We start from the raw sequence: 71,531 nt of genomic DNA on the forward strand, positions 1-71,531 counted from the left end.
AGCTCATCCTTCAGGGAGCAGATTTGTTCTCCCACCGGTGACATTCAAACATTAACTGACGCACGAGTTACATTTAAAAAGAAGATGAAGAGGAAGAGGAAGAAGCTGGAGAAGGAGATATCCCACTGCATCAGCAGAGATTTCACCTTCGTCACACGTTTGAAGCCGCTCTGCATGTGCGAGGAGATGCCTTTTGTTGCATGATAACGATAAGTTGCCAAATCTATAGGAGGCGTCACATGACGCATTGTCCCTATAGCAACTACATGTGCTGCTGCTAGGTGACACGTTTCTATAGCAACAACCAGATGTGTGCACACTGCACAGGAATGACAGGTATGTCATTAAGACTGTGTCCTGACAACAAAAGGACATTTCTCATATACCATGTGAGAAATTAGCATTTTTATATGCATATTTTGATGTCAGAGCATGTGGGCCTTTGTATCAATTCAACAAAGGTGTCATTGAGAGGAGAGGATGCTGGGAGAGAACTGGGGGCAGAATGGAGGGAGAGATCAAGGAACTGGGAAGAAGGATGAAATGAAAGGAGGAGATGGTGAAGATGGAGGGTGAGAGCAACAAAGAGCTCGGCATGAAAGGTGCTGGGAATAAAAACCGCATTTTTTTTTTTGTCCCCTCACGCAGTAGCATGGCGTCCGGGTGTTAATTACATCTTGTTTATGCGATTTGAGCTAAAACACTCCAGCTCTGCCGTCTCTAGTCCCACACACATTAGAGAGGAAACCACTGAGAGAGTGGAAGAGGAGAGCGAACCGGGCAGATGGTGCAGATGGAGAAAAACAGAAGACTCGCGATCAGGAGGAAAGTAAGGATGCAAGGAAATCAGGAGGGAGAGACAAGGAGAGAGAAAAAGAGGAAGTGCACTGATGATCTATATGTAGCCAACAGCTGAGAAAAAGTTTGTCTTGAATGAGTCACTTCAGGTAACTGTGTGCTAACACGTCATAAGAAAGACATGGAGGGAAAGCAGCAATGAGAGATGTAATGAGAGAGGAATGAGTAGGAAGATAAAAATGGAGCCTGGTGGGGAGAGAAAAATTGGCATCTATTACAGTAAGTCTCCCATTATAGTCAGAGTGGGTCATGTGTTTTTGTTTCTGCTCTGGTAAGATTAACTGAGGCCATATTTCTCTGATATATGTGAAGAAGGAACGTACCGGCACTCACTCTTTTTTTTTTCTCCTGATCTTATTTTTAATGGAGACAGACAAACCTCCTGCTGCTACAGTTAAGGTCACCTGCCATAATGATACAACAGAAAGAGTTGAGCATCAAACATGGAGACAAGCCTCATAACAACATCAGGGTTAGATCATGTCTCAGTTCACCTTTTTTGGCATATGTTCACAGTGCTGTTTACTCTCTACTATCTTCCCAAGCCTGATGAAAATGCAACAAACAGTGTCTGATTTTAGTCCAACCAGTTCTTGACACCACTTGTACCTTGAAGTGCTATAAAATAAAGAGATTGTCAAGTGTTTTCATGCCCAGGTCAAACTTACAGTTAAGTGCTTCGTTTCAAAGAACACCTACGCCACAGTTAAGCACAATATACAGTTCCTGTCGGTGGAGAAGAAAAGAATATCTCCCTAGACAGGAATAATAATGTAATGTGAATAATGTTTAATGTTCATTTTCTCATTATTAATGTAAGACGTTGAGTTGAGTGAGACAGTGTCCTAACTCTGCAATTACGATTTAAACTATATAGTATAATGTATTACAGTATAGTGTGGTGTAGTGCACTATAAGAAAGTATTCTATATACACTACTACTACTACTAAAGGAAAGTGTCATGGATTATAATGTAGTGCAATATATAGAATAGTATATTACATGGAATTATATTAATAGTACAGTGTAATGTAGTATGGTAGAAGTATGAAGTACTACAGAGGGCTGGACTATAGGCCTACTATACTATACTATAGGCCTAATAGTAGGCCTATAGTATAGTAGAGTATAGTATGCCTACAATATAGTAGAGTGCTACTACTACTCTACTATACAATACCACACTACACTGCACTACACAATAATATAATATAACACATAAACTATGCTCTATATACGATTAGATAAGATAATCCTTTATTTGTTCCACGATGGAGAAATTTACAATGTTGCGGTAGCAGACAAGCGTGAAAGCAAAATAGAGCCCTGGGTAATAAATATAAAGTGATCAAGAAAAATATTTACATTCCAGCAGTGTGTAGTGGCAATATATACAAAACAAATATAAATTCTGTACAGATATGCTGTTGTAATTGTGAGTGTAAATGGGGCTGTACAGTGTAGTATATTCTGTTATTATATAGTGTATATTGTGGACTACACTATGCCATGTCATGCCATGCTGTACTATTATGCTATTCTGCTGCTGCTGCTGCTACTACTACTACTTTTCATCCATTATAGTACATTACACTATACTATAGTTTGGCACAGTGTAGTGTGGTGCAGGGTATTGTACATTGTTGTGTAATACAGTGTAATATTGAACTATACCATAATGTAGTGTGTTGTAGATTACACTGTTGTTTTTCACGGTAACTACTCTGCCAAACTGTGTCCATGTTGTCTTCCATAAATCAGTAGATAATGACTTTACCAAATGGACTCTGGGAGGAAATGCAGTTACTATCAGAGACAGGAATCCTCTTAGCCTCCAAAACCATCAACCTACAGTTTAATGGAAGAAGAAGTTCACATGGTCCTTTCTGCGATGGCCCTGTTTGCTCTTTTTAGTTCCTGACTTTCATTTTTTGGACCAAATTGCTCACAGATGTGATGCTGATGCTTTTTGGCAGCCGAGGCTCAAATGTTGGACGTCCGTAACGATGCTTCCATAAACACACTAACATAGATGAGGATTCAAAACAGACCCTGCAGCGATCACATTTCTGCATAATGACAGAGTCTGTGAGCAGAGTGTCCTTCCTGTGAGGGATTATCTGAGGATGTAGTGTTGTTCTCCCTGAAGAGAACGTCTTACAGCCGCCTCAAACATACAAGGTCAAAACTAAAACCTGTATCAACTTTAGTAAGCAGCAACGTTTGTGTGAAACAATGATACGATATGATCATTCAAAGATGTTTTTTCTCTGCTTCAGCGGGCAGCATGCCACAGTTGCCGGCTGAGCAGAGAGATGAGATGACGTATGACACAAAGCTGTGACATGTCTTATAACACGTGATGTGACCCGCAGCAGGAAGAGATCAGTCACCTTTCACTAATTCACCATGTTTTCCAGAGCGGTCAGAAGTCAGAGACAGCTGCAGAGAAACACAACAGCCTCAGATGTCCCAGCAGCCCCTGCTCTACCTGCTCAAACACCACAGGTCTGGCTGCTTTGCCTTTTTTTTCTTGCTCTGATGTTCTTTTCGTGCTATACATATAACAGGCTTCCTCACCACGTGTGACACCACAGGACAGCAAGGAGACAACTCCCCATGTCTAAATGGTGTGTTTATGTGTTTTCATTGTTTCATTGTGTTAGTAGAAGTATGAACAAAGGTAAGACCAGGCCCTGAATAACTCCATGGGGTTGTCAAACCAAAGAGCAGATAACTGACGCAGATGTTCTCCCTAAAGATAAAGATTTCCTCTTTGATCTGTCCCTCTGACAGTTCATCCAGATGTGTTATAGCCCCGATCTCTGCACTAAAGTCACTAAACCATGAGATGAATCCAAATATTAACAGACACACAGATGTTTCCAGTTATTCTGCTTGATTATGCTGTCTTCACATCTTATGGTGGAGATGTAACATGCTTACATGTCATCAGACAACATGTCAGACTTTCACTGATCTACACATTAGAAAGAGGTAACGATGTTCCAGGAGCGCGACACGAGCCCTGCTCTCAGGATGAAGCCGGGACTAACATGAGGTCCCTAAACTGCATTTAGCCGAGAGGATAACGAAGGTGTAAGTGTCCTCCTTAACAAGTGCAGCAGCGCCGACAGGAAGGAAACTGTCAATTAGGCTCGGCCCGTCCACACCCACACTGTCCTGGGAACAGTTATCCTTTTCTTCCAGTATTGAATCTTTCTGCAGTGTTTTCTGCCGTGGCTGTGACTGAGTCGTGGTCTGACTGATGGTGGCTCCTGAATAATCAGCTCTCTGGAGCCTGATGTCTCAGCCTTGTTGCTCTAACACCGGCTGCACTTTATGGGATTAAAAGGTGTTTTGTGTTCCTTTTTCTTATTTGATCCCAAGTTCCTTTGGAAATTGGTTGTGGTTAAAAAAAGACACAAGGGATGAAAAGACGTAACACGGAGCAGATGGAGGAGGAGGGAGGATCTGTATCAGAGGGAGGAAAACAAAAGGAGAGGATAAACAGATAGAGGATGTGTTTATGTTTTTACTCCTACAGACTCACTGGAAGGGTGACTCATCTGTCTGGACAATATGTCACTCCGTGTTTTCAGGTGACCTTTTGCCAGTTTGTGTTTTCTAATGAAACCTCCAGTGTCAGGTCCAGCTCCCTCCTCACCATCCTCTTTATTCTTTTACTACTAATCATTTTAAGTCTCCTTCACATTGATCATGATAAATTCAGCTATGCTTGATTGAATTAACTTCTAAACCGAAGCTTCAAATGCTGCAGTCAAACTTGTGTGTGTGTGCGTGTGCTGGAGTGAGCCCCCCGTTGATCTGAGCTAAATGAGTCACTGTGTCTTCCTCACCGCTGCGACTGTCAGTCAGTCAACCCACACTCGAGGTGTCCCCCGTGTGTCCTGCAGTGCTGCTAAGTCCTGGACACCTGGAGCCTGTATGGTGTCCAACCAGGGACACCAGAGGCCTGCTCTAGTTTCAGAAAGAATTCAGTTGCATTAATTATTCTTTGTTTTCACTAACAGTTCTTATTTAATTTGCCTCTGTATTCTCAGTGCGAACAGATGAAGTGGGGTACTTTCCACAGATGCTGGGTTTCTTTTACACTGGGACATCTGGGCTCACACATCTGTCTCTGTGTGTCTTTGGAGTGAGCAAGTGCTGATCTACCAGAGGGGTCTTTAAATAGGATTATCCAGTTAGTATGATATCTGTGAAGGAGGATTAGTAGAGACGTCGCCTGACTTGTTAATGATTCTCAAATTAAAGCGGGGTGTGTTGCTGTGTAAAAGACGTCTCATTATGAGCCATTTGGCTCCCTGAGTTTTCAAACAGCCCTCAAGGTGAGAGTTCCTCCTGATTCACAGTGACAGAGCATCCAGGGCTAAAATGTTAACTGGAATAAAGAGTTTTGAGTTTTGTGAATGTACCTAGTTTGTAACCTTCACGCTGCAGAACCACTTCATTTATGAGCAGAGCTCGGCACCATATACATGCTTTTAAAATCAAGTTTCTGTAGAAAGAGTTTCACAAATGGAAGCCAATCAAGGTGCAGTTAGAGAGCTGAGTGTGATGTGGAAACTTAAAAGGTATATGTACTGTAGGAATTACTCCTATATCGTTGCAGTTTTACATCACAAGCAACTCAATCCTATTTTTCATGCTGCATTCATGTGAAATTGGGCAGACGGACGCATGCAATGGCATAAACAAGCCTCTATGTAAACAAGTGGTTTTTAAGAGAAAAAACACCAAGGACTTACTTTAAAGTGAAATAAGAGACGTTTTGTGTTAAGTTGTTTAACTACTGAGATTTTTTAAAACTCTCTACTTATTGATTCTGATTTTTTATGAGGGGGGAGGGGCAGGTAAAGCACACACTGTAGCCTACACAAAGTATTATTCAGAGCCAAGTGATCATATATTTGTTATTAATGAGAGTATGGGACTGGGTTATTGGCCCTGTAGTAACAACCTTTTGACCTGTCTTTATAGCAGTAAATGATGATGTCTTCTTCAATTATCATAAAGAGGCAGCAGCTCGTCTCCATGAAGCACAACACTGTCAGTGCCTCAGATGATCCAGTCCAACAGCAGAGACATGACTGTGACACACAACGTCAGACTGTCAGAGGCTCGTGCTGATGTTAAACTTCACTGTACATCAAATATTCAAGAAAACATAATTAAATATGGATGGAAATAAAGAGATAGACTGTAGAGCTGTCAGCCCGAGTCGTTCCAGAGGTCAGCTCAGCTCTTACCTTCACAGAAGCCCAGGGTTCACCGTCGCTGTGCCATCAGGCCTGGAGGGGGGTCAGGCTGTGACCTGGGGGTGGGAGGGCAGAGAGCATCCTCCGCTCTGAGGCTACTTCCACTCAACAGCCATGCAGGAGAAAAGAGCAGCGCACTCCCTACTCCATCCAGGGCTTTAACCGAGCCCCTCAGTTTGCACTGACATGACCACAGACCCTGAGTCAGATTAGAAACATGTGGAGACTTCGTTCAGCGGAGCACGTTTTACGCCATTTGGAGAGAGAGGGAGAGAGAGGGAGCGTGCTCAGGACAATGAGGACGAAGAAACGCGCTCCTGGTTACGACTGAGGGGAAATCCGTGATCACATCTCACAGATCTGAAGTCGTCAACCAGCTTCTAGTTCCCTCTGAGAAAAAACATCCCCCGTTTGATGGGAAAAAGAAGACAAAAAACCCAATGAGCTATGTCCGTCCTCTTGGCCCCAACGCGTAAAACTCTCGCTGTTCCGGCTTTCGCCAAAAAAAAAGAAAAAGAAAAAAACTTGGATTTACGTGAAGAGCAAAGGAAGAAAAGAGAAGCAGGAAGCTGCTGCGTTGAGAGGAAACAGAGAAAAACTGTTCACAGCCAGTAAAACGCGCGTTTTACTCCTGAGCCGGAGAGAGACGCAGCAGCTTCATCCAAGTCCTCCAGAGCTGCGAGGCTGCTGGGAATGAGAGAAAGAGAGAGAGAGAGAGAGAGAGAGAGAGAGAGAGAGAGAGAGAGAGAGAGACAGAGAGAGACAGAGAGAGAGAGAGAGAGAGGTGGTGGGGGGTTGCGTGCAGCGTGGAGAATTGTAGTTGTGTATACATGCTTGTGTGCGCAATTCTGAGGGAAACTGTGCCATGGTTTTGTCTAAAGCTCCAGTATGTAACTTATTTGGCTTTTTATTAGCAAAAATCAAATATTGCTTTCATAAATACGTATTTCACTTAAGTCGAATCACACCGGCATACAACAACATATGGACCACTTGTTTACATAGAGGCTTGTTTATCCTGTTACATGCAGCCTCTGTTGTCTGTCTGACGTCTGCGCGATTTCACGTGAATGCAACATCAAGAATACGTTCAGATATGCAACTGCACTGCTAGATGGGGGTAATTCCTACATATTATACCTTTAATGTGTAGACTGTAGAGAGTAGATGATGGTGGGTTGAGTGACATTTTAGAAGAACATAGAGAGAGATGCTGTGGTGTTAGATGTGTTTCTAATGAGCAGGACACTGAAACAACATTAACCTTCAGATGCTGCAACAAAAGTAAGAGAAGCTGTTGACTGTGTGACAGCTGCAGTGTCAGCATCATCCGCTCCTGGTGTGTTGATATACATCAGCCCTCAGAGGTCTGTAGTTATGGACACACACACACACACACACACACACACACACACACACACACACACACACACACACACACACACACACACACACACACACACACACACACACACACACTGTTGTGGCAGCAGAAACGTTGCAGATGTTGGCATGTTGGTTATTTCCTGTATTTCCAGGCTGGAAGTCATTCAGTGAAAAGTTGACACACTGGAGAGAAAAGAATGCTAGACAGACATTAAAGCAATAAACTGTGTGTGAGGGAGGGTGTTATTTGTTCAGATAGCTGAGATGAGTGCACACACACTCACACACTGACATGTGTGACCTGAGCCCTGGCCCTCTCTCTGTTTATAGCAGCCGCTCTCTGAACCAGCAGCCGCTCACAGCTCCTGTGTACTGTGTGGTGACATGTGATCACATGAAGCCACATGTTGCCTCAGAAGTGAACTGGTGGTGGTGCAGTAGAAGATCTGGAGGGGGTTGGTGCCGAAGTCTTGTCCCTGGTGCGGTGGTCAGTCGACTCGCCGCTGTATTTACATTCCATGAAGGATGGAAATGAAAACAGACGGCAGAAAGGGCAGAGAGAAACAGAAGGAGAGGAAGAGGGGAAGGAGCGAGGGAGTGTGGGAGAAAATGAGAAGGGAAAACAAAGCCTTATACTGTTGACGGTCACATTTCTTGTTTACAAGCCCACTTGGGATTATGGGATTTGCAAAATGTGCTGGCTTTTTGTGTTATAGGCTACTTATTGTAAGCAGCTGTGGTCAAGAGTGTGCAGCTCAATAATTAGAAGGAAATGGAGGAAAGAGAGATTTGGAAAGAGGACGGAGGAGAGAAAACTGAGGAGATGATGGAAAGACGCGGGGCTAAAAGGAGAAGAGGTGTGAGGAGGAAGAAGCAGGAAATGAGGATTTGTCATTTTGAACTTTTGAAGAGTATTTCAGTGGATGAGCAGATGACTGACAGGTCCGGAGAGTGGTGAATCAGCCAATGGGAGGTCCTCTGAGGTTATTTCAGGCTTGGTGATTGGAGGATTGTCCAGAGGAGGAAGGAAATGGTTTAGTGTTGCAACTAGTGATTATTGTCATGATCTATTAAATGTCAGAAAGTCTGAAAAGAACACAATTTGTCTGAAACACACACACACACACTCATACTGTAGTTCCCCCACACTGTGCCATGCTGACATGTAGGTCAATGAGCCTTGGTGTCTCCTCCTGTGTCTGGTTTTAAACTGAAGAGTTAAACAGAGCAGATGAGGAGATGACTGAGCTCACCTCTCTGCCTCTGTGGATGAAACACAGATTGTTTGAACTCTCTCCTGTGGTGTAAACACACTCTCTAAGGTACAAGAGCCCATTTTTCATCCTCATATTAGTCCTGCATGTTTCATACACACATCTGAATGTACTGCAGCTGTTTCATGTGTTTGAACTGTAACTAAACTTAAGCTAAAAACAAACAAACTGCCATTATAGCAAACAACTTAAAATGACTGTTCCTTACAACAACAACAAAAAAACAGTTTTTCATCTGAGGTTTAGTGTGGGCTTAATAATTCATAAGTGTTCGGCTGCTCTTGTTATTTCACGGCTGCTAAGCTGCGACTGTGCAGGTCAGCAGCTCTGATTTTCTTTGATGGCAACAAAATCTACATAACACATCTAAGCTCAACAATATAAACAGTGTATTTTATTTGTTTAATCTAGACAAAAAAAAAAAGAAGAAACGGTATGATTCCCTGTTTGCAGGGCACGCTTCTGTTTGCTAGACTATAGCTCTGTCCCCAGTCTTTGAGCTGGACTATGTGAACTGACTGGCAGTTCTAGCCTCATATTTACATATCATCTAAAGCTAAACAGGACAACACTGATGTTCTTTTGTGTCTGTGCTGTCTTCATCTACTGCACCGGAGACTAGTCAGAAGACTTCAGTGTCACAGTAACATCTATCAGTCCTCGAAAACCTTTAGTTCTATATTTGAACCTGTAGAATAGAAGAGTGTGTAGAGATGTCTATGATTGGTTTCCACACACACTCTCACACACAGAAGGAGCTCAATAGTTATGACGTCTGTCTTTCTCTACATGTGCCCAACTCTCGTGCTCTCTATCACTATGGTTACAATGATGCAGGTTACATGGTCCATACTCATACAAAGGCACATGTGCACATGCCTTACCACACGCACACACACACATGCGTAAGTTGTGATGCTGAGGAGTTGAGTTTCTTTATTTCTGGAGCGAGACAGGAAATGGTCTTAATGTCTGTATTTAGGCTACTTTGTTTCCATCATTTTTCTCTCGTCATTAATTCTCTCTTTTCAGCCCCTTACTCTGTATTTTCATCAACAGATGATGGATGATCGGCCTGTTTTTTATCTGCCTCAGGTTCTTCCTCTCCGCTAAAAAACAAACATGGAGGAAAATGATTTATGACGCTGACAAATCTGCATTTAAATGTCTCATCTTATCTGCTGCTGTCAGACTGCATGTGGCTCTTATCTCCAGGTTTTTGTGTTTCTTGTCAGCGGTGACGCTATGCTCCCTGTTTATGAGGCAGTGGCACCACCTTGTGTTCATAATACAAACTGCCGAACCATTTTGTCAGTGGTGCTTTGATCACAGTACAATGAGGATTCACCAAAACACCTTAAGAATATACATGAAGTCCCATTTGGTTGTCGGGTGATTTTATTGTGGGAAATGTCTTTACACTAATCTTGCAGCAATTGTTCTCATCAACCTGACACCTACTTTTCATTCACACTGAAAATGTGATGAAAAATAAAATATATTTTTAAATATATTAATATAGCCTAATTAATATATAATTTCAGACAAATAATAGTCATAAATCTTCACGTCCAAGAGGCTGGAACCAGGTCATCATTGCTTATCAATACAGTTCATGATTAACATTTTGTTGAATGGGGAATCCAACAATCAATCAATCAACCAATCATTTCAGTTCTACTTCATACATTAACTCTTCCTCTGCTTTATGCTTTTACTTTGGAGACAGAGTGTGTGTGAAGGAGATGAAGCAGTAAACAAAATGTGAAAAAGAAGACTGAGTTGAATGAAGTGATGGGGGGATGAGTACAGAGTGGCTCCTCCTGCAGAATTAAATCTTAAACCAGTTCCCTTCTTTTGGATTGTGTGTGTATGTGTATGTGTGTGTCAACTCACTTTACTAGAGTATGTTCAACTTTATCCCTTTTGGGATTTACTCCGTGCTTACTTAGTAGTAATCCAATTTCTTCTAATCCCTGCACCCACCTACCCTCCAACATGCTGTCTCTCTCTCACACACATACACACACAGAGAGAGACACACATGCAGTGCACACATGTAGCCTACATGCTCTCACATAGACCAGCAGCCATTCATGTTGTTGGACTACTGCTGTCGTTGTTGTGGATTCACACTCATAAAACGCCATGGACCCTTATCCCTCAAGACTACACCCAGTGATACCCTGGTAAGGAGCCTTTGATAGGATGTAGGACATGTACAAGAAGAGTTGATGTCTGTTGTTGTAGTGTCTGATGTAGCTGAGGCTCAATACACAGAAAGGAGGTTTATATCTGATAGAGATGAATGGTGCTTATAATCAATATTGTCTGTTTTCACTGATGTTCCGACATTATTAAATAATTCATTGGCTTTCTTTAAAAGGGCTGATGTCATCCTTGTCACAGTCAGACTCGGCATTTAACCAGCTGGTTTATGAGCTCTTTCTCAGACTGTCTCTTTCACATTTCCAAGCTTCTCAGTACTCAGATAAAACACAGCAGGACTGATGAGGGAATTGAAGTCTCCATCCTGTTTTCTTTTTGTGTCGTGTGAATATGACAGAAACACAGCAGAGAGGCAGCTAAGGTGTTTAGCTGTCTCTCAGGGTATTAGCATGAGCCCGGCTTCTTTCCTGCGTTCAGACACACCCATATCCTCATGGCTGTCTGGTCAGGACACAGAAATAGATCCATGTGGCCGCTGCAGCTAAGGTGGACAAATCGAATGTGGGCCACAATGGCAACAAATCACTTTTTATACTACCTGACAGACATTCATTCTGTTCTGTCACTATTTTCCAGTAACAGGAAGTTGGAGAAGAGCCAGTCAACAAGAACATTGGAGGATGAAGTTAAAGTAGTGAATGCGTCTTAGCACCATAAATGAGAAATCCACTGAATATTACAGTGATTAGTGCTTAAACATTAAGGTGACAACCATGGAAGTGACTTTAAGAGGCTGTGATTGGCCACATTGATGCTTTGACTTCAATAATGCATGTATAAGAACTATAATTACATATATAAACAATATATCCATCCATTGACCATACTGTCTGGGGACTGAACCCAGAACCCTCTTGCTGTGAGACGCCACAGTGCTGGCATAAATAATATTCATATATGTAACTATAGTATGCTATATAGACTATACATATTCTTATAATATATCCATGTGGCAACACAGGTAATAATTAGCTGCTACAATGTTAATCATGTAGGTGTGTTAGCACACGAACATTTGCACAGCTGAGGCTAATGGGAACAGTCACGTGACAAACTGAAACATTGACCTAATTCTGGTGCCAGAAGCACATTGGACTCAAGGAAACTGTCTCTCTCACTATTTGTCTTCCACTGTACAGTAAAGATGAAAGGATAAACCAATAGATTCCACAGTCACTGAACATCTCAACAGCATGTAGCAGGATCTCAGCTGGATAGCAGAAATGTACAGTTTCCTCTTCTTTGAACAGTGCAGTGAAAGTTGTTCTTTGATCTCGTCCCAGCAGAGGAAGTGCAGGTAAGACCAGGTGAGACTAATAAGATTAACGGCCTCGTTCCCTTAAGTTGTGGCGGTGTGCAGCCCCGGCACCAACACACCGGCCTGGAACGCAGCCCGTTATTAATGGAATTAGTCACACCTATGTTTGACAAGCCCAAATGTCAGCAGTGAGAAAAGGTCTCTTATCTGCTCTGCCAAGGTGTCATGTAGCTCATTTCCTGTAAAGGCTGCAGTTAATCATCTATGAAAGGAGACGTTGGTGAGCGGCCGAGCTGCTGTCGAGCTGCAGTTTACTGGGTCAGGAAGAGAAGGAGAAAGGCAGGCAAGGCAAGGCAATTTTATTTGTATAGCCCGTTTTTACAAACAGTTTGTCTCAAAGGGCTTTACATGGCATCGTAACAACATCCTCTGTCCTTAGACCCTCACATCGACTGAGGAAAAACTCCATGGAAACCCTTTTAACAGGGAAAAACAGGAGAAACCTCAGGGTGAGCAACAGAGGAGGGATCCCTCACCCAGGACGGACAGACGTGCAATAGATGTTGTTACAGACAAGAAAACAGTTTACAGTTTGTCACAGAAAATGGAGGAGAGAAGCAGCTCTGGGACACACACACACACAACATCAAATAACATTAATGTCTTTGCTGTACATCTAGAAGTTTCTCTTCAGATTAAAGGCGCTGACACAGATCTTTATTTCTCTTGGTGTTCATATTCTCTGTGTGTTCCTCCTTTGTTAATTCACCACATAGATGATGGAAGATGTTTGAAAAACCTAAAGACAAGGAAAGTCTCTTGCTGAGGAACAGTTACTGTATGTCATTGATTTTCTACAGTCACACAAAAAGGAAGATTAAATAACACCTTTAAAACAGTCAAATAAAATTCCTGAGTGGCCATTATGGGTCAGTGGGTCAGAGTATAATATTTAGTTTCCTCTCCTCAGGTCGTCCTACAGAATCTGCTGATGTGCATGGTGTGTTTCTACTCTCTCTACTACATCGTGGTCAGTGTCTGTATCGGCCTGCTCAGGTACAATCACACACACATACACACATCTACAACCTGCTGGGACTCAGACAGGCCTGCACATTGTTTATCATGCTGTTGTGTCTCCAGGGTTCATGAGATCAACAGCTTGTTGACTCCATTTGATTACACAACGCAACCATCATGGCAGAATCCCAAATACCTGGGTGAGTATCAAAGGTGGAGTTGAACCAAAAACATTTACACAAAAGTGTTGTAAAGTGTAGACAGAGGTTGTTGACATTTCCTTGTGTATTTCAGTTGCAGGCTGCTTCATACAGTAATACTACCGGGACATTTTCAGAAGTGAACTCTGTAGCCTACTTGTTACTCCACTACATCAGATTCAGATTGACATCTAAAGTTCAAGTCACTCTTAACGTCTTTTGTCAGAGTACCACTTTAATCCCCCAAGTGTAACTTTCTACCACTTCAAGAACACATTTTATCTGTGGTGCGGATCAGTGTAGACACTGTGATAGCAGGAAAAACACAAGTGGGATTAATGACATAAATTAATGATGACTGTAATCCATGTAAGTGTTTTGGCTCCAGAGCCCTGATGTAGTACATGCTGCCTCACTGACACCACTTACATCAGTGTAACTGCACCTGAATCAGCTGGAGGCGCTGCGACATCACTGTAACTATACTGATGAACAGATGTTTCATATTTCATAGGAAACAAAGACATCAAAAAACTAATCAGTGATGAGTGTTGGATTTTCATGCAGACTTTATTCAAGAGGCCTGATAAGTAGGCTAAACGGTCATTCTGTTGTATCTGATAAGTGTTTCGTCCTGCTATAAACTATGATGGCATATATGAAAATGACAGTTAAATGTAAAAAAAAAACAAAAACAAAAAAAACCTGCAGACAAATCTGAGTTAAAATTTAACACATTGTTTTCTCTGCTGCTGCCAGTTGGTGTCATCTCCACAGAGGTGACCTATGTGTTGGGAGGACTGATATTCGCCTGGATCGTAGAGGAGTGGGTCTGGGATTACGCAATAACTGTCACACTGCTGCATGTGGCGATGACGGTCGCAGGTAAACACACACTCACACAAAGTGGATCAATAGAGCGGAACAGCTGATAGGATTGGAGGCCTAATTATGTAACGGGATGTAGTTCAAAGTTTAAAGGCACCACACAGACACTGAATGTGTGTCTCATCACCAAATATATATATATTAAAAAAAGATAATTTTTCTTAAATTGAAATGAAGAATGATCAGATATGTAAACCCTGCACCATGCGTTACTCTTGTGTGGATCTGTTGTATGAATTTCATGGACAGTGTAGTGATGGACAGTTTTCTGTTGTGTGTTTACAGTGATGTCAGATTTGCCTTCAGCGGAGCAATGGTGGATAGCTCTGGGTGAGTCTCATACTTCTTCTTCTCTCTATCTGTCCACCCATGTGTGTCTTATCTGTCTCCAGTCCCATTTACAGAACGCGAAAAGTCCAGCTCTTATTTGAGCCTGATGTGAGGATAGTTTTCTGACTATAACTTCCTGTGCTGTCAGAGCCAGGGTTTCACGAGGACAGCTTCCTCTGATTGATCCCTCTCCTCTTGTTTATTTAATGTCTCTCTCTCTGTCCCTGCAGGTTCAGGCCTGGTGATGATGATATTCGGGGGACAGCTCTTGGCCTACAAACTCTTCAGAAGTAATTTTGTATATCCAGCTGAACTGCAGAACTTCTAAGCAACACAATGAGAAAAGCTTTTAACTTGCTTACAGGTTAATCTCAGACCTGGATGTGTCCATCAACACACACAAGACAACTAATGACTGTTCACTGACTTGTACAAATAGCACATGTCTTCTAATTAACAGTGTTTTTGTAACATATTCTGTACAGTTTAAATATTCTTTTGTATTTTTTCTTTACAAACTTCATGTTGTAACAAAATGTCATCTGTAGTCATTGGATTTGCTGTATGGCCAGCAGATCTACTGACTCAGTTTTAGCCTACAGTAGGCCTAGTGGCTTCATTTGGCTATTTACAGTCAGTATGTCAGTGTAATATTTAGAGTGTAGCTTCTGAAGTCCACATAGACTGATAAAGAAAATACGAATAAATCCAATTATCACCAATCCAATGTGACAAATCCAGATCCTGCGACCTGATCTCACATGTGTAGGTCTAAATGTGAGTGAGTTCTGCTGGTTTCATGTTTGAGTTCACATCCTACGATTTCAGTGCTGGTTGTATAGCCTATTAGTTAAAATCTGTTGACATTAAATACTTCATGCAAAACAACTGTGTCCTCTTGCTTATTCATGCATACAGTACTGTGTCAGTTCAGTTGACTTTAGTGCTGAGACATCACAGCCTAATTTAGAAAAAATAAATTATAAATATGTTTATGTAATATCAAATTATGTACAAAATTCTCTGTAGTTCACTGTGCAGTGGGAACTGGAGCCTTGCTTTTCTCCTTCTTTGTCTTGTGTGTGTGTGCATAAATTTTGTACATAGCCTAAATATTATTTTTATTAGGACTAGGCCTATTTTAAAAATAATAATAGCCTAATTACAAAAAAAAAAAAAAACTAACTTTTCAGATAGATAGATAGAGTCCTGGCTCTGGCTCTGGGCAGCTGAGGTTCATCTGTCATCAAGGTGTGCTGACCCACCTGAGCCCACAGCAGACAGCTGCAGCTTCACCGTGGAGTATCTGCATCATATTATTTTTTATACAGCAGTGAGTGATCGTCATTGACATGTCAAACGGTAACGGATTAATCTCCAGTATCCGGAGGTTAATAAACTCCGAGGAGCCGCTCAGGAACAACAACCCCGTGAGTTAACTTGATGTCCAGTTAGCTGCTAACATGCTAATGCTAATGTTGATATTAAAGATGATAGACAGGATGCGAGAGTTTTTCTCTGTGGGACAGAGACAGCTGTGACCTTAAACCTCACACATACACAAACACACACACACACACTTTCCCAACTAAAGGAAAGGTCAGCCAAATTAAGAAACAGTGGGTGAAAAGAGTTGTAGCATCACTCATGTCATGGACCAGATCAGTTTGAAGTTAGCCTCGTGTCAGTGGAGGAATGTTAGTTTAGACCTGCCAGGAACAACACCACCACAATCAAGGCATTAGCTGAGGCCGTTGTTGTTACATTGACACCAATACAGCTTTTTGAAGGTAAATGCAGTTTATGCACCATGTAAATAATGTTCACCAGCAGCAGCAGCAGCAGCAGCAAAGAAAACCAACAAAACATCAACAGCAAAATCAGCTAGTATAAGATCTGATTTAAAAAAAGAAAAAAAGAAAAGAAAGGAAAAACAAGGCTTTGCTTTGCACCATGTAGTGAACTATAGAGATTATAGTGAGCAAAGTTATTAAGGAAAGTCAAAAGAACATAGTAGATAGAAGAAGAAGAACTTCAGCCACAGGAAACATATAATAAAACACACATATACTTACTTACAATAGAAAATTAATAAATAAAGAATAGTAAATAAGGAGGTGGAGGGTGCTCATCAACAGCCGTGGCCCCCAGGCCCTGTCCCACGTCTCCTGGGGACATGTAGTTGTTATTTGTATAGCCCGTTTTTACAAACAGTTTGGGCTTTACATGGCATCAGAACAACATCCTCTGCCCTTAGACCCTCACATCCACTGAGGAAAAACTCAATGAGCCATAGACTAAGGTTACATCTAAGGTCAATACTTGATTTGACAGTGGAAATAGTGAGTAGGCTACACATCTTCTGTTGTAGGGTCCGTTTGACCATCTCCGTCAGCGGATGGACGATGTCTTGGGAGATGGAGGGATCCTGAAGGAGGTGGTCCAGTCTGGGGAGGGCGCACCCATCCCCCAGAATGCTTCAGTATTGAGTATTGACACGTTTGCTCTGTAAACCCTTGACACAGTTTGTCTCTGCATGTTTCGGTTGTTCTGTCATTACCGCTCTCCACTCTGTTTCTACCACAGTCCACTTCTCTGGTTTCCTGGAGTATTCAGACCATCCCTTTGAAACAACCACCAACTATAAACACCCAATGATGATGAAGTTAGGGAGAGGTCAGAAATTCTTCTAAGTTCAAATAAATTTTCCTCGACCTCTGTAAACTGTGGCCTACAAAACCTTTCTCTTGGATTGGACACTGATTGTTGGAACAGATGTGACGCTGGCTGGGCTGGAGCTGGGCCTGCTGACCATGAGGAAGGGAGAGTTCTCACGTTTCCTTTTCCAGCCACACTACGCCTACGGGGACATGGGATGTCCTCCTCTGATTCCTGCTGCTGCTGTGGTTCTGTACGAGGTTCACATCCTTGACTTTTTCAACTCGGGACAAGTGGACGAGTTTGTGGCCCTGAGCCCGGTAGGGAGGCTGCAGGTTGTTGTCATAGCTACCATATGGTTTCTCCCCATTAAACAGGACCAAATCCACATTAAAGCTACACTCTATATACAGTTTTATTTATGTTTTCAACTATTTATGCATTTCCATCTGTGCAGTCAGGGAAAACTAAGGAATTTTGTTGTTTTGCTCTGTATGCATTTTTTAACTTTTGTCTTTTTTTATCATCTGTCCTACTTAGAATCACATATTTTCAAAAATCCAAGCATATTTCATAATATAATAGTTTTATATCTGTTTTCAGGAGGAGCAGAACACTGTTCCCTTGTCCACAGTTCTAGAAGTTGTCAACACACTTCGCAGCTTTGGAAACCGCTTCTTCAAACAGAGTCGTTTCCATAATGCCAAAGATCGCTACAAACAGGTCAGACTTCATCCGTCCTAAAGATAGAGTTAATTTTGTGAGTGAATCAAGTTGCTATGTGTCTGTTTACATGTGTGCACTGTTGTAAGCGAATGTATTTTGTATTGGGTTCCTGTCAAACAGGCGATGACGCTGCTGGGGAACAGGGAGTCAGAGGGCGATGCAGAGATGGAGACGCTGAAGACGGCTCTGCTGCCTCTCTACCTGAACCTCTCTCTGACTGAGCTCCGTCTGGACAGCCCACACAAAGCCCTGAAATATGGCAACAAAGCCTTGGAGATAGACTCAGCCAACACAAAGGCCCTTTACCGCTGTGGACAGGTTGGTTCTGGCTAAACCATCAGACGAAAATCCCCATGGGCCCTGAATTTAAGCCCTTGGAGCATTTGTTATTTGCTATTCTCATATTTATTTATTTATTTTTTGCTGTTCACCCTCCTGTTGTGTGTGTGTGTGTGTGTGTGTGTGTGTGTGTGTGTGTGTGTGTGTGTGTGTCAGGCGTACCTGGAGCTGCATGAGTACGAGAGCGCCCAGGGCTGCCTCATTACCGCTCAGGCAAAGAGGCCGTTTGACAGTGACATTAACAACCTCCTGAGGAAAGTGGCCACGTGAGACCAACCTTTTGTTGACACAGTCGATGCTTTTCGAGTGAAACGGCTGCAGATTAAATCACCGATAACTGTGTTGCATTGATATAACACAACACACACATATAACAACAACACAATTCTGCTTTCATTTACAGCCTTTAGCCTTTAACTCATGAGTTATCTATACAATTGTGAACCTCCCAGGTGCTTTAAAGACAGCATGGACAAGCAGAAGGACATGTACTCGAAGATGTTTCGAGACTTGAGGGACCAGTGAGGATGAGGAAGGAAGAAGAGAAAAGGTAAGAGATCCTGTTCACTATACACTTTTAAAAACCTAATACAGCTGTCCATCAGCGAAATTCCAACCTCTGTCTATAGACTAAACTATCGACACAATGCAAGTGTCACTGTTTCAATGATAACATATGACCAGTAACTGTATAGAACATATAATGAGGTGCTCAGATCTTATCTCTTAGTGTTAGGCACAATAGTAGATATTAATTTAACCCAGTGTAATCTGCCACGTGTTCAGAGAAACTGACCTGATCAATAACATCACTGTGTTGCAGAGTGAAGAGTGAAGCTTCGAGGTTGAGCGGCACATTTTGTCTCCAGCACTGTTAATTCTCCAAGTTTTTGTCTTTTGTTATGAAAGTTTTCATATTGTACAGATGTTTTGTTCATTTCCTGTAAAAAGAATCCGTTTTTGACAATTATTGAAATGTTGATTGATAATGGGACTTAACAGTTGTTTTTCTGTTTGGAGATCTGAGTTGCAGACTCACCTCAAATCACTGAATATTGTGGAAGAACTTTGACATGAGACACAGGGAACGTGAGGAGCTGTGTTCTCTCTATATTTGTCACCTCTTTAAATCCTCTGTCTGAATCCTGCTTGTATTCAATCAGTATTCAATGTTTCCTCAGGGTTCAAGTTGATATGACAATAAATGTTGTCACTTGTAACATGTTTTGTCTTTTTTGAATGGTGTTTTTTAATGTCATTTGCTGAGTTGACATGAAGATTTGACATTTTATTTCAGAAGTTGATTTGATCACTAATGATACATGGTTTGCATTGAAGTAGTTGTTTTTTTTATTGTGTTGACATGGTGGGACATAAGTGATCTTACCCTTGTGAGGGTTATGAATAGAAAAACTGTTTTTTTGTCTTTAGTTGTACAGTAGATGAATAAACTCTTGAGCTTATGTGACACAGGCAAAGATAAATGTGTGAGTGACCTGGGACATGTGACATATGTCATAGCTACGTGTATCACAAAGGTGGGACCTGCAGGTAGTCTGTATGTTATTGGTCAGAAAGGTACGGAGCAGGAACCCATTTAATCTGATTAACAGTAGATGCGGTGGGCGGCTGAGAGGAATGTGTTGGGCTCAGGGGGGGTAATGCAGCCACAGCGTTGCCATAGTGATTTGCAGACCTAAGATACATAGATTACATAGTTGTTGCACGCACCATTAAACACTAGGGGGCGAAAGTGAAGAATCTGTCTCCACAAAAGTTGACTCCTTGAAAATATGATAGGACCACGTGGCTGTAACATGAGACATAAACAGGCCAAAAATATAGATATTAAACTATTAATATTAAAATATGAAAACTATTACAACATGTTCCCTGTATGAGTGATTTTGCAGTGTGACTTCAAAGCACAGTCGACTCTTCTGCAGCGTTGAGGTCAGGAGGTGGAGGTCATGATGGGGACAGAGCATGATCAAATGAGGCACAGAAGACTGAGAAAGAGAGACAGAGGTCTGGAGTGAAGGAGGAGAAGGGGGGGTGGAATGACAGGATCAGAGGTTGGGAGGGGCAGATGGAGGAGCAGAACAATCTGATTGACCTCTGTGGTTAATCCACTCATCAGAGTGTGTGAGTGTTTTACCATCAGCAGCAGCACATGGTCAAAAGGTGACGGTTTGCGGAGGACAGTCTAAATGGATACAGGCGGATACGATGGTCTACAGATTCACCCACTACCTTCATCTGAGGTGAGGGACGTGTGCATGGGAGGAATCTGTGTGTGCATGAAGTTTTAATGTGGGTCAGCCTCCTTGGACGGTGGACCATTACTGTTAATGTGTGTGTCATCAGATGTTTGAGAAAACAGACAACAGCATCTGATTTGCGGTCACTGACTTTTTGTTTGACCATTTAACTGTCACAGGACTTTGTATCTAGAATAGTTATGACTGTACTCTATAAAAATAATGTTGGCTGTGACACTTCCTGCTGCAAGTGTGTTGTTGAGTTTTTCATTTATCACATATAACCCTCATGAAATGTAATAGGAATCAGTGATAGGAATATTACTTTATATGTAGACTTAATGGCTGTAATCAAACTGTTAATCCAAGAATTGATATAATTAAATAATATTGAAACTATTCAATAATCAACCACATGGAGAAAGGCTCTTAGCATTATTAGTGTAAAGAGAGCAGCAACTGTTTTGTTTTTTTTACACTCATGTGATGAAAATAAGTAATGAATATTGTCACATTTTATTACTTGTTATTGTTTTATTTTATTGCAAATCTTTATACTCTATGGCTGAAGGCCATCAGACGAATATAGGTTATTGTTTGTTTTGGGGTTGTGCTGTCTGTAGTTTGGTCTTCGGTCTGTGAAGTGTGTGTGTGTGTCATCTGGCCAGTCAAGGACCAATCCAGTGTTTGGCCTTAAAGACCTTGGTGCTTGTTTTGACTGTATGTTGAGAAGACAGCACACACTCTGTGAGTGTGTGTAAACAGGGGAAGGAATCCCACATGTGTGTGCGCGCGTGTCACCCAATAACATTTTTAAAACTGTCCAATTGCATTTTGACTTCATAGCAGCTTGACCTCACTGTAGCAGACAAAACAACAAGAGACTAGAATGTGTGAAGTTCATAAAGAAATTAATTGCATCAAAATATGCAGTTAATGATGTCATCTATTCATGAAAGCCGTTTTTCTAAATTGTGGTTATATTTTTTTTATATACACATTTTTACTGACATCTTTATAGGGCAATAAAAAAACATGGATCACATTTAGAACGAAAGCAGAACCACAAGGAACAACAAGCAAAAGGCAGTAGCAAGGATAAGAATATAGGTCAGAGAAAATAGTTTGGATTAATAAAAAAAAGGGGGGGGGGGGAACAAACCTTAAGAAAACATGTGTATTAGCCTATATGAACATAAAATTAAAAAAGTAAATAAAGGGACAGTAAGTGATAGTACATATGTAGCCTACATTTCATTTTTTAATTCAAATAGGCATAAAATGTATGGCTTTTATAAAACGACAGTTGTATGAAGTATTTTGCTGAAAGTATTAAATTGTTATTCCCAAACAAATGCCCCTCAGAGGTGTCAGTAAGGTCAGTGCAACAGTGAGAACAGCAGGGGGCGCCCTCACCTGTCAAACTGCGCCCTGCACTTCCAGCCAATCACCGCGCTGCGTCGGATCTCCGGCCGAGGCCCCGCCCCCTCGGAGTCACTTTGCTCTGACACAAGTTGTGGAGAAAGAGGAGAAGAAAAAGAGGAGCCGGAGGGAGGAGGGAAGAAGAGGAAGAGGAGTCAGATAATGAGTGGACAGCGGGACAGCCGAGTGGCGGGAGGCAGGGGCAGGTAGAGAGGTGGACGGACAGAGTGCGGAGGTGAAGAAGAGCAAAGAGCGGAGAACCGGAGCAGAAACATGAGTCGGCAGCAGCAGCAGCAGATCCAGGGAGTGGTCTTAACGGGTTACCACAGCAACGCGGATTTGTTGCCGAAAACCGGAGCGTGTGCTCCGTCGACCCGGGAGAACGAGCCCGCTTTATCCAGGTGGGATAACTTATACTGAGAGTGTGCAGGTGTAGTGTCAGACTGATACACTACTGTGTGTTTGTGTATGAGTGTGTGAGAGAGAGAGAGAGAGAGAGAGAGAGAGAGAGAGAGAGAGAGAGAGAGAGAGAGAGAGAGAGAGAGAGAGAGAGAGAGAGAGAGAGAGAGAGAGAGAGAGGGGCCAAAGGTCACTGTGATTGTTTATTTCCTTGGTAAAATGCTGTTGACCGCTAAGTTACATGAAGCCCAGTGGTCGGTCAGCTCCTATGGCTCCTGTTTCTCCTTCAGCTCCTAATCAGCTTCACCTTGACTGTGATATACTGTCAGATAGTGTTGTACTGAGATACCACTGCAGCTCTACAGATAACACCTGTTATATACATCTGCATTACAAAACTGTCTGATAGAGTCTTATTGTTGGACTCACTAACCCTTTATGAAGAGCTCAAGTTATCGATTGATTAACCATCTGATCACCTATGTTACCTCTAGTTTGTGCCACTTTGTTCAACAGGTAATCAATATTGAAAAATAACTGTAGCCTACAGTGTTTTATATACTATAGCCTACTGCAGGACCATGTAGTTGATTCACACGGACATCATGTGACTGTGTCTAAATGACACAATAATGAACAATGCACATCACAAGTTCTCAAAACTCAGTGTAACATCCCCACATGTCTCACATGTCTTTGATTGTCTAATTAATTAGCCACTGTATTTAGTTACCAACAATAAAACTGAGGAAAAACAGAAGCTGAACGCAGTTTATTTTAGGATTAATAGAAATAAAGGAGAAACCAGCATGTAGTGTTTCAGTCCTGGTCTGGACTGTCCTGAAGGATGAAGTGATGTGTTTATGATGGAGGTGGAGAGTGTCTCTGACCCATTGTCCAGCCTTCTTATTGTTGCTTCTGTTTATATCTCATTGATTTTCTTGCATGATGAGCATCTTCTCATCCTCTCACAGTGAGACAGACACTATAATGGTAACACTATAATTTAATATAGATGTATATCATTTCTGGCACAGAGGAAAAACTGAGTGGGAACTAAGTTCATATGGAAACAACATGATGACACTCTTATTTATAACAGAGGATTTGTTTATTCATCCAGGATGAGCTGGCTGTGTGTGTGTGTGTTCAGTGCATGTTTACGTCAGTAAACAACAACAACAACAACAACAACAACAACAACAACAACAACAACAACAACAACAACTGTGTTTTCATAAAAGTAAACAACTCAGTTCAGCTGGTATTCAGAGAGGCAGTGACACACCTGTCCCTGTACATGTGCAACTGTGTGTGTGTTCCAGATGGCTTCTCCCACAAGCCTGGAAAAAACACAGCATCACATTACAGCCTTTTGTCTCGCCTCCCACAGCCGAGTGTGTGTGTGTGTGTGTGTGTGTGTGTGTGTGTCCTGTCTAGGCCGACTTGAAGGCTCAGAGTTGTGGTCATTGTTTCCTCTGGTCAGGAAATGGGAGACAGAGGGACACTCAGACAGACAGAGAGACAGACAGAAAGCTGCTGGCCTTTAACCAGCAGGGGACATCCGACCTAAGGAGCCTTAGGTTACCTGTCTGCTGCTGGGAGTCTGTGTTTGTCTTCTAGCCAGACGTGGTTGTGTTTCTGCTGTTCTCCACTGAGGAGGAGGAAGAGCTACTGGAGTAAAAAAAAAGTGTCCACATGGTTCAAACAAATTCACTGTGTGAAGCAGCAGAAATACAACACTGCACAGGAAATGACGTATGCGGATAGGAAGACAAGCTGTGAAGGGGTTACAGGACACCACATGAGTCCTCACAGCTGTGCATGCCGTCACTCAGAGTAAATATGGTGTCGGGGTGAACAGGAGTGAGACGGCTGTAGCCAACGGAAAACAGATGAAAAAAAAGGCAGAAGAATAGTGAGAGACCAGAGAGAGGAAGAAAGACAGAAACACACATGGAGCCGGTTGAACATCTCTCTTTATACTGACGGTTCATCTCGTTGAAAGGAAGATGATTTATTCAGCTGGTCGGTCTGTAACTGTGAGTAGGGAAACAGAGGCAGCAGCTGGCACACACACACACACACACACACACACACACACACACACACACACACACACACACACACACACACACACACACACACACACACACACACACACACACACACACACACACACACACACTTCATCCTCTTCCTCCTTCCTGTCCTTTGTTCACTACTTATTTATTCCAAACATAAAAATACATCTAATCCATTTCCTCCAGTTGGTGAAACTACTCAGATCATTTAAAGGAAGAGTTCGACATTTTGGGAAATGCCCATATTTGGTTTCCTGCTGAGAAACATGATGAGAGAGGATTGATACCACTCAGGTCCTGTTATAAGATGAGGTCAAAGTGGTCAAACTGTGACAGTGCAATACTGACTCTGCACAACTTAGAGCTGTGTATTACTATCACATCCTGAAGGAGGGCGATAATATTATATTTTGCGATATATTGTGATTCTGCAAGGCAATATATTGCATATTTTTTTCTAGAAAAACTTTCACATTATAAAGAACACAAAAAAATAGAGTTTATTTTTATTCACTCACACTCAGACCATTTGCACTGTATTTGTATTTGACAGTATTTATTACTTGTTACATCATAGGAAATCGTTTAATGCAATCTGAGCAAAGGAAGTAACATTTTTTAGGCTCAGAATTTGTGCAAAACACCTATTACAAAACCACTGTGTGTCTGTATTTTCTTATACACCGACTATAGTTGTTGTTTTTTTATTATTGGTTCATGTAAATCTACAGTATCATCATATCTTCTATTTGTGCTGTGAGTCCTGGTCACTGCACTGATTCACTCAGGTCACGTTGGCTCAAACAGTAGAGTTCACTTCCTCAGGTCTTGACTCATATTCAGCTCATCGGTGCAGAATAACCTCTCAGCTTGTTGATGCTGTTTCCTTCCTTCTCGCCCTTTTTGCGCCTCACGGTGTGGAGTTCACTTTTACACACACATTAGTGCACTCCATGTATGCCGGCAGCTCTAACATCCTGATAAAAGGTTCGTGCGGGGCGACAGGTACAAAGAGTACAACAACACACATTCAGCTGCTGCAGTCCTTCCCTTTGAAGGTTATTTGTTCGTGTATGAAAGTGTGTATCGCAGAGAGAGGGTGTGTTTGTTTTACTCACAAGGGCAGATCACCTGGCCTCCCTGTGTGTGTGTGTGTGAAATGGAGCAAAGTCATGTGCGCTGTTAACTTTTGTGTAACATTGTTTGCATTATTGTTTTGTGTGTTTGTAGTGGTTTTGACGCTGTATGAACTGGGATGGCCCCACTCTGTTACACACAGTATACACACTGTGACCTGAGTCCACACAGGGGAATAACATCTGCCCTGTCGCTCTACACAGATTTTCACAGAGCGCACACTGAAACACTGACACGGCATAAAAGCTTAATTTTTAACAGGCTTGTAAATATATTTTCTTGCACCTCTCAAGGGCTGTAGGTCAACGGAAAAACAAGGCATAGGTGTCTCAGCCTATCAGATCCTTCAGAACAAGTGCCTGTTACGTGGCTCTGGATGTTTGTTTGCATTTAACAGATTTGGACCAACAGAGAGTTGGTGAATGAAGGAACCAGATGTAAAGTTCCGTTTTTCACAGTTATGTTTTACAACTCTGGCGTCAACGCACCTCGGCAAGCGTTTGCTGTTCTCCTCAAAGGAAAATCCTCCAGCTGGTGAGGCGTTGAAGACAATGAACATGTGTCAGACTCATGGAGGGAGCTGCTCGGTTTCATCGAAAACAAAGAGACAGAGGGGAGTCGTGTTTCTGTGTGTGCTCTCACCCACTGAGCTGCAGGGTGCATCTACTGTCAGAGCAGAGGGAGAGGAGAGGGTAACGCTGAGGAGAAAAATGTGGGAAAACAGGGAAGAGAGTAGAGGAGGGAGCAAGGTCAGCAAACAGAAAGGAAGAGGAGGAGGAGACGCGATGAAGAGGAGGAGGAGGAGAGAGGAGTTGGAAAGAAAGGAGATTGGTGGAAGGAGGAGAGAGAGGGAGGTCTGTTGTTAGTGTAATACCTGATGTTCTTTGTTCAAACTAGATCAAAGTGTGTGGGTCTATATTTACCCCTGTGTGTGCGTTTGTGTGGTGTGGCAGGAAGTCTGCTGTGGTATGTGGCTTTCCTCAGCGTGAAGCCTCAGGTTTAATACTGCTCTGATAATTCCAAATAAATGAATACAGCACATCAGCTCTGTGCTGTTCACCATGACCTCACAGGCTAATCTGATCCCTCTGCATTCTCATACACCCAGTGACAGTTTAGTGCCTAAAAGTTGGAAACATCATTGTTTCATGTCTCAGTTTCTTCACTTCCCTGTGACTGGACAAACTAGTATTATTTGCTTAATCAGGGGTCTTCAACCTTTTCTCCTGAGAGCTACTTTTACAAAAGGAAAATGGCCGAGAGCTATTCATGTTTTGTAACATTAATTCTTTACATTTGTAAAACAAAATTGTGTTTCCCACTCTTGATGAAAATAGTCTGTTTTAGCCTTTATCATACTGATAACTGTCTGAAATTATTACTGTCAGGTAATGTCCCTGCTCTATTAAACATGAAAGGAGGCTGGAAAGCACATGTCTGTTCTGATGATGATACAAGTCAGTCGTCCTGTGTGTTTCTGTGGGAAACAGTGGGGGTTAGAAACAGCTGGACAGGGAACCGGGATTTGACACAACACCGACAAGCACTGAGAGCCGGGTAGCATGTCGCTGCAGGAGAGGCAGGGCCGTCCGTTTCAAATTTATGTATGATCCATTAATCCTTTGGTGAGCTACTGTGAAAGGTGCTGCGAGGTACTGGTAGCTTGCGAGCGATGTGCTGGAGACCCCTGTGCTATAGTATGTAGTTGCTATCAAACCTCTGTTTCTTACCATAGTGTCCCGCCCTCGAAGTTCATTCAAGTTTAAGAAAAATAACTTTAATCTTTGACACATCCACCTCCAGTGTGAGGGTGACAGCCAAACTGACAAATGAACTGTGTATTTATTTTTTATGACAGTGTGTTTGGGAGGTGAGATTAGACTGATGATTCACAGGTAGATGAAGACGACGCTGTTGATGGGAACCTCTGAGCTGGACACACAGTCCAGTCCAGAACAGCTGAGGCCTCAAGTGCAGTCAGAGAGAGTGAAGGAGAGAAGATCACAGAGAGTGCTGAGTAACATCCTGTCACAACAAAGAGGGCATTCAGTCGGACGTTGGCAAAAACAGCTCAAACAAGACCCAATATCAAATGCACAGTAGCTGCTTCCATCCACCTGTTTTCTGCACATTCTCAATTTGCCTCTAAAAGATGTAGTGGAAAAAAAAGACCAGTTGTACAGAAATCATCTGTCTATGTATACGGAGTGACTCTTCGTTGCTGTCAGTCAGCTGCTGTGTCATAGGCATAGTAGTGATGATAAAGTCAGTCTAATTCTGCTTCATGGAATCGATATGAGTTCATAATGTAACGCACTTTGTACCTTTACACAGAGTTTTTGCAGGTTATTTTTTCGGCGATCTGCAAAGACCCAGTGCAGGACTTTGGTTTAGCTATTTTTCTACTTTTTAAAGGTCCAGTGTGTAAAATGGGGATAAAACCTTGATATCTATTCAGATTCTAGTTTGCAGCGCTCACTTGTACTCACCCCTCCCGTCGGCAAAGTGACGGTGGCCTCCAAGGACAAAAGAACGTCCTTCCTTCTTCTTCATTGGTTTATTTACTGTATGTACGCAAAACTCTTGAAATGTGCTCTCTGGTTGGCTGGATTTTCAGTTCAGACTGCTGTACAAACATGGCTCTAAAGCACGGCCCTTGCTATATAAAATAATAATTATAATGCTAGGAAAACCAAACAACTTTTATATTATAGCGATTACACACTTATACATATAATAGTATATTCAGATTTTGCCAATAAACCCTGCCAATTATTAGACACGACACTGGACCTTTAAATACTGGCTGATCCATCCTCATTAAACTGTTTACTATCAATATCAATATGGGCTTCAAAAATCTGTTATTTAGCACCACTCCTCCTGTTGCCCTTGGTACTGGGGTATGTAGAGGAGGAAACACAGAGAAGCTGCTTGTGTGTGAACATTGTGTTGTGACCATGTGTTCGTGATTGTGTGTGTCTGCTGTCCGTGACTGCACAGAACATCATTAAGTTGTTTACTGATTACCATGTAATGTGTGCGTGTGTGTATGTATGGCAGACACAATGATGGTCACTGTGGATCATCCACATCATGATTAGCCTTGCCTCAGCTAGGCTAGGCTAACTCTGACTGTGTGTGTTGTTGGCTCAGTGAGTGTGTGAGAGCCGCTGGCCTCAGTCTGTGTTGCCGTCGCCCTCATTAGTCGACTGGCCGGGAATTCAGCACACAGCTGGCTCGTCTTTACTTAGTCTCTGACCGACTTCAGAGTGACTCACTGGGCTGACCCCTCTGTGTCATACACTGTGTGTGTCTCTCTGCTCCTGACGTTACAGCCACACAACTGTAACACCCAGTGCAGGCACATGTGGATCAAAATGAAAGCAAATACACAAGCTGCTTTTACAAACCCGACTACCCACGCATCTTTTACAAAGCACAACAAAAACACGGAGTCAGTTCTAAGACAATCTGCAGTTTATATACTCCAGGAGTATTTTTATGGTTCGCAGAAGTTGTTGTGAGATATCTGTCATCACGTCAGCTAGGTGCAAAGTGCACATAGCACCAGGTGAAACTGTTCTTCCTGGGAGCAAGTCACTCTGGGGGAGTCATTGGAATCAGATACATTTGTTTTTTGAAGAAAGATGTTTGCAAGGTCAAGTTTGAACATGTGTGAGCAGCCGGCTGTGTCTGTACCTGTCGTACTCAACTGTCTGTATCTGTCTGTGTTGCAGCAGGCGAACGGGCCACTACAACGTTCAACAGAATCAAAACACACAGCATGGGGAGAGACGCGGATCTTCTGCTCCACCAAGTATTACCAGAACTGACCCGTCATCGCCCCCCGACACAATCTCCGCCGCTGGCCCCAAGTCTCAGCTGTCCTCCAGCCCAAAGCCTGGCTCCAGCCCCAGGCACAGTCCCAGCTCCAGGCCCAGACCTCGACCCCCGTGTCAACGCGGTTACTCTCAGGTGGGACGGACCTCTTCTTACCCTTACACGCTTTTTTTTTTACAATGCTGTTGCTGTTTTTTATTGGTTTCACATTCCATCTGTTTATTCCAACAAACTGCCTTTGTGTTTATTCTACAGTGACAGGTTCTTTCATTCTTTCTTATTATCAGTGTCTTGACCATTTTCCACTCTCGCCTCACAGTGCTTGTCCAGTTATATTATCTGCTGAGTGGAAGCAGCTAGGAGAGGTCAGACTTGACATATAATCAACACCAGACATGAGTGTGTTAGTGGGATTAACACTGATGTCACCAGACCTTGTACTTTCAAGTTGTATGTCTTCAGTTATCCCTATGAAACTATTTAATCTTCTTTAATAATTCACAAGAACCTTCTCTGCTGTTGTGCCGGGTCTGAATAAAAGAGTCGGTTATAAATGGCTGAATCATACCTGTTAAAGTTTTACAGGAAGTTTGGTTGGCAGCTTTACAGCTGTCATCTCTCCTGCTTTAAATAATCTGTAGTTAGTTAATGTGTGGGTGGAGGCTCAGTAAAAACCCCATAAATTAATTCAAGTATTGTTTTAGTAAAAGTAAAGTGAGCTGAAGAAAAAAATCTCAGATTTCTGTTTAGATTTGAGGGATTTTACACAGAATGTTTCATCTCCTGGGATCATATCTTGCACATGAAACAATTCATATTTAATTAATAGACAGTAGTTACTGTTCAGGACATGAATGTGAAGCTATAAACGATGAAACCTTTGTGTGTCTGCTTCTCCTGCAGGACTCTCTGGATGAGCTGGAGATGGACGACTATTGGAAGGAGGTGGAGGACATCACTCGGTCAGGAGGAGAAGCAGGGAGTGGAGAAGGTGGAGGAGAAGGGGAAGTGCAGGAGGAGGAGCAGCAGAAGATTCCTGAGGGTAGGGTACACCGTGTCTCTAGATAGACCTGATTCAGAGGAGAGACAATGTAGAGTGTGATCCTGCACCAGTCTGGGCATGAGTGTGGATGGAGGGTGAGATAACGGGCCCTGGACATGTAGAAGTTGTCTTGGTATTTTGCGTCTCTTTGTGTCTTTGAGAATTGCCTGCCTCTGTTAATAACCGGTAAGGCCTGGCTTGATTACTGGCTCCACGCTGCTCTGCACATGACGGATGCAGATCTTAAGTATATTCCAGTGAGTGTGTTTATGAAGACTATTGTTCTCTGGAGCAACACACACTCTTCCTGTATATGTGTCTAAAGTTGTGTTTCCCTTTCCTGCACCTGTAGAACCAAACAGAGGGATTTTCCCCCCTTCCCTCATTGTGATTTACAGATAAATGCTGATGATGGATCACGTCTGAAAAATGATTTTCTCTTTCAGAAGGAGAGCAGGAGGAGGCGTGGCTTACCGAGGCGGGGCTCGCACGGCTATTTGACAATTCATTGGCAGCTGACCAGGATCAGGTGTTGATCATCTTTCTCTTGTTTGATTAGTGAGACCTGAGTCCAGGTGGAGTCACAGTTTATCAGTTTCATATTTGCACTTCAGAGCTTTGAATGAGCGTTGAAACTGTAATTGTGGAGAGGAAATGAATGGTCAACGTTTCACCAACGGTCTCGTGTCTGGTTCCCGATTGATTGACAGGAAGAAGACAGCGCCGTGTTCCTGTCCACGTTGACCAGAACTCAGGCGGCGGCTGTGGAACGGCGTGTGACATCGCTACAGCAGACGCTACGGCGACGCAACCGACAGCACGTTCCTGATGTCAGGGATATATTCAGACCTCCTGAAAAGGTTCAATCACACAAACAGAATCACAGAAGTTTTGACGCAGTGGGGGCAACATGGGAATCAAACCCGCAACCTTAAAGGGATAGTTCAGCTTTTCTGAAGTGGGGTTGTATGAGGTACAAATGGCCATTAAGTATAATACCTGCAGTAGAAAGGTCTCTGCTCCCTTTTACTTTAGATCTTACTCTAGAACTGGTTTATTATTTTGAGACAGGACGTCTCTTAGGCGGCGAAAATATGCTGATTAATCGTTCCTCATTGACAACAGTGTACAGTACTGCTTGTGTCTCTGTACAGAGTAATGTTTCTCAGTGGGGTGGGGGGGTGGGGAGGGGGGGACCTTTCTACTGCAGATATTATACTTAATGGCCATTTGTAGCTCATACAACCCCATTTCAAAAAAAGCTGAACTATCCCTTTAAGATAAAGAGTTCTTGCACAGACAGAATATAGTAAGATAGTGTATACGTGTGTGCGCATCTGTTCGAATCACAATGACTGAGAAAAACGTGACAATACAGTCAACTAACTGGTCCGTAGTACTGTACCTGAGTGTTGGTGTGTAGGGTGTGTGACCTATGGCTCATGATACATGGGACAGACCTGCTCGGGCAGGTGAACTGTTCCAGATTTTACTTCATCATAGGTCATACACCCTACCCCCCATACCAACTTTACCATACCAACTTTATTTATAAAGCACTTTAAAAAACCCAGTGGACCAACACTGAGGTACAGTAGCACAGTATAGATGTCCTCGCTTACGGCCAGTAGCAAGTGAGGGACATGATGGCTGAATGTCATGAGGCATGTTTCAGTGTTAAACTTCCGTAGCATTATAAAATTATTATATTAGTCAGTGTCATTTCCCTCTCTAGTGCCAACCTTCCAGCAGCAGCAGTGCATCCTGTACACCTCGCCTTTTTGGTGGAGGGACTTTCCAGTGTAACATAATAACAATAAATAATAATAACTTCATATAGCACTTTTCAAAACAAAGTTCCAAGGTTTTTACAACAAAAAGTTTGCCACAGCAACTTGATGGGTTACTGTTGCTCACCCTGAGGTTTCTCCAAATTTTTTCCTGTTAAAAGTATTTGGATTTTCTCTGCCCTTAGACTCTCACATCGACTGAGGAAAAACTCCAGAGGATGTTGTTATGATGCTTATGTAAAGCCCTTTAAGACAAACTGTTAAAGTTAAAATGGGCTATACAAATGAAATTGCCTTGCCTTGCCTTACCACACTGATAGACAGAGCCCAGGCAGTGGCAGGCAAAAAAGAGGGTGATTAGGGTTCAAAGTAAATCCCAAAGAGGTAGAATTGTTTTTGCTCAGGTTTATTATTTTTTGTTGTCTGCCAGTTGGGCTCAAATTCCCATGAGCTGGAATGGGCCAGAAACATGAAACTTGGCTCAATGGAACTGGAAAATGATGTGCATCAACTTTCCAAGAAATATGAACCCCATTGACCAAATGGTGGCTCTGATTGACTTGAAATTTAACACAAAAGTCTAGCTGAATGTGCTCTACAAAAAAGCCTCTTTAACCATAAAAGTCTGCCAGTATGGATTTTTTGCCAATTTGCATAAGGTGAAAAACTGTAAAATGAATAGAACTGAAATGTCAACACTAAATTTGGTATACGGCCTCAGGTGACTAGATTCTAAATTTCTATTATAAATGAGCCAGATCAGCCGAAAAAAAAAAAAAATCCATCATCAACCAAAATATCTTTGCAAAGGGAGGGGCTCATAACTTGGTAGCTCCCTTCACAATGGGATTGGGAATATGCATACCAAAGCATTTTGATCTTGCCCCAAAGGGGGCGCCATAAATGCCATAAATGCCATAAATGGGTATTTGAAAGCCCATTGGACAGAATTTAATCAAAATAGGTGCCCGTGGTCTGGCGGCCAGTTTAACCAATCTTGAGTGCCATGTTGATTGGTGTAAGTGGGCGTGGCCTGGTCGTCATTGCCATCACTGCCATTGTATGCGAATATTGGCCATAAATCATTAACCATTTGTCCAATAATCTTAAATCTTGGTAGACATCTTCAGAACAGGACTGGGAATATGCGTACCAAAGCACTTTGAGCTCGACCAGTTGGGGCACCGCAAATGTCATAAATGTGTACCGGTATCTTAAAAAACGGTTTGGAGAAATCTTGAGGTTATGATGGGTGTGTATTGCATGATGGTGTTTTACCCTGTGGCAAAAATCATGTGTGTAGAGTGTAATTTGTGACTGGGTGCAACGTGAAAAAAGAAAACTTTCAGATGATTTCAGACAACCCCTCCCCACTCAAAGCGATGTCACCCACTTTAGCCTGAATATTCTGTGCAATACACACCCATTATAATCTCCCCTCTTTTTTCTCAAAAATTATCAAGATAATTGAAAACTAACTGATCGAAAACCATCAAAGTTATCTAAACATGGAAAACCACATTATTGGCTAGACCTGTGTCTACATTTTATAGTTTAAATGGAGTCTTTAGGCAAAAGTATACTGAAGCAGTAGACATTTGAAAATGTCCAATAATTATTTTCACCTCCTCCCATTCATTTTCTATGGAAGATTTTTTTGAATTTTCTGTATTTTGTCAGGAAAAGTAATAGCACAGCAATACCCAATTGTGCTGCATGCTTTTAATTTGCCTCCTGGATCCTCTTAAAATGTAAGAGGAGCGAATCAAAATAACAGCAAGAAAAAACATGCAGGATGACAATAGTGCCTTCCTGTTCAACCCAGTGGCACTTATTATACTGGATCAGGATGAGAGAATATAGATATATGTGTTAAGCTGTTTATCTGCATAAAAAAGTGTAGCAATGACTAGATAGATTTTTAAATCAGGTTTTAACAGCTGGACCGACTGTCAAAAAAATTCAAATTAAATTCTTAGTATACAGTGAGGGACATGAAATTACACTGGATAAAAAAGATGTTGCATTGACACAGTTTTTTGTCCCTAACTCCTCTCCAATATCACGAACTGTCAATTCAACCACAACACACAAAATTTAACATTTCCCTTTTAGTCAGAAAGGAAATGGTCACTGCTTCCCTAGCTTTGTTTATGTTGTGACTTCTCCAGGCAATAATCAGCAGTGATCAGCAGTGACAAATAGTCTGTGTTAAGCACCAAACACTGTTTTATTTAATCTAAATAGAGTCCCTTCAATTGATTATACAGGATTGACTTGATTATATTCAGCAAAAAGTAAATGAAATAGATTTGTACTTGTGGAGTAGAATGAAGTGTGGTTCTGCTGCTTCAGAGGCTGTTTTGTAACTGGGAGTCTCACATTTTCTTTCACCCAGATGCTCAGTTTGTCCACTAATTAACAGACGGGATAATATGTAACATGAAAAATGCACAGGGGGGAGTGGGGGTGTACTGTTACTGTTTGAATGAGTGGCTTGTTGAACATTACACTGTGTGCTTTACACTGATGTGTCTCTGCGTTGTGCGGCAGGATGAGCAGCCCAGTAAACTGAAAGGAGGAAGTGAGAATGGACAAAAAGACGTCTCTTCAGCTGGTATGTGCGACTCACAAGCACACACACACAGACACACACTCTGGTACAGTGTGAGTCAGCACAGAGAACTAACTAAGGCCCAAATAAACTTCTGCCAGGCACCTGCATAGAAAAGACCAGGACACAGTGCAATGTGATCATTCAATTAATTCATGACACCACAACAGTACATTAATTTCAGCTTGCAGATCTTTATAAGAAATACTGACTTTATTATTATTTTTCTTATAAAATATAATAAAAAAGGCTGAGTGGAAATATATGACACAATCGTACAATGATCTGTTCATTTCAGATCCATACAACATTAGAAATATGTTTATATTTATATTAATATTTTCTATGCTGTGCGTTAGCGTTCAATGCAGCAGGTCTCTGTTCTGTCCTCTTACTGCTGAAACACTGAGATTAAATGAAAACACACTTCACCGTCCGCCTCACACTGTTTACATATGCTACTGTGTGGTCCTGTGATTTATTTCTAATGCGTGTGTGTTGTTGCGTGTGTGCTTCTCGACAGAAGCAGAGACCGAGCTGAACGTTGAAGTGGCGTTCTCAGAGCAGGCACTCTCTTACAGAGACAACCAAAGACTAAAGGTCACCACCAGCCCCAGTTCTCCTGACGACAAACTACCGGTAAGACACGCACGCACACACACAAACACATACACATATACACAGGGACTTCCTCAGCAATGTGTTTCTTTACTGACACAATGAGTGTGTATGGACTTAGGGGAGGAGCCAGAGAATAAACAGGATGCACTGATTTCATATATTGTTCTGTAAACTGAACAAAGCAAAGCCAACCGCTGTCTTGTTGTGAGATGTGGCGTTTTGGCTTTTAATGTATAACATACAAATACATACATGGAAAGTGGTGAATGAAATGTAAAATCCTACACAACACATTAGATGATAGTATTCATTTTACTTCAGTTATTGTAAAACAGCTTTATTAGTTGACAGTATGGCCTGTAACAGGTTGTGTTGCATATCAGCAGGAAGCTCCACTTGCCTGTGAGCAGTTTGAGAGCTGGTCTGTAGTGACACCTGGTGGTTGAAGCTGGTATAACAGATTATTTCCTCTGTTCGGTCACTGGAGTCTCTTCTCATACACTCATACGCCATCCACCTTTAGCGTTCAGTGCAAAACTAAATACAGTCAAGCATTAGTTTGATTCCCCCTCTGTTTCTTTGACTCTTTTCTCCTCCTAGAACTTTAAGCTGCTCCAAGATAAAACGGGTCAGACCAGGATAGGAGATCTGTCTCCTCTGGACATGAAAAAGGTCAATCAACTTTGTTTCATTTCAGACAAACTTTCCAATAAAAGCAAAGTGATTTAGTTGACTTGTTTTCAGATGCAGCTGCTACAACATCCCTGTCTCTGTGTTTGTTTTGAATGCTGTAGGTGCGTAGACTGGTGCTTGTGGAGATGACTGCTCTGTTTGACACCGCCGGGATCGACCTGAAGGCGCACAAGGCTGTCAAGGTTAAGGCTAAAGGTAAATACACACAGAGAGAAATCTGCCGTGGTAATGCTCTGAAGGCTCAACAACATTCAGAGTAAACAGACTTTTTCATCACACAGAAAACTCAGATCACCTCCTCACAGTCATTTGCCTCGGCCTCTCAGCCGCGCTTAAGGTTACCGTACATACCTGTTTATCCAGAATCAAAAGAAAATATTACATTTTGTTGTATTTGCCATGTGAAGTTTTGAGTAATGGCTAAAAAGTATTCTCTACGGTGTGGTGAGGTGTGACCTTGACCTCTGACCTTTGACCACCAGTCTTATCAGGGCTCTGGATGTCGCATCAAAACACACATTCACATAAAAAATGAAAACGACAAAATAAAAGCATTCACACGTACATGTAAGTAGGTATTTGTGCAAACACTGACACACACACACACTTTTTGTAAATACCTACAGTATATTTTCCAGGTTGTCATATTAAAAAGATATTTCAACGTTTTGGCAAAATCGCTTATCACTATAATCCCTATACTTAAAGGAGTAGGTTCATTACCATTGTGGGTGCAAGCTGTTTTTAGATCGGCGGGTCAGAGATGCGAGTTGCATGGTATTTCCACGTTTCCCTCATCAAACTAAATACACAATCCAACAACTCCAAAAACACACAGTAGTTCTGAGTATTTGCTTCATGTGTCATAACGTTACATAATTACCGGATACGTTATTATTTCATAGCGTGGTGAATGTGCAGGTCACAACTTGTCCACAAGAGTGTTTTTGGAGTTCTTGGATTGTGTATTTAGTTTGATGAGGGAAACGTAGAAATACCGTGCAGCTCACGTCTCTGCCCCGCTGATCTAAAAACAGCTTGCTCCAACAATTAAAGGTAATGAACCTACTCCTAAAACTAATAGAGATTATGGTGATAATTTTGTCAAAATGTTGAAATATCATATATAATATATATATTATATATGATAGTGTGTATATAAGTGTGTATTTTACTCAGTATTTGTGTGTGTGTGTGTGTGTGCAGAGAGCGGTCTGTTCGGTGTTCCTCTTGCCACTTTATTGGACCAGGACCAGAAACGTGCTCCTGCCACCAAAGTGCCATTCATACTGCAGCGGGTGAGCATGTCACTCACTGACAGCTCAACAGCATGTACTGTACTGATCAACATATCAGTCCAACCTGAAGTGTGTGTAACTGTCACTGTATTTGCCTCAACATAATGTTTATTATCATTAGCTCATGGCTCATATTGAAGACGAGGGATTAGACACAGAGGGGCTGCTACGGATCCCTGGAGCGGCCACAAGAGTCAAGGTTGGTTCAAGTGTTTTCTGCTCCAGCACAGACACAGTGTAACGTTTGTTTGTTTTATCAAAAGAGCGAAAGTTGAAGCCTCAGTTGCTCTTCTGCCCTGAATGGTTCTGCCTCTGTCCTGTTTCCAGTCGCTGTGCCACGAGCTCGAGTCCTCCTTCTATGACGGGATGTTTCCATGGCAACAGTTGAAACAGCACGACGCTGCTAGCCTTCTGAAGCGGTTCATCAGGGAGTTGCCCCATCCACTGCTAACTGTGGAGTACCTCAGTGCATTCATCGCTGTCAACAGTATGTAGAGCATCTGATCACAGAGTATTCTGCTTCACCGCAACAACTGCACGGCCACATTACGAGCGTGTGTGTGTGTGTGTGTGTGTGCATTCACAGAGTTTTCCGCAAAGAAACAGCAGCTGCAGGCTTTGAACCTGCTCGTCCTTTTGTTGCCTGAGCCCAATCGAGACACTTTGAAGGTAGAGACACACTCAGTTTCAGAGGCGCTTCATTTTCAATTAAATACATCATCTCCTGATAAGAAGCTCTTGACTATCCTGTTTCTATGTAAATGTCTCTCCTGATTTGCTCCCCAGGCTTTAGTGGAGTTCTTTCAGCGTGTGATCGACCATCAGGCCAAGAATAAAATGACGCTCAACAATGTCTCCGTTGTCATGGCACCCAACATCTTCATGTTCAAAGGCATCCGCTCCAAGGTTACAGAACAACAGGAGTTCTCCATGGCAACCAGCACAGCCAACATCGTCCGTCTCCTGATTAGATACCAGAATCTTCTATGGACAGTAAAGATCTTTCTTGATATTTTCTATAATCTAAACACCACTATTAATAACTACAGATCTCTATTACTGTCATTTTTGTTCATCATCATTAAGATTGATGAATGATGGTGGCATATTGTAATAAGGGTTCATGTGTGCATCCTGTCTCTAGATCCCCAAGTTCATTGTGAACCAGGTCAGACAACAAAACATGGAGGGTCACAGGAAACAAAATAAAGAGAGAGCTGTCAGAAAGCTGCTGAAGAAGATAGTGACGGAGAAACCGCCTGACAGAGCCGTCCCTGAGGTACCACTTTCCATTTCATTCAGTGACCTAGTTTGAGAAAACTCTGTTAATAACCCTACCAGGAAATATGCTAATGAAAGAGTGTAATTCTACATTTATTTCACAGTAGATTTTTTTAACAACCTTACATCTACTAGACATTTTATTTCCATGACTGCATGAACCAAGTGTATTGTAGTGTATGAATATATTGCCTTGTAAATTAAACATAAAGCATCTGGACCACATAAGACAACAGAGCAGCTTCAAAGGTTTACATACCTCTTTTGAATAACAGCCTAAATAAAGGCCTAATAGCTGAATATAATATATAATATAATAATGAATTAAAATGAAGACCTGCTTGATAATTTGATACCAACTAGCTGTATCTTTTCTAGATCATTTCATAAATCTGACTAGCTCTGTGTCATTATTCTTTTTGGTGACCAGTGTTAGAGGTCCAGTGTTATAGCGGCTCCGTTATTCAATATCCAGTCACAGAGGGTGAGTGACTTGGAGCTGCAGCTGAGCAGCTACAGTATGTGTAGTGACAGTGTTTGGAGTTCACTAAACAAAACAGGCAGAATTTATTCAAGTCCACATTCCTCGGTCCTCTCTTGTCCTGTCTCATGAGGATTTTGGATGTTGATCTAATTTCTGTGATGTGTTTACAGTGTGTGTTTGAGCATGTGTCTCTGTCTGTGTGTCTGTGTTTAAACCAGGAGACCTCACAGGGATTTATTCGAGTTCAAGCCCCTCAGTTCAGTAAAATCTCCATGGCGGTTCAGCTCACTGCAGAGTTGCAGGCTGCTGATGTGTTAACACGCTTCCTCAGCCAAGACAGGTAATATGTGCACACTCTCTCTTTACACTTAAACATGCAGAGTTTGCCTTCATTCTCCCTAACTCTCTCCCTTCTTTCTTCTCCCAGTTCCTTGACGGTGAAGCGAGAAGAGCTGTGTCTCTATGAGATCGGCGGAAACATCAGTGAGTCCATTATTAATTATATTTTCTGTTACTAATGACCCAGCTGCTTGTAGTTCTAAAATCCACAGACGATTATAATCCATCTATAATCAATGTGTTGAATATTTCTCTCTGTTTGTCTGTCTCTCAGAGGAAAGATGTCTTGATGGGGAAACGTACATGAAAGACCTCTTCCAGCTGAACCCCACAGCTGAGTGGGTCATCAAAGCTGTGCAGAGGTAGACTTGATGCTGGACTGCTGCCCGGTCTCGCTGTAATGTTCTACTGAAGTCAGACGCCACCTGGTTCTCTGTGGTTATTGCCGGTTTATGCTTGGACCATGCGTATCAAACTAAAGATGCTAATATTCCAATACATTATGATTTTGAAATCCCAAGAGATGAAATGTGTGGCAGTAGAGTACATATCTTTTCTCCTCCTTTTGAAAACCAGAATATCCAAACAAGAATAAATGAAAAAAGTATTACAGTCCTGTATCTCCACTATGCCGTGTGCTGCTCACTCGGGTCGGGTACAGTATGAGGCTGAAGTCCAGTTCAGGTGTGTGGGTGAGAGCAAACCTGTGTAAGAATACAGTGTCTAGTCATCTCTATTTCCCTGACAGACCACTGTTAACAACTGTTGGAAATACATTATTTCCTCTAGTTTGTCCCAGCACTTGAGTCACAATCTTAATATTGTGTGATATTGTAAGTATTTTCCTGTGTATACTGTGATTTATTACCACTAATCACTTTGTTGTGCCTGCAATAAGCTAAAATAATCTAGTCTGCTGCAATAAAATGGCAAAATTTTATTAAATCATGAACATCAATTTTTGGTTGGAAATTTTTGAGAATATACAGTAGCTTTTATTCAGCTGTTGTTTTTAAATTATTATTATTAAAAGCCCTTTAAAGTAATGAAATTGTCTTAACATTGAGTGTCACTGTGTGGAAGCACTTCACTAGAACCAGGAAGGAGTGAACGTCGGACTGGGTGGGTGTAACTGATGGGTCCCAGAGCTGGGATGTCGTAAATCGTGTGTGGGAGGAGCCCATCATGTGGAGCACCAGAGTGGCAGAACAAACTGGTCAACAATATCTCCACTTTTATGTTTCCATGACAACTCTGTTACGGACAGGTGACCAGGGCATGCAATGACGACATCGCTGTTTTCATGGTACATTACTATTGTTGTACATTATGACTTTCTGAACTGTGGATGTTTGAGTGTGTTAATGTGTGACTCCATCTTTAAAAACTGCACAGCAACAGTCGACAAATGTGAAAAGAGACATTTTAAATAAAGTACATGGTTATAAATGGTATATATAATTCAGATATGCTAACCTGTCTGCAAGTCCTCATGGAAGAAATACAGTGATTTGCCTTGAAGTTTTATACCAAAGAAGGAATCAAGATATGATGATGGCTCACGTGATCAGCTTGAAGAGAGACATTTCTTCCTGTGTAAACAGCCTCATTGAAATGATACACTCTAACATGATGGGTCCAAAAAGTATGTGGACAGTTAATACTGGGCATTTGTTGTTTTGGTTTTTGGCTCTGTAAATTCTCAGTCTGTATATCAGTTCATGTAATACAATACTGGCAGAAGCTGGATTTTGCCACTAGTAGAAAATCTCCATTTTATATTTTTGGCACATACAGTATCTGTGCTTGTCTTGGCGAACACAGTACAAACCTGATCTGACTGTGTGGTTTCTTCTCGTGTCGGCAGCCTGTGGAGGATCATGTCTGCTAGAAATAATGTTTCACTGTTTTAATTGTTTGAACTCAGTCTGTCTTGTATTATGTTGTCTACTGTGAATGTTTTTTTTTTCTAATTGATGATGTCCGTCTTATTGTTGCCTCTGAAATAAAACAGCCTGTAAATAAACATGCAGTTATTAATTACCACATCAGCTGCTATGAGTTCTTTCCTGAGTGTGAATGCATATTCAGTTAACAGCTGCTCTGTGATTAATATTCTTACATTTTAATAACTTCTTCTTGCATATCATTGTAACAGTATCCAGCATCAGTTGTTATTTAAATGGGATACTAATATTTTCAAGTTGCCTGCCCTAGACCATTATGCAACAGAACAATATGGAGATGTGAAATTTGAAATATGAGATGCATATTTTATTCTTAACCTGTTGCAGACGTTCCATGAAACAAAAGATATTTTTTACAGCATAATAATTCTAAAATTTGCACAACTAATATCTCACTTGGTAGACATAAACTCCACTTTTAAGCTCACAACTTTTTTGACTAGTCGAACATTTTGACTGTATTCAAGGACTAATACCAGAACGTCTCTGCTAATACAGTACATGTAGAAATCTGTAGTTAAAATGTTATTTCCTCAAGTTTATGGCAAGAAGTCTGCAATAAGTCTAACACTAGGATGCACACACTGCATAGTGTTTATAGCCTCCACAGACACCAAAGTTTCCCTTATGGACTCATTATTAATCTATAAAGCTCAATAAGCTCTATGCATGCACTTACGTGCACTATGCAGGTAATAACTTAACAAAGTTTGCCTTGAATGTAGTAATGGTAATCACATTTCCTGGATTAAATTCTTTATATTGGCATATCTCTAAAACAAAAGAGACCAATATAGCCTACTGCACTTACAGTATCTGCCATAACTGTCAAGTGACTGATTAGAATGCTGTGACTTATGTGTGTTTTAAAATGTATTTATTTACTGACTAAATCAGGTCATGAAGCTGTGAAAATAATTCAAACTAAGTTTTAAATGAAACTACAAACAAAATGACAGTAGTGCATGAAGGGTTTGTGTAATTATCACGTTATAATGTAGTATTAGTTTTTGGGACTGCCAATATAAAGTACTGACTGTCACCGATAATATGCAAACAAATCAGCCATCCGTGGCTGACATGACTATCCTGCATCTTCATAACGTGTCTGGTGTCGTGGACAAGCCCGTCAACTAGAAACATAACTGTGTACGCACCTGATTCGCTGACGCTTCCGTCGGCCTCGCCTATTGGCTACTGTCATACGAAACGCGTTTTGATTGGTCGAATATCGAGAATAGGAAGTGCCGATCAGTAGTTGGGGCTTAACATGGAAAGCTAAGTAGTAGTATTTGGTTAATACAAACTAAACGCTGAAGCTTATCGATGCATTTGTTGTGAATACGTGCTCGGTGGTTCATGTTCAGACGGAGCAGCGAGGTCACCTGCTGATATCCAGACGTTTGCTTGGTCTTTGTGTGACTTTAGCCTCGTAGCCAGACGTCTTTTCAGCCAGTTACCACACTGCTAGCTTAGCTTTGCATTGGAATCTGTTAGCTTGTTTGACAGCAGCTAACATTAACCAAGGTGGTGTCTGTACGATACGGAATTGATTTCCGTCGGGACCGCCGGTGTGTGTGTGTTTATTAATGCCACTGCTCACAGTGTGACTGACGTGTAGCTGGATGTGTGGTAGTAGAAACAGCAGCAGGTACAGCTAGCAGACTGTTAGCTTGTCAACAACAGCAATGGGCTTCAAGAGGTGTTTAAAGACGACGAGAAAGGTTTATGTTTTGACCGTCCTGGCGATAGTCCTCGTCAAAGGAATAACATGTGGTAAGCAGCTCATTTCTGTATTATTATACCTGCGTAGACAGAAGTTACCATACCGTTACGTTTCAGTTACTACTGCTGCTAGCAGCTGTCTGAGTTGAGCTCGGTCTATCCGGAGATAACACTGTCTCTACTCACTGCTGCAATGTTGGTACTTTACAGATGAAGAGCAACACGGGAACGACGGGCCAGAGCTAAAGGTACGACAGAGCTGAATGACATAAGTTCTCATGTTACACCCTGAGGACCGTTTAGGAGTTATACATTGAGATACAAAACAAAACACACTTCCATACAAACGGCTGGACGCATCTACCCCCAGTGTCTTTTATAGGTTGCACCTGGCACCAATTAAATTACTGTCCTGCCTTGTTATTACACAGGTTTATGATCTTTTAATATTATGATATGTTGGTATTATGGATTTATTTAAATGTATCCAAGATAATGGAAAAATTACAATGAACTGATGTTTGTTGTGTTGTCTACACCCAAAAAGTATATGGACAGTGTTTATAGTCCATATTGACTGTTAAACAGGTACAGATGATTCAAAATGTTGTTAAATAAATACAACAGTTTAGACTGAGCATGTAACAGTGTCTTTCAATTTCACAACACAAACATTTCATTTAAAAAAATCTATCAGCAATCCATAGCTTCTGCCTGTGTCCAGTATTCAGCTTGTGTAAATCATACAGTAGCAGTGTGATCCTACCGTTCCAGCTGCTTTTTTTTTTTTTTTTTTTTTACAATAACCCCTTGTGTATCTTTGCAGTCTTATCATGACCCAGAGGATGAAGAAGACGTCCATCTGGCGTCAGTCATTGCAGCTGGTGCTTCTGTGACCTCTGGCCATGAAGTTTCTCAGCAGGAAGAGGAGAAGCAGTTACCTGGAGAAGGACTGGAGGGAGAGATGAAGGAAGAGCTGCCGGAGCAGCCTCCTCCCATTGAGGACAAACCTAAAGAGGGTAAAGACAGAAATATTTTAACTCAACTCGTTTAACTATAACCAGTACCATAGACGGGTATAAGAACTGTGGCATAAGAATTATGTTGCCCATTCATTTTGAGCATCCATGCACGCACAATACCTAATAATGTATTTTTATTGCATGTTTTAAATTGAGTTGGGGGTTGTTTTTTTCCCACCCAGTTTTAAGGACTGAATATGGACTCTCTCTGGCCATGATCTGTTTTCGTATGTGGAAGCCTTGCTCTAAAAGTGTGTGTGAGAAAGACTGTAAACAGGTCTATCTCCTGTCAGTGTTCACAGCCTCACACTGTGTTTGTACCAGTCAAATGAAGGGCTGGGAATTGATGGAGGAGTGAAATCACTTTGAGTCTTTACTCTAGAAAACTTTCTGGGGTCATGATATCACTTCTTATTCTGTGACCACAGATCACATGATACAGTTTCATTCGACACTGTGAGGCCTCGAGGCTTTACAAAGGTTTGGTAAACCACTGTGCATGACGAGGCTATGAGTTATGAAATTACCAGCTGATCTGATGTTTGTTTTGATATTTTAATGTAAATAGTTTCATTTTAATGTAAATATATATATATATATATATTTTTTTAGCTCTATACTAGTTCCTGAACCTCACCACCTTTACTGTCTCCCCAGTGTGTGTCAAGTGTTTTTACTAGATTTTAGTGATATATATCAGGGACCTCCACTGTAAACTTTTAACATGGAAGTATCTGGCTAATGTTACTGACTCCTTAATCACTTAATTTCACCTCATCCAAGTCACATCTTTTATTTTTCCTTTCTATCTCAGTTTTGTTGAATTTTGGCATGTTGACCTGTTTTTATTGTTGCTGACAGTGCACGAAAGCATTTGTGGTTTCAGGGTAACGCCAGATTGGCTAAACGGTTAAACCCCATGAGAAATTAACAGCGCTTTGCACCTGTGGCTCCTCTTGCAGTCAGTTGCATCATTTTACTTGGGGATTGTTAACTGTTTTCCTACAGGCTTCTTTTACAAGTGTAATATTGGGCTTGATATGAAGATGAAGGTTTATAGAAATGCATTAGAATTGAATTAAGTTAAAAGGTTTAAATCCATGCATGTTGTTTTATAGCAGAATAAGATATCCCAGTGGAGATGGTTACAAATTTTTATACATTATTTTATTACAGTCAGGGATTTGTTTGTACATTGCTAATTTTTTGTCTGGTCCACAATTGTATTGTGCAGTTCCTGTGGTGAATGGAGGCACAGCCCATGGGGAGCCCTGCATCTTCCCTTTCCTCTTCCAGGGGAGGGAGTACTCAGACTGTACTACTGATGGACGGGGGGATGGACGGCTTTGGTGTGCTACAACTTATGACTACGACAAGGAGAAAAAATGGGGTTTCTGTGAGAGTAAGTCTTCAGTTTAAGGTCTTGACTTTCGTGACATTTTTAAAATCAGAATGCAGTCATTCAGCTGCAGTGGTATATTTGCTGAAATGGTTTGCTGGATATTTAATCATTAATGGCTTATTTATCACACAAAGATAACAAATGTAGACGCATTGTAATTATTTGCCGAGCCAAATAAAACCCCTTAAAAAAGCTCCACTAAGCAGCTACTGAAACTCATTATGGAAACTGGTATGAGAGCACATCATGGTTTCATTTTCAAAATTGGTATAGGCCCCACGGCTGCCAAAGTTTTAAAAGCCTTTATTTCATCTGTATATTCTTATTGGCTTCTGCTCTCCATCCATTAGCGGAGGAGCAGGCACAGCAGAGGCTGCAGGCGGAGGAGGCTGAGGAGCAGTATCAGACCACCCTGCGCATGCTCAATGCCACCACAAGAAAGACGCAGAAGAAAGAGTGAGTTTCTTCCCTCTGATTTATTCCCTGGGTTTGAAGATATCTGCATGAAGCAACTAACTAAACTAGACTTCCGCTGGAACACTAGTGTTATGACAAGAATGGGAAAAATCTGCATGAAATCAGTCTTTATCTGCAAATGCTTATTACCCAGCTCTTTCCCAGACTTGATTATAATAATTCATATAATTATTATAATTTACCATTTCATCTCTGAGGGACAGGATCAAAGTGATGATGACACAGTGAGATGGAGCAAACCACTTACAAAGGCAGATCTTTGCTCTGTTTTAAACATCACAACTGCTGCAAAAGCATTGAGCTCATAAACAAATTAAATTTATGTGAGGGAGCATGTACCAAATACATTCATCTTGAGATCAGACTACGTCATTGCCATCTGCAGTCCCTGGTCAAGGGAAGGAAACACTAAAACCCAGAACGAAACTTGACATTACCACTACAAATAGAAGCCAACATCCTATTTACAACCACACTTACAATGATACACCTCATATGAACAGATACAAAACAGAATATAGATATCCTATATTATACTTATATACAAGGTTATAAAAGCAGATTTAATTATCCTTTTTAATGTGAGATTTCTTGGTATTTATTTATTTTGAGACCTGGTAATTAAACCTTTGGTATGTAACACTTAGCCCGAAGCTTGTTGTTTTCCTAACAGACACTATCTAACCTGACTGTAAATGCAGGTTTGGGATGGCTACCTCTGCTGTTACCATGTGACTTTGGCCAGCACATCCTTATTTGCTTTAAATGTCACAGCACTGTTTGTTATGTACACATTATTCTTCACTCCCTCTTCACCTGAGCCACATCTGCTTATCCAACCGCTATTTCAGATTATATGAAAAACTGCTCAAAGTAGCAGAGAGGGGCCACCAGAAGGCCATGGAGAAGGTGGCCTACGCCATGCTGTTTGGAGATTACATGAACCAGAACGTCACCAAGGCCAAGGAAATGTTTGAGAGGCTCGCTATAGAGGGCTCACCCAAAGCTCAGATGGTACATTCCCATTTATCTTTACATTTTAATTATGCAAAGTGTCCAGTTGCATTTTGACGTGTGACATCTCATCAGAAACACTGATTGTGTTCAAATAGTCAAACAGATGAGATTATGCTTTGTTCTTCCAGGCTCTTGGCTTTCTGTATGCAGCAGGACTTGGTGTCAACTCCAGTCAGGCTAAGGTGTCTTTTCATTCTTACCATTTCTTTCTCCTTTGGAGGTTCAGTTTGCTTAGTGGCACTTTGACTGAAGACCTCTGACTCTTTTTCTAACCCTCTGTTTTTCAGGCCTTGGTTTACTACACCTTCAGTGCCCTCGGGGGAAACTTGGTAGCTCACATGATTCTGGTGAGTCCACTGGTCTCCAGAGAATCGATTACGGTATCAATCTATTTATAAGCCGTTAAATAATGTGTTTTCCTTTTGTCTTACTAGGGATACAGATACTGGGGAGGTGTTGGTGTTCCCCAGAGCTGTGAGTCAGCGCTGACTCACTACAGGCTCGTGGCAAATCAGGGTAAGATTTTGCTGCACTTGATGAACTTTATAATGTAACGTTCTGGTGTAATATTCAGTTTCTTTTGCACATGTGGCCTCATCAAAAGTCTCCTCTCTGTCATCATCACTACCAGTGGCCAGTGACGTGTCTCTGACAGGGGGCTCAGCTGTGCAGAGGATCAGGCTTCTGGATGAAGTGGAGAACCCGGGTTCCACCAGCGGGATGTTGGAGGAGGACCTGATCCAGTACTACCAGTTTCTAGCTGAGAAAGGAGACGTACAGGCTCAGGTTAGTTCAATACAACAATCAGCTACATGGTCTTAGTTAACATATTCTTATACCTGGATATTAAAAGATTGGGACACTTTCTAGCAAAGGGAATTTTATATTAATATCAGTCTACAATTTAGTAGAACTTAATCAGTGGGTCAGACTCAGGATGACAGCTCAGAGGTGGCAAACGCTTTCCTGGTCAAATTGACCTCATCCTGCAACTTTTAGAGTTCACATACTGTATGTCTGTGGTTACTGCATAGTGTCAGAATTAAAATATTTACACTTTTTTATGGACTGTCATCTGTATAATTTATAATTTATTACATTTGTATCATTCAGTAGTATTCACAGTATTAAGTAATTGTTTTGGTTGTAAACTAGACAATCTAAAAGGCCATTCTTTTTCTTTCTGTTTAAAGTACAGCAACGTTAACTGTTTTTCCTATTTCAGGTGGGACTGGGTCAGCTTCACCTGCATGGAGGACGTGGAGTTGAACAAAATCATCAGGTAACATTTTCTTCCAAACACCTTAAATGATTCTCCAGGTTGCTTCTGCATCATTAAACGTCTCACTCTCCAACAGAGGGCGTACGACTACTTCACCCAGGCTGCAAATGCAGGCAACACACACGCCATGGCTTTCCTCGGCAAGGTGGGTGAGATGAGACTGAGTGTATTTGTCTGTTAATTCTACAGATTTACTGAATACTCTGCTCTTTTTTGTCTATTTACTCTTCTGCTTTACTTCTTTCTCATAATATTCATATAGGTTTTTTATGGGCTTAGTTTTCTTTGTGCATGTCTGCTTCACTGCTGTGTTTGCAAACATTATGAATATGTAGCTTTTACTCTGCGAGAACTCTGGAGAATCAGTCAGATAGTTGGAGAGCAGCAGGACGGACTGAATTCAGTCCAAAATAAATAAAGTCAGTGTTTTGGCATTGCTGTTTTACCCGTGGGTGGCACAGTGCACTTGTATTTTAGGCGTTACATCAAGTTTTTCATGGCTGCGACTCCTTGTGTTCCTCAGATGTACTCGGAGGGCAGCGAGTTTCTCCCTCAGAACAACGAGACAGCCCTGCAGTACTTCAAGAAGGCTTCAGACCTGGTGAGAATGAGGCTGTGTAGAGTGTAGAATAATCGAAAGCAATAGGTGTCTGTTACTGCACACACACTCTTCCCTCTCAGGTGACAGGTGTCATTCAGCTGTCACTCACCATCAGTATTTGCTTTGACGCTCTCCTTTTCTTCACTCAGGGTAATCCAGTTGGACAGAGCGGCCTGGGGATGGCCTATCTGTATGGACGAGGTGTCACCGTGGTAAGAACCTTTTGTTGCAGTCATTTAGACGTTTGCATAAGAAACCCTCATGATAGTTTTCAGTTTGTTTCCTTTTGCTCAGCTGACATACAGTTCTTTACACTGAGAATAGACACAGGTCCAAATGTAGATCTAAGTAGTTCAGTGTGTGAGGATTTTGCTTTGTGTCGCTGATGCTGAACTGAGAGCAGCCGTTTGAAAGTCGCGTGTTTGTGTCTTCAGAACTATGAGCTGGCACTGAAATACTTCCAGAAGGCAGCGGAGCAGGGCTGGGTTGACGGACAGCTCCAGCTGGGAACCATGTATTACAGTGAGTATTGAGGGCTCAGTGTGTATGTGTGCACGTAGATCTGAAAATTTGAATTGTCTTTTACTCACCAACTATAATACTTGTTATCTGTTCCATTAGATTCACAGTTTTCATTCTCCTCTTTCTCTCGTTCCCCAGATGGCATTGGTGTGAAGCGTGATTATAAACAGGCTCTCAAGTTCTTCAACTTGGCTTCACAGTCCGGACACATCCTGGCCTTCTACAACTTGGCCCAGATGCACGCCACCGGCACTGGTGTGATGCGTTCCTGCCACACTGCTGTGGAGGTGAGCCAGCTTCTTCTCCGTGTCATGTTCTCTGCTGAGATTGCTCCAGCCAAACCCACATGCCTCCAGTGTTGCAGAGATGAACAGTCTTTTCCGTTGTGCATTGTTTACACCCTTGTACTGTTGCAAAGTGCTACAATTTACAAGTCACAAACCTTAGAAACACCCACAGGCGTAAAAAGGAACAGTTTGGTATGTGACACCTCGTGCCTCCATCTTTGCTGCAGCTTTTCAAGAACGTGTGTGAGCGCGGCCGCTGGTCGGAGCGTCTGATGACGGCCTACGGCAGCTTTAAGGAGGGAGAGACGGATGCTGCGCTGGTGCAGTACCTGCTGCTGGCCGAGCAGGGCTACGAGGTGGCCCAGAGCAACGTGGCCTTCGTCCTGGACCAGAGTAAGAGACCACCACTTTAGCTTCAGGACAGGAAGGAAAGAAAGTGTGTAGATAAAAGGTTGAATAGCCTTGGCATCTTACTGAACTCTCTGATGCTGTGTTTGACAAATACCTGTATGTGTGTCTAGTTTCCTATTATATGATATCTTATATAGATGTGTTTTGAGATTTTTGTAAGTCTGAATGTGTGTTCTCTGTCCTCGTCTGGGTTGTATCAAACAGAAGGGGCAAGGATCTTCAGTGAGAATGAGACGTACCCTCGCGCTTTGCTCCACTGGACCAGAGCGGCAGCACAAGGTGAGTCCACACACACTCTGTCCCTCATCCTTTTTACATCCAAACATAAAGAAAACTTGTTGAACTTGGCCACACTCCCAGTGTGAAGAAGGCTGATGCGTGGTTGTTGTTGCCTTTCCCAGGTTACACTGTGGCCAGGATCAAACTGGGCGACTATCACTTCTATGGCTACGGGACAGACGTGGACTATGAGACGGCCGTCATCCACTACAGACTGGCATCAGAGCAGCAGCACAGCGCCCAGGCCATGTTCAACCTGGGCTACATGCACGAGAAAGGCCTGGGCATCAAACAGGTGATTTTCACTGGTGACTCTCAATATGGCGTTTCTCTAGCTAACGTGGTAACACTTTGTATTAAGTACACACTATTAAGCATTAGTTAGGCATTAAATACTGAATTAATCATTTATAACACATGAATACTCATTAGTTTATAGTTTATATTTGTGTGTTATAAATGAAGAATTCAGTATTTATTAATGCTTAATAGTGTGTACTTATAATAAAGTGTTACCGTTAACGTAGATCTCACATTCAACGGTGCTCAGACTGATAATTAGATAATTCTGAATCTGTTCTCTGCAGGATATCCATTTAGCCAAGCGTTTCTACGACATGGCTGCTGAGGCCAGTCCTGACGCCCAGGTCCCAGTTTTCCTGGCCCTGTGCAAGCTGGGTCTGGTTTACACGCTTCAGTACATGCAGGATCTTAATGTAAGTACCTCCTCCTAAATTCTCAAGTTGGATCTGTGTGTATTTGGCTGTGATATAAAGACAGGCCAATGAAAAGCTTCTCAGATTAATCAGATGTGTCCTTCTTTCCTCCTCCTCTCAGTTGAAGGAGCTGGTTTCTCAGGTGGACCTGGATCAGCTTCTGGGCCCAGAGTGGGACCTCTACCTTATGACCGTCATCGCCCTGCTCTTAGGCACAGTCATCGCCTATCGACAGCGCCAACACCAAATCATAGTGCCACCACGTCCGCCGGCCCCCGCCCCCACCCAAGCACCCCCTCCCAGACCTCCTCAAGAACAGCCCCAAGCCCAGGACGAAGCCCAGGACGAGACCCAGGATCAGGGAGACACACAAGGCCAGGAGGCGGCCCAGGAGGAAGAGGAGCAGCAGTGAGGAAGCCAGACGGAGCGAGGGCACCGATAGACAGACAGATGCTGTGCCAGCCCCAGTGCAGGGAGGGGGGGCGGGGGCTGCCCCCACTCTGCCTGCTCCTCTCCACATAAAAAATGACTAAGACGGCTGCTGAACTGCTCAGTCTCACGACTCCCTGTCTCCATTTAAAATCTGCTGGTCCTTAGAGTAAGACAGTGCTGCAGAGGAATAACACAGACCTGGGACTTGTTCGTCTGTGACTCAGGATACTGCCACGAGCACCGTGTCCTCACCGTGGAGATCAAAGACATTTTGGTCAATCTAGTTGGAATCTGATATGTGCATTAGTTTCTTCTCACTCTCCTTTTTTTGAGGTCATTACACTCTGTTGAAGTGCTTCAGTATTTAGAAAAAAAAAATCAGGAAAATGTGAACTAAAATGATTTTGTTTGCTAGCCCCAGTCTAGTTCGGTCTAGAAGTCATGTTTTTGCATGTTTTGCAGACTTTTTTCATACACCCAGTGAGTGGACAAGTTTTGCATTCATTTCTGCATTGCAGTTTTGCATTCATTGTTCATCGTTTGTTTAACTGACATATCGTCAGGTCAGTACCTTTGGGTACCTTTGGGTACCTTTGGGTACCTGCGTTTCACAGAGGAAGACTTTTTGTTCATTCAGCGTTAGTGACAGTGCTAAAAATGTACTAAAGCCATGTTATGTCATCAGAATAAGAACAAGAAATATGTCAAGTGATGATCCATAGAAAAGCTGGTCTGGATGCTTGTTTGATAAATTATTTAATTTTAAACACACAGGTTGGTGTTTCATGTTTTCAACGTGACAGATATACAGAGCGAGAAGCTGCAGAAACTCAGCTGTCGCCAAAATCCCTGATGCAGATCCTGTTTAAAATTCATACAGACATGTTTCACTCTCAAAGCCTGGTGAAGGGAAAGTGCACAGACACTTTGAACCCCCCCTTAGGAGCAAATGTCAGAGAAACGTTTGTGTAACAGTCTTCTGAAAGTGTGCTGAACATCGGTCTGATGGTGCTCCCATCAACATGCTCTGATTTGTTGGTTTTTGGAAGGTAGCTCAATAGTCCCTCCTTTTTTTCTTTTTTAGCTTATTAAGCCTTTTGTCAGCTGAGGCAGAAATGTGATCAGCCTTAAAGATAGCAGCGCCTCAAACTGGGGATTGTTGGATTGTTTCTACACCAGAGAGGAAGGAACCTTTTATTTTTTCTTCTCTGAGTTACCCAACTTCAGCTGTTGTGAGAATTTCCACCCCCTCACCAAAGTCCGAGATGGAGCCTGGTGCTCTGCCTACGCTGCTCGGCTCAGATGGACAGAAGTCTCAGCCTGAAATGGGAAACAAATGAAGCCATGCTCAGGCCTTACAGTATTTCTCCAAACCAGATTAGAGACTTCAAAAAATGTTCCACATCCTCAAAAGTCCATTTGTTTGGTCCCTCAGTATGTGCTCGTTGTTGAGAATTTACCTTCCAAAACATCTGCATGACGTATGAAGTCAGAAAAGAAGAAATTAACAGAAAGTAATTCTAAACAGTTTCAATGACATTGACGTTCATGTATTGGTGCCCACGTAACTCTCAATATGTCTAAAGTGAAACACTGGTGAAGGTTGTAGAGGACTGCATTTTTACCATCGCAAATACAAGTTTATAAAGAAATGAATAAATGATATATGGATATTTATTTGTTGTCATTTAAATTTTACTGCAGGTATTTTGTATTTGTAGATTTTTTTCAGATTTGTAACACAGGAAACATGAGGAGATGTTGTGGCCATCAATAGAGTCAGCGATTGTAGCCTGATGTGTCTGAAAAAGCCAACAGGAAGTCGAGGTGTCGTGCTGCTGACACCGACTGAACAGTCAAAAGAGGCCGCCATTGGACCGCCGGCCTGTCCCTCAGCGGGAGGGGCCGGGCCACACTACGTGACAGCGCTGTAAAAACTGAGCATCACATTGTGCAGTCTGTAGGGGTGACCCATTGACTGGCCCATACGCACTACTATGGAGTGGCTTTGGATCGCCGTGGCAACATGTGTGCTTGTGTCCTGCTCTGTCAAAGGTAAGTGCTAGAACAAGCAGGAGGGCAGAGCACACGTGGGGCAGTGTGCCTCTGAAACAGGCCTGTTTTCACACTGTGGCTCACATTGTGTGAAGATTTACTTTCAAATAAACATTTAGATTCAGCACTAATGTCTCCGACCAGCGTGCAGAGCCTTTCTTTGTGCTGTAAATGGTTGTGTTAAAGGAGAACTTACTTGTTTGAGTCATAAACAAGTGATAAACAAATGGAGGCTTTGGAAATGATTCTTCTCTCTAAGGCGACGACTGGTGGTGGGAGTATGAGGAGGGGATACGACACTACAGCAAGGAGGCCCTCAACAAGGTAACGTCCACACATACACACACACACCGCTCAACAGGAAAATGCTGCTGTTAATCAATCAGAATTTATGATGATGATGATATCTGACTTTGTTATCTGGCTTTTGTTCATAGAAACATCTAGGTCAACTTATTTAAAACCCTTGTTTGATAGATTTATTGACTGGACAAACCATGAAAAAGAAGGAAAACTACCTATGTAATGCACTTTAAAGTGGCGGGTCAGTGTGGGGTGACAACAGGCCTCACCACATGGACCAGCAGGCATCCTGAGTATGTGCAGAACAAGCACAGCTAACAGACTAAAGACATGAACAGAATCCAAACAGGAAGTAGTAAAGCTGACGTCAGACCGGGTTTAAAGTTTGGAGCTGGTTTTGATCCAACTCTGCTTCTCTCCCGTTCCCCTTTTTCAGGAGTTTCCGGAGAAAACCCGACCGGCGAGCTTCAAGCATCCAGTCTTCCAGTGCCCAGACATGAGTCCCTCTCCCTCTGTGCCCTCATCAGGTCTGACACCCACATCGCCCTAAACCAGCCTACAGTACATCACTAGTTTCCACTGATCGCTCTCCTCTTCTTTCTCTTCTTCTTCTCCACCTTTTCCCTTTTTGCTTTAGTGGAGTTTGTGAAGGCGGCAGATATCAAAGTCATCGCCGCCTTGGGGGATTCTCTGACAGTAGGTTTATGTGTTGATATTAACTTCCTCAGCTCCACTTGTAGTACAGCGTTTAAATGTTAAACAGAATATATTTAACCATTCATTCATACATTTATAGCTCCGCACTGAGCAAACCACAGCAACATACAGCTAATTGGTGGGATGGAGTGAAGATGTAAGCAAAAGGGGGGAGGAGGATGGATAAAAGAAGAAACAAGAAATACAATCATGATGACTCAGTGTTGCAGTGCCGCTGCAGCCAGATTAGTAATCACTGGTCTCTGTATGATGGCAGCAGCCACACACACACTACACACACTCACAACCAGGCTGTGTGTGTTTTATCACATCCTGATCAATCACACGATCTCAGATGTGGTGTCGTGTGTTTCCTTTTCGCAGACGGCCATAGGTGCCAACGCCACCACCGTCCTCGGGATTCCCATCGAGTATCGTCACGTGTCGTGGAGGTGACAGAGCTCATGTGTGAAACCTGCAGAGGTCCTACATGTAGACACCACATTATATGATTCATATTATGCAGCTCAACCTTTCACACAATAGAGCATAAATAACTTTATACATGATTTTGTTCCTTCTTCTCCACTTACTCATCTCTCAGTGTTGGAGGCTTTGGGTCTTATCAGGACGTCATTACTTTGGCAAGTAAGATGTTTTAATCCCCAACGATATCTCAGACATCTCTTCACATATACAAGTCAGCCACAGAGAAAACACAATACTCGCTCTTTACTTATCTATTTCCCGATTGTGTGTCTCAGATATCATCAAGCTCTTCAATCCCAAACTGATCGGCGCAGCTCCTGGGAAGACGGTCCACGGGATGCAGGCTCACATCAGTGAAACGGGCTTCAACCTGGCCGTGACCGGACACAACACCTTGTGAGGCTTCATCAGTGTTTTTTTTTTCCAGCAGCAGTGATCAGAAAGGAATGAAACCGGAGAGGGATCGTCATCATCGGAGGGGAAAACTTACTCCACTTACATCACAGTGATATTAGAACAGTTTATCCTGATTTCAGCTGTTTGGGGCTTCAGGCTCCTTCCACTGGGAAATGATATTTTTGAGTTGTAACTTTTTTAACTCTGTTTTATCTCTTCGTGATGCTCATAAAGATGTTGTTCCTGTTTGCTTCCAGCAATCTCCCCGGCCAGACGAGACATTTGATTGACACGCTGAGAGGTTATGAGGTACAGGAACAGCCCTGTTTCCCACTGTCTGCTGCTTTTTAACACTGACTCACACAGTATACTGTATATTAGGAACATACTTCCTCTCTGTTGTTGCAGGGCCTCAACTTTGAGCAGGACTGGAAGCTTTTGACCATTCTCATGGGCATGAATGACATCTGTGATTACTGCAAAGATAAGGTCAGTCCCTTCTCTTCTCAATACTCAGTTTAGTTCAATATACATAATTAACCTCTGCAGAATCTCTACCTTTCTCTCCAGGCTCTTTTCTCAGTGGATAACTTCATTCACTATATGACCGTCTCCTTGGAAATGTTAATGAATGAGGTAAAAGGAAGAAATAGGAGGCAATTTCTATTCCGGATCTATCTTTGAGCTTCGGTGATGTTGAACGTGCCCTTTTCATCCCTGCCTCAGGTTCCTCGTGTGATCGTAAATGTGGTTCAGATCCTGCCCATGCAAACTCTGAGGGAGGTGCAGAAGCCCACCCCCGGGTGTCTGCTGCAGCGGTGAGACACTCTTACTCAGTCTGAACATTTCCTTCCACTGAGAAACAGGTTTTGCTTGTTGTTGCTTCGTTTGGGTGTTTAATCAATGAAATGCAGAGTAACACACATTTTCACATTCATCGTGTTTCTCTTTTCTTTTAATCAGTTAAAGGGATAGTTCAACATTTTGGCAAATTCGGCCATTGCCATAATCCCTATAGTCATAGCCGTAGGTTTGTTAGCTTTAATTGTCGGTGCAAGCTTTTTTTAGAACGGCGGAGCAGAGCCGTGAGCTTTTTTATTATAAAGTGTTACCCTCTTTTCTTGTGTAAAGCACTTTGTGACTTTTGTCTGTGAAAAGTGCTATACAAACATTATTATTATTATAATAATTATTATTATTATATGTGTTTGATCCCTTTGTTGTAGGTCTTTCTGTTCATGCCTCATAGAGCCAGTGGCCAAGTCTCCTGAACTACGGGAGCTGGTGGAGGTCAATCTGGAGTTCCAGGTGAAGCTGATCCCTCTCACTACACAGTGGGGAAACACATTGGAAATCATTATCACCTACCTCATATACATATCAATCAAACATGTTAATGTACAATATTGACAGAGTCAAAGGAATTTACAGATAATGTGATTTTCATGTTACGTTCACCCCTAGAAAAGACTGGAGCAGCTGCTGCACAGCGACCGCTTCTTCAAACAAGACTTCGCCGTCGTTCTCCAGCCGTTTCTCAAACACGCCGACCCCCCACGCCTCCCGGTAAAATGTCTCACGCCACAGGACACGACAGCATCCACATAACAGATGCGTCTCTGTCAGGAGATCAGTCAGCGCGAGACGTTCCACAGTGATGATTGAATCATTATGATCCTGAGAGTGACGGGGGCCGTATTTAGCCGCACTATGGGTCAGCAACTACACAACATGTCAGTTGATCTACAGCTGCGTGTGTTTTTGTCTCTCTGAGCAGAACGGGAAGATCGACATGACCTTCTTCACTCACGACTGCTTCCACTTCACCATCAAGGGACACGAGGAGCTGGCCAAGGGACTGTGGAACAACATGGTGACTTACACAGCCTCTGTTGACCCAAACCTGTCAGTCAGCCTGTTGCCACTCAGAGTGATGAATCATGTGAAGAAGGGACTATAATAGATAATAGGAAATACAAATATATTATGTAGATTTGCAGTATTTAAAAAATGAGTGAGTGTAGTTGACTGTGTTTCTACTCTTCTCTCTGTCTCCTGCAGTTTCAGCCTGAGGGAGGAAAGATGATTGTGAACAGTTTCTCTGACCCCATCAGTCTCATCTGTCCCCCCATGGTGAGACCTGTGACTTTTACCTGCAGTCAAACTGAAAACAACTCGTCCTCAGTCTGGACTGTTGTGTTTGAGGGAAACAGATAGGAGCTCTTTTTTCTCAGGGATGTTGTTGGTTTGGTGGAAGTTGTAGTATTGATTATGATAATAATGCCGTTGTTAGGTGGGACTGTTTTGAAATCTTTCTCTTTTGTAGTCAAGTGTTTGACAGCAGACTTAATTATTAGTTAATTATGGTTTGGCTCAGTTCTTCCACTGTGTGTGTACGTGTTTGTTCATCATCTGTCACCTATGTGACAAGTGTTGTCAAATCAAATCAAATCAACCTTTATTTATATGGCACTTTTGGTACGTTAAGTAACACAAAGTGCCTCACAGAGGCTAAAGACAACAAAGAAAACCAAGAAACTCCACCCCTCCCACCCCCACATATATACACACAGAGATGCACAAATACACACAGACCCACACACACACACACACACACTAGCTGTCACTAAAGAGCCATGGCCGGGCACCGAGACCTGAGGCGAGGAAGAAGTACACACCCACTAATACAGTATATTGAGGCTTCATCTTCTTTGCCATAATGAGGAGAATACCAAAAAGAAGCTGCTCACCGAATAAACATAAATAAATAGATGTGAAGTGATAGGTCAGTGGTTTTGAGAGTGGGGTCCGGGGACCCCCCAACTTTTTTCCAGAAATATTACATTTTCTTCCAGAAATTTCTCTAAATGTTTCCAATAATTCACACCATTGGCCCTAATTTGAACATACATTGACTAAAAAAAACTAACATTACTCAGTCTCAGAACAAATATTTGTGTATTTCTGGTGTTTGTTTCAAAATGTTGTGCAATGGGGGGCCGTGGTCTAATTTGGGTCAGTTTAGGGGTCCTTGATGTAAAAAAGTTTGAGAACCACTGATAATTGTAAATTATAATGTATAATTTATGTGATGCTTTGGAAAATGGTTGTGCTATGTGACGTAAAGTTAAAAACCACATGTATGATTCCCTAATGATTCACAAGACAAAGTGATAGTAACATCCCTCTTCTTTCCCCTCTGCAGGAACACCCGTACATCTTCACTCGACCTGTTGCAGCCAGATCAGGTCAGCCTCGGCTGCAGTCTGCAGCTCCATCCCAGGCGGCCATCTTGCTGCTGTCTCTGCTCGTGGTACTGGGACGTGTCGGACTCCTGTAGCTCTCGCTCTCAGCAGCTGTTTTTTACAAACACGTCTCTGCCACGCTGGTTCCTGTGGAGGCAGAGGAGAGTCTGTGAGCACGTCTGTGGCCCCTAAACAACCAGCATGGAGGACTTAACTGCAGTTTTTAAAGATCTGAAGACCCCACAGATGATGACAGTGAAATACTGATTCTTTAGAGGCAGCTGCAGATGGAGGTGCTGAAGAGGTTTAAGTCGTTGGTGAGCAGGTCGCTGCTCACGGCCCGAGAGTTTTCCGTTTTTGCTTTTAAATTTCACTCCATCATGATGATCCATCAGTTGACCACACATTCACTGTGGGGATGAAACAACCCTCATGTTTCTCCCTCACTTGTAATTATAATAAAATACTGTAAGTGTATTTTTTCAGGGAGGGTCTTGCCTAGTGCAGTTTTAACCACACTGTATTTATTACTTGATACATCTCAGATGTTGTAATTAACAAATAAATTAAGAAAGTTAGCTTTTCTTTTTTTTCTTTTTTTGAAATGTTTATGTGACATTCATACATAAAACATTAAAGCGATTAGACTTTGCTCAGACGTGATGTGAATGTCTGTTAAAACCAAACAAAGTCAGAGACTCAGTTAGTCTCAGTGCGTCTCCAGGCCTCCAGATCTCCAGATAAAGTTGATGTGATGTAACCAGAGAGCATCATATTCAGTCAATTTGTTGAATTAGAAATAAAAACCTGAGAGGCGAACAGAGCTCTCCTGGTTCACAGCGGTCTGCCTGCGCTGACAGACACACAGCTCAGTGAAATGATTTAAAGATGGAGCATAAATCGCCTCCCTTTCCTAGAAAAGCTGTGAGTTTTCAGAGCGGAGCGGCTTTAGTCACCCGTCTGTTCTTCAGGCTGCTGCTGGCCCACTTTCACTCCTCGGTCCAACAGTATACCTGTGTTGTTATACGCACTGAGGCCAAGAGGAGGCAAAGTAAGAACCACAGTGGACGGTATATGGTGATGCTGGTGAATGGAGAGCAGCAGAGTCATTGTTCTGCATCTACACACACATAATCTCACCATTCAACGTAAGTAGCTGTGATATACGATCACACAACAGCTGACTCTCCTATTCATCTGCTCTGTGGTCAAACAGAGCGGGCGGTACAGTACAGTATGTATTGACTCTGTTTAATTAGTGCAACTACAGGGGCAGGTGGACGGTGTGTTTGGCTCATCTCAGGCTGCTCTGCTCCGCTCAGTAAAGTTCATTTAGCTCTTCAATGGAAAAGGAAGCTCTGCAGTATGTACTCAGCTTGGTGGAGCTGAATTATATGGAGTGGAGTGTTTCAAGGTAAACATCTATCAACGCAGGTGAAACCTTTTGGACATTAGCTATGAATAGGAAGGGTACCTTTCTAATGTGTTTATTTAGTTTAAGGCTAAAGAAACTTGGATATAAAAGGAGGATTTTTTTTGCATTTACCTTCACCCAGGAGGTATTTTAGTTAACTGTGCACTTAAGGATCTAAAATGTCTTTCCTCCCCACATTTTCCACCGTCTCTGTGTGGCTGTGTTTCAGTCGGCCTCTGTAGATGCTGGATTTCATAATGACCTTATTATTGCATTCACAAAAAAACCCTCTTCATGTTTAAACAAAGCCGGTGCCGGTTTGTGCAGGACAAATATGGATCCATCTCTGACGCAAATTGGCCTTTATTGTGTCTGTGAAAACATAATGAGATCTTTGGGATATCAGTGGAGGGTGCAGGAGGAGGCAGCCCACACCTTGGAAACCTCTTTGTTTGGTGTGTGTGTGTGCGTGTGTGTTTTTTAATGAATGTATATGTAACAAATGAAAAGAGAAAATGAGCCCATGCACATCTGGGGCTCTCTACTGATGAGGTAAACAGTTTTAGGAATTTCCATAAGCTGCTGTATATAAATTATACATCTAATCCTCGTGAATAGAAAGAAAGGTTCTGTAAAACTCATGGGTGTTATTTTGTTTAGTTTTGGGACTTTTATAACTTAATGACCATGGGGTCCAAAACACACAGTTAAATAATGCAGCATAATGAGTCTGAAATGATCCGTTACTATGAGTGATGAGTACTGCTTAATTTGAAAATTCTCATTTGCTTCATTTATTACAGCTACAGGATCAATCTCTTGTTTGTTGTCAGCATGAAATGAATACAGCTTTTCTATCTCACTGCATATGTGACTGAACTTGTCCCATTCTCCTTTGTCCTGTGGGGACACAGAGTCGGGGAGACGACACAAGATATGATCTTGCATTGATTTAGATTTTTTAATTTTTTATTGAAGGAGTGACACATTACATGTCATGAAAGGCTTTTGTTGTAGAACAAACACCATATCCATGAACTTCCCATGGCAGCTGATGTGTTAACATAAAACTGCACATATGAAAGACAAGTGCACATTGTCATACAGTAGCTGTAGTTCTGCACAGGTTTGTACACAATGATCATATGTGTGCATTTTATTCACAAATGTGTTGGATTCAGTTTGTGAAGACATTTGCTGCAGTTTCATGATTTTTAGTTTTAGAATCTGGATCCAGCCAAACTCAGGACAACACCTCTTTACATTTATAATAAAATAATGACATAAATCAAATGCTTCAACTGGGCTTTTTCTCTCCGGCGCACAGGCACTTCCCTCCCCATGTGGTCTCCCCTGAACCTGTACACGCCTGACAACCACTGAGCTTTATGATCAGGTGCAGTAGTAATCATTTGCTCCAGGATGATGTCACTTCCTCTCCCCCACATCTTCCTATAAAAGCGTCGCTGTTGCGGCGAGGTGTCGGTGGAGAGACCGGAGAGAGGACGGAGGCGCCACCGACGCTGCTGGAGATCAGGCTCTCCAGAAATACCGAAAGGCGGCAGAGTTTTGTTCAGAATGCGCCCGTGATCCACCCGGAGGAGAACAACCCAGTCCATCCTTCTGAAATAAAGCTTGGCTATTTTTCCCTATTCCTGGAGAGCTTCAACGCGCCTCGTCTCCAAAAATGATCGGGGGAGGACTGTTGGTCCTAACAGCGCTGTCCAGCTGCGGTAAGAGAAGCCATTAGTGAAGTTCACGGCTGTGACCGTGGAGTGTGTGTGTGTGAAGCTGCAGCAGATGTGGAGTCCGACTTCAGCACCAAGGACAGAGAGAGAATCCACCTGCTCCTTTAGTCCCTGATGCTCACTCAGTCACTAACACTGAGGACAGCATGAGGGCTTCAGGGACTGTAGGAAATAAAGAGCAGTTAATGACAGATGACTGATGCATGCTCTGCTTCTCTTTCAGTTCTGTCATTGCCAGTGACTTCAGGTCAGCTGGAGAATGAAGACGTAAAGGTAACAGCTTTTATTATTCCTTTGAGTGTCATCATGTGTCTTTGTACTAATGCTGTTAGTTGTGTGGTGGAATTAGCAGCACACAGTCACCTGCTGTAGTTGGATCTTTACCAGAGGAGCATTCAGAGTGATGAGACACACTAAACACTGGCTCATCACAGGAGAGCAGCTCCCCCTCTGCTGCTCTGTCTCACACAGGGAGGTGAAGCAAAATACTTGATACAAGCATTTCAACCCATTCAAGGAGCATCTCCCCTGGAGCTATACCTCACTTTAACCTTGTTAAAAATCAATACATACCATTGTGAGAGCAATTGAGAGCCTTGACCTTCATGATCTGGTATCACTAGATCCATTTCACATCTTTAGAAGGAGGAAGAGAGAGGGGGTAGTCTTTCTGGGTTTGGAGATGTGAGGATGGGAAGGGGGGATGTGGACGAGGAGTACTGAGACGTGACTGTGTGACATCCAAAGATTAGCCAGACACAGAGACAGTGGAAATGAAAATGAAAATGAGTGGAGATGGTCAGGGGAGCGGGGATTGGCTCGATACTGAAAGCACAATGGGAGTTGAAATGATTTTTGATGTATCATCTAAGAGTTTTTTTTTTATTAATGTCTTTCAATTAGTGGCTGAGTTAACACAAGAACTGTGTTCAAAGAGAAGCCGAGGGAATAGATGTCCCAGAGCCTGCAGAGACTCCCCAAAGCTGAACAACTAAACTCTGTGATACTTTCATAATTTATGCCCTAACCAGGGAGAGATCAGTCTCTGGCACTGCAGTGGGTCAAACCCTGTTTTTGTGTATGTGTCCACAGGTGATGAAATGTATTGTGGAGGCGTTGGCAGACGTGCTATCAAGGCCCCACCCTGTGCCCATCAGTCAGGACTGTCTGGTCATACTGAAGACAGGTGAGCAACTAAGTGCCTTCACTTCATCCTCTGAACACACACACTGTGCAGGTGCAGCAGCGAAACACAATAAAGCCACATGCCCAGATGTGTGTGTTTGTGTTATAGGAAACAGGAGAGCTGGGAAATTCTTACAAAACCAAATGTCTCCGTATCTTTGAGCTAATAACTCAGTGACTAATGACTGTTGAGACGTTCAGTGTTTATGAAACAGTCATGAAGCGGAGATGATGCTGAAGCCGTAACTCATGTGACTCATCCACAACAGTGTCACTTATCTGAGCCGCAGCTCTTATCAGCTGATATCTCACTGACACACATACAGGACTGTATTACCCAGTGTGAGCATTTAAAATGTATTCAGTTCAAAATAGAACAATGTGACGGGTCCTGCGTTGACTCTGCTCCTCTGTGCAGCATGTGAATCCCATCAGCAGGAGCACTGACATTGACATTTTCTGCTGTGACACTTCTCTGCACATCCCATTTGAGGTGTTCATTTTGTATTTGTGTGTGTGTCAGCCTCAGTCAAACAATGATGTAATTCTTAAAGGGGACATATTATGGAAATATCACTTTTTGAAGGCTCTTCAACATATATTTAGGTGTATGTGAGAATTGACAAAAAAAATCTGTAATGTGCAGGCTCCCTAGGTTGAAACCATGTAATTTTATGAGCTGCTCCCTCAGTCGGCAGTGGTTAGAATTTGCATAAAGGGGTGGGGCAGGGCAAGAAGTGGTTCATTTGCATTTAAAGGGACAGGCACTGAAACCAGCCGTTGTGAACAGGGCTTATTTTGAGAGGATGAAAAGAGCTGTGATGTTTGATCCTTGGGGTATTTTCACCAACGCATGTCACAGACATGCCTTAAGACACCTAGGAACTATTTTAATTTGTGGAAAAAGGGGGCAGAATATGTCTCCTTTAAATGTGAAGTCTGCAACCTTTGCGCAAGGATTTTGATGAGGCTGTGCTCTCTTCATACATCCATGTATATATTCATCCTCATTATGATGATCTCCATCATTATCAGCACCAGGCTCCTTCTAATAAGAGTTTGGCAGCTTGTTTACTCACAGCTGAGTCTCTGTTGACAGAAACCTCCTTAACCTTCATCTTGTGTTAGCAGAAATAAAAACCTCAGAGGCGAACAGAGCTCTCCTGGTTCACAGCAGTCTACCTGCACTGACATGTGAGCATACCATCTCTTGTGTTAGGGTCGGTTTTGTATCTTTTATATACAGTCTATGGTTTTGACCCAAGTCTTAAATCAGCTGTAAAATACACTAAAAACATTTTTTTTCATCCAATTTGTTTTTCCTCTCTTGGTTACATTGTTAGGCTTCCTTATCCATGAAAAGGTTGGTTTTAGCATTTTTGGCGTGGGCCCCTGGGCCTTTTTTGACTTGACTAATTTATCCTTCTTCTTATTAGCTTTCTGCTACAGTACCATCTCTTGTGTTAGGGTCAGTTTTGATCCGAGTCTTAAATCAGCTGTAAAACACAGTAAAAACAATTATTTATCATCCCATTCTCATCTCTTGGTTACGTTGTTAGGCTTCCTTATCCATTTTTTGCACTTATGATTTCAGCTGTAACTCTCATTATCATTATAACCGGGTTGTAAACGACCCTGACAACACAAATGTCATAATTTTAACCAGAGCATTTTAAAAAAAGTTTTTGTTTTGTTTAAATAGAGGTTCCTGACAAAGTCAAAAAGCCTTGTTGCAATAAACTAATTTATGTGGTACTTTTATGCATTAAAAACCTAAAAACGGGTCAGTGGCGACCCTAACACAAGAGGAAGGTTAAGTGTTTCTAAAGACAGAGCGTGCGCTCTCCTTTTGCACGGCCGGCGCACGATGGCCACATCAGGAGGTTAATGGATTGATGCAGTGTGTGCTGCAGAGAGTTATATACAGCGGGGTCACCAGCACTCAGTAAAAACTATTCAGTTACATAGCCAGGGTATTACCTTGATGCCGTCCTTGTTGTAGAAAATCAATAGGAGCATTTGTGACTGAGAGGGAGGGAAACTGTACACCAGCGGAGGGATGGAGGGAGAGGAGAGGAGGGGGAGTTAACAGAGGGGGAGATGTGAGGACAGGAGGGAGAGATCACAGATGGGCATCAGAGCAGTAACAGTACAGCAGTTGTCTCTTTGCTGCGTACAGCACACGGCGCCGTTTGTGGGTCAGCAGAAAGTCCAGTCCTTTTTGCTGCTGTAATTCACTGAGGGAGTCTCCGTCGGCCAAGTGATTAATTGTGCTCTTGCTTTGAAAGCAGTAAATTTCAGGGCAATTAACTCTGACGAACCGTTGAAGCAAAGTGCTGAGTCTTGTGAAAAAGTGAAGGGGAACGACACATACCTGTGTTTTACCCCCTCTCTGCAGATTCTTTTTTTTACTGTGTTTTGTCTGAGGGAGGGATTGCATGCATGTGTTTTAATGTTTGTGTTTGTGTGTGTGCAGATGACAGGCTTGTTACGATCCTCCGTCATCATAACTTTCTGAAGGAGCTGCAGGAGATCGCTCTTCAAGGTGAGTCACTGATCGCACGCTGCTGATTGTTTACATCTACATGGAGACAGGACAGGTGGCACAAGCAGAAGGCTTAACTAACAGATTTTATAATCTTAGGTGGCCAAGAGAGAGCTCAGCTGCAGAGGGACGCTGCTGCACCTGACACACTGACACAAACCCCTCAGACTGCAGACAACATGGCTGGTGAGTAGAGCCAGCCAGCCGCACGGTGCCGCACCGTTATTTCAGATCATCACGCCATCTCAGCTGGTTCCATTTAGAGGAATACATAATCAACGTCTTTAAATGCACCCACTGTCAAGATGATGAATTACTTTCATTATTCCCAGTTTTCTGTTGTCAGCGAAGCAGAGCTGACAAAAAGAGGAGAAGTGCTGAGGTGAATGTAAACTCTGCTGATGCTTCCCGTGGACACAACCAGGTCATACACACTGAGCTCCGTCCACCTGACGGCACGGCACACCTGGCTGTCTGGAAGAATCAGTGAAGCACAGTGGACGAGAAACAAGAACAGTAACGATAAAACAGTTCTGTTAGCCAAGGTGCATTTCTCCTCTGAACTGCTGCATGTTCCCTGAGGCGTACAAATGTCTTTATATTACAATGACATTGTACAGTATTTAGTAAGGCTATATATAGACATAAGCATGAATTAGGTAGCGTAATAAAAGTAATTCATCATTACATTTGACAACAGGTTGTTTTAAAGGCACATTATTAAAGGAGCTATTTTTGATTTAGCTCCTTAGCCAGTGTTAGCATTAGCAGCTGTTTAAATTGTTTTAGAGCTGTCTCCACCATGGTAGGGTTAGTGAAACTACTCCTAACTTAAGTTACTACCTTTACCCACTAATATAAATGGGGGATTCAATCAACCGTTATAGATTAATCTGGGTTTTGTTTGAGTTTTTTTTTAAGTATTTAAAAGTAAGGTTTTAAATACAAAATAAAGGCTCAAATGTAATTAGAAAGGCCATAACAATTTCCCAGAACCCCCTATAATGTCAGCAGATTCCTTTTTTGTCCAAATAGCTGTATTCAAATTACAATAGCAGTGGTAAACTTGTGCATTGAGAAGCAGTTAAATTAACAAATGAACTAACAAAAATCTGACATACTGACCCAACCCCTACGGACAAAAACACACAAATCAGAGTGTGAATGACCCTTGTAAGGACCTGTAGTACTCTGGTGGAAGCACCTTCCTTTAACAACGTTGGAAAATCAATCTCTTCCAGTGAATTAAATTTCTACTGCTCCCCATTTTTAGATCGATCCATGTTGGAGGCTTTAGGAGGCCCTGGTGAAAGATCCATCCTCCTGCAGACAAGGAGGACAGGAAATGGGGCCGGAGAGGGAGAAAAAGATGAGACCCGGAGAGATGGAGGATCTCAGGAGGACGGTGACATCAGTGAAGAGGGTGAGGTGAAGAGGGAAGACGAGGAGAGTCCAAGTCACATCTCTGAGTCTGTGGACAGGTGGAGTGAGGGAAAGACTGAAAAGAGGGAGGAGGAGGAAGAAGAGGAAGAATATGTGGAAAAGAAAGCAAATTCAGAGGAGGAAAGCATGACCAAGGAAAAGAAAGGTGAGTACATATTTCTCTCTTTTATTTCTCACTGAACTATTTCTTTGAATTTAAAACCACTAAATACAGAAATAGGTACAAACCTAAAAAGACAACGGGAAACATATTCAGATTTAGAGCCTGATATTTTAAGTCCAGTCAAGTCTGATTTATTTTTCCTCTAGGGATAAATGACATTAAAACAAATGAAAAGACTGAGTGATGTTGACCAGAGGCAGAGAGATGCATCTTAAGACAGGCAGAGTGAAGTGAACCGCCCGCCTCCAAAGGGCTGCTGATTGATGGAAGTGCTTCCATCTACATGATGAATTTCAGCCTCCCCACCCCTCCACTCCCCCCCCCCCCCCCTCACACACACACAGGACCGACGCCAGAGTGGCTGGCATATTGACAGCACACTAACACAAGTGATTAAATATCTCCGTGTCCTGGAATCTCAATGAGCCGCTGTTCACTGGTCACAGCTGGAAACTGTTCCACAACCGTCCTCTGATCAGAATCATAGACAGGTTTGATCTGCGTCTATCTCCAAACCTTTCAGTGGATTAACAGAGAAGAAATTTTTTCTGAGCTAAAATGGCAAAGTACAATAAAATACACACACCTAATAGTCAGCCAAGTCATCTGCTGCTCCTGCCTGCTGTTAATTCCCATAAAGCACAGTGAGCAGTACTGTGGAGGGAGCTGCCAGCTGGCAGGAACCGTTTCATTAAAAGAAGTGGATTCCTGCTGACTGGGGAGAGTCTCTGGTCAGCTGGAAGTGTTTCGGTAAGAAAATAGACTGATTTTATTTTATTTTTTTACTCTTAATATTTCCAGGTGCCATGTCTGATGAAAAGAGAGATGCACCCAGAAACAAATCAAAAGAGAAGAAGTTTGATGTAGGAGAGGGGGAGGAGGAGGATGAGGAAGACAGGAGTCCTGAGGAGGGGAAGGTGAAGAGAGGAGGCAGGGAGAGCCAGAAGCGATGGACCAAGAGGGGTAAAGGCCTGGAACAGAAGAGAACAGCAGATGGAAAAGAGGCCGACAGTCAGCAGGAGGAGGGAGCGCATCATTCAAAGGAGGTCACAGAGGATGAGAAGAAGAGAGACCCTCAGAGGAGCCCAGAGGAGAAGGAGCTGCAGATGATTGCCAGGAGGCCACCAGAGGAGAGGAGGGTGTCGGAGGAGGAGGGGAGCGCCAGCAGAAAGGCAGAGGTGAGCTTCAGTCTCCTTCATCCTCCAACAAGAGAGCAGGGCTCTGTCAGATGATACGGACTGAAGGCTTAGGTCATTAGTTTGGAAAATGGGGTTTGATTTATTCTTTCTTAAAGTTACATGACAAGATTGAGACCAATCACAGTAAGCACTGGCAACTGGTTGATTTGTCATTGGTTTCATTCTTTGGGTTTGGGTTTTGGGTTTAAAACTCCAGATTTCAATGTTCTTGGCCCTAGGTAAAATAAAACTATCTAAGAAAAAAATAAAAGAAGACTTATAAGAAGTTGTGGCTATGGTTCTCTAACCCTGTGGCCAGCAACTAATTGGACACACAGGGACACACACAACCAGCCAGACTCCACCCAAAGCTAACAAAAATATTGCAAACCAGTATCCACAAAGCTTGTTCTTGCTTGAAGACCATCACTGAGTCTGTAGGCCTAAACTACAAACAATTAGAGGACTTTATTTACATTTAACAAAGGTGTCAGTTAGTGAGCTATAAAGGAGCTGGCTAGCTGTTTCTACTAAAATAACCTAAGCTAAGCTAAGATAAACTAATTGTCTGCTGGTTCTATACTGTAGCTTCATATTGACCATCCAGTCAGAATGTTCTCATCTACTTCATTAGAAGAAAGCCAAAGTAATAGGATAATACATTTTGCAACATGAAGCTATTTCCTTAAAAAATGATTTAATACATCGCCTTATTTCCTACAGAACAAGGCTAACTTTATCTCACCATGGTGCTGAGAAAACAGTTTTATTAGCTAAAGGCCAAAACACAGTGAGGATTTTGTATTGTAAAATGAAGCTGAGGATAAAAACTGGCAGAGCTGCTGCCTTGTTATTTACACCATCAAAGCCTTGATGTTGTAACAATGAGGTTGGGAGACGAGCCCTTGAAGCCAAATACAAACACATGGACGTTGGTTCTGTTCTGATATTTTTCGAGCTGCTGTGAATGCACATAGGCTACCTCATGCTGTATATCACATATTGTACATGATTGTTTGTGCTCCAAGTATCTTTTTCCTCCAATTGTCTCTGCAGGAGCCAGAGATTGAAAGCCTGGCAGCCATCGAGTCCGAGCTGGAAAATGTTGCCCAGAAACTCCATGAGCTGCGGCGAGGCTGAGAGAGAGAGAGACTGCTACAAAGTTGACATGGCTCATCCTCCCTCTTCCTCCTCCTCCTCCTCCTACTCCTACTCCTCCTCCACTTCCCCAGCTGCCTAGTTCCCACAGATAGAGTGTGTGAATATGTGACAAGTTTTTATCTTTTGCTATTTTTCTTGAGGATGTCCACTCGTGCCACACTGCTGCAGCCTCCCTTGTGACACTGTCCCTCACATAGATTATTAGCAAGTAGTAGATGCACATTGCAACTAGACATGCATACTAAAACATACACACGCACCAAATCAACCATGTGCATATATTATCCAGCAAATTCAGCAACGCTCCCAAAGGAAAGAATCTCTCTGTCAGTGAAGGGTGACGACTTGTTTTCCTTCATTTTCTCTGACAATCATCTCTCTCTGTCTGCAAAGGTGTCTCATGCTTTTCAGATTATGTTAACACTGCGCATCGATTCATGTGAGAGGTTGAGGCAGATCCAGGTATACACACACCAACAAGGCGAGGTTGTACAGTAACGGCATGTACACATGTACAAAGGTCTTTCTGAAATGCTTACTTACTTACTAAGGAAGAAGAATACATGCTTACTTATGATTATAGATACAGTTGACTGTATTTAAGCCAAGGCAATAAGTGAACATTTTTAGCAGATAAATGGCTGGATTGTAATCCGACACTGTATGAAATTTATGTAAGAAAAGAAATAAATTTAATCTGGAAATCTCTGTTTGGTAACTTCATTTAATGCCCCTAAAATCCAATAAATAGTTTCATGATAAAATTAATGTAATAAACTAATAAATCTTCAGCTGTATTGGTTTCTTAGAAGATTGATCAACTGGTTCAAATGTTTTTTTTTTTTTTATCACATCTCATTTGATATAAGAGAAAATTGGTAAAAAACAAAACAAAACAAAGGAAATTACCAGAATGAAGGTTTATTCAATGCTATTTAATATGTTTATAAAAACTATACTGTATTTAACTCTCACAGTCCACAGTGAGCCCGACTCTCACTGTACAGAGACATTCATCTGTACTGTAGTTTCAGCTGGAACTTGTTTGTGTCTGTGGGCGAAGAAGCTGAGAACATGAATCATCACCTGACACACAATCTGTTTCTGCTGTTACTCAATTCCAAGACAACAACGTTTTAACCCTCGGCGTCGTTCTGTGGTTGTAATTATTAGAGTACAGTACAGCCAGTGAAGGTTTGAGTCGGACTGCGCAGGGTTAACTGTCTCTGCCACACAGCGATATGTTAAGAGCTCTCCAGCAGAGGTAAAAATAAAATCAATGAGGAAACAAACACCATGTGGGCAGAGGAGAAACTGAACATTTCAGAAAAGTTCTACTGAGAAATACAACAATATGGCTCCTGCTGACGCACTGAAAACTGAAACCGGTAAAGTCTGTGAATGTTCAGGCAACTGTAAACATGCAAATACTATGAGAACTATGACTATGAGGTACTGTGAGAAATAAAAAATCTCACGAAGTTTTTAACTGCATGATGTTTTAACACGGTTAAAAAAAAGGTATTTGAAATTTTTAGTGGCACATTCATTAGAAACAAATTGATGACATCATGAAAATGGTTGGTAAGGAGGAGGAAGAAAAAAATCGATAA

The 71,531-nt window shown here is 42.2% G+C and overlaps 5 protein-coding genes across 6 annotated transcripts; all 5 read left to right on the forward strand.

Annotated features, from left to right (window-relative positions):
• Positions 1-10,859: 10,859 nt before the first annotated feature.
• Positions 10,860-15,054, forward strand: tmem244 (transmembrane protein 244; the record flags this gene model as incomplete). The annotated part of the gene is made up of 6 exons (XM_084000190.1): positions 10,860-10,990; positions 13,259-13,344; positions 13,432-13,508; positions 14,268-14,393; positions 14,682-14,726; positions 14,957-15,054. Exons 1-6 carry the CDS (start codon positions 10,898-10,900, stop codon positions 15,052-15,054), a joined length of 525 nt encoding a protein of 174 aa, XP_083856316.1. The 5' UTR covers positions 10,860-10,897.
• Positions 15,055-17,124: 2,070 nt separating this feature from the next.
• Positions 17,125-18,974, forward strand: fkbp6 (FKBP prolyl isomerase 6; the record flags this gene model as incomplete). Its single annotated transcript, XM_084000788.1, has 7 exons — positions 17,125-17,215; positions 17,313-17,402; positions 17,502-17,704; positions 17,988-18,107; positions 18,231-18,428; positions 18,606-18,715; positions 18,902-18,974. 7 exons carry the CDS (start codon positions 17,125-17,127, stop codon positions 18,972-18,974), a joined length of 885 nt encoding a protein of 294 aa, XP_083856914.1.
• Positions 18,975-22,251: 3,277 nt separating this feature from the next.
• On the forward strand, positions 22,252-41,805 carry arhgap18 (Rho GTPase activating protein 18). Of its 2 annotated transcripts, none has more exons than XM_084000530.1 (18): positions 22,252-22,533; positions 29,493-29,730; positions 30,499-30,637; positions 31,084-31,166; positions 31,348-31,497; positions 34,981-35,044; positions 35,565-35,680; positions 36,263-36,334; positions 36,457-36,550; positions 37,562-37,653; positions 37,775-37,852; positions 37,981-38,140; positions 38,240-38,322; positions 38,440-38,646; positions 38,798-38,932; positions 39,637-39,758; positions 39,846-39,901; positions 40,032-41,805. In XM_084000530.1, the coding sequence occupies exons 1-18, from the start codon at positions 22,406-22,408 to the stop codon at positions 40,121-40,123; spliced, it is 2,109 nt and encodes a 702-aa protein (XP_083856656.1). In that variant the 5' UTR covers positions 22,252-22,405; the 3' UTR covers positions 40,124-41,805. The 2 variants fall into 2 exon arrangements, with proteins under 2 accessions (XP_083856656.1, XP_083856657.1); XM_084000531.1 differs by lacking the exon at positions 22,252-22,533 and adding an exon at positions 24,394-24,573 and having other exon boundaries at positions 29,496-29,730.
• A 1,157-nt stretch (positions 41,806-42,962) lies between these two features.
• sel1l (SEL1L adaptor subunit of SYVN1 ubiquitin ligase) lies at positions 42,963-53,570 on the forward strand. The gene is made up of 21 exons (XM_084000922.1): positions 42,963-43,500; positions 43,660-43,697; positions 44,276-44,468; positions 45,706-45,873; positions 46,224-46,329; positions 47,202-47,364; positions 47,496-47,549; positions 47,655-47,714; positions 47,802-47,883; positions 47,999-48,153; positions 48,593-48,649; positions 48,726-48,794; positions 49,173-49,250; positions 49,400-49,462; positions 49,685-49,772; positions 49,911-50,059; positions 50,287-50,452; positions 50,675-50,749; positions 50,872-51,044; positions 51,337-51,465; positions 51,587-53,570. The coding sequence occupies exons 1-21, from the start codon at positions 43,413-43,415 to the stop codon at positions 51,875-51,877; spliced, it is 2,445 nt and encodes an 814-aa protein (XP_083857048.1). The 5' UTR covers positions 42,963-43,412; the 3' UTR covers positions 51,878-53,570.
• Positions 53,571-61,989: 8,419 nt separating this feature from the next.
• On the forward strand, positions 61,990-69,897 carry LOC311007304 (uncharacterized protein; the record flags this gene model as incomplete). The annotated part of the gene is made up of 8 exons (XM_084000431.1): positions 61,990-62,228; positions 62,467-62,516; positions 63,336-63,429; positions 65,905-65,973; positions 66,073-66,159; positions 67,247-67,561; positions 68,381-68,757; positions 69,814-69,897. The coding sequence occupies exons 1-8, from the start codon at positions 62,183-62,185 to the stop codon at positions 69,895-69,897; spliced, it is 1,122 nt and encodes a 373-aa protein (XP_083856557.1). The 5' UTR covers positions 61,990-62,182.
• Positions 69,898-71,531: the final 1,634 nt, after the last annotated feature.

The sequence above is a fragment of the Trachurus trachurus genome, assembly GCF_905171665.1.
Source record: "Trachurus trachurus genome assembly, chromosome: 24".
Taxonomy (NCBI): domain Eukaryota; kingdom Metazoa; phylum Chordata; class Actinopteri; order Carangiformes; family Carangidae; genus Trachurus; species Trachurus trachurus.

Bases quoted from the DNA above. Each gene is read 5' to 3' on its own strand.
- arhgap18 (XM_084000530.1), top strand. From the start codon at position 22,406: ATGAGTCGGCAGCAGCAGCAGCAGATCCAGGGAGTGGTCTTAACGGGT. The intron at 30,638-31,083 runs GTAGGGTACACC...TTTCTCTTTCAG, and splicing joins GCAGCAGAAGATTCCTGAGG to AAGGAGAGCAGGAGGAGGCG. The intron at 35,045-35,564 runs GTATGTGCGACT...GCTTCTCGACAG, and splicing joins AAAAGACGTCTCTTCAGCTG to AAGCAGAGACCGAGCTGAAC.
- sel1l (XM_084000922.1), top strand. From the start codon at position 43,413: ATGGGCTTCAAGAGGTGTTTAAAGACGACGAGAAAGGTTTATGTTTTG. The intron at 49,463-49,684 runs GTAAGAACCTTT...TTGTGTCTTCAG, and splicing joins ATGGACGAGGTGTCACCGTG to AACTATGAGCTGGCACTGAA. The intron at 49,773-49,910 runs GTGAGTATTGAG...CTCGTTCCCCAG, and splicing joins GCTGGGAACCATGTATTACA to ATGGCATTGGTGTGAAGCGT.